General features: G+C 49.0%; 2 pseudogenes; one reads left to right on the top strand and one right to left on the bottom strand.

Moving 5' to 3' along the window:
- Window positions 1-10,443: 10,443 nt before the first annotated feature.
- LOC144274989 (zinc finger protein RFP-like) lies at window positions 10,444-48,579 on the top strand (annotated as a pseudogene).
- Window positions 48,580-53,837: 5,258 nt separating this feature from the next.
- On the bottom strand, window positions 53,838-54,773 carry LOC144274990 (olfactory receptor 10C1-like; annotated as a pseudogene).
- Between the last annotated feature and the right edge of the window lie 17,316 nt (window positions 54,774-72,089).

The following is a 72,089-nucleotide window of genomic DNA, read 5'->3' on the forward strand; positions in this document are numbered from 1 at the left end:
GTGATTCCTTCTCCCCAACTCTCAGCTGCCCTCCAGCCCCACAATTCCCACCCTGCCCACTACTGACCAATCTCACAATTTCTCCCTTCTCTTCTCCCAAGTCTTCAGCCCCAGCAATCCTTGTCCTCTGCTGCCCCCTCCAACACCACCCAGTCCCCACCCATTAGCCCGGCCATACCCCTGCCAATCCCATGTCTCCCTCCTCCTTCCAGCTGCCGTATGGCGTGTCTCACTCACCAGGATCCTCTTCACCACAGCCGCCTTGCAGCAGCGTGGCTCCAGCGTGTCCTCCCCTCTCTCCCGTGCAGCCAGACATGCGGGGTAGATGGCCTGAAGGAAGAGGAGCTGCTGCCCCTCGTCCTGGACCCACTGGGAGTGGGGTATAGCGAGAGAGAACCTGTTAGCTAGGGACCTTCCTGCACCACCCAAACCAGCTCCAGGGCTCAGGCCTCAATGGGGGATTGTGGGGACCCGCCTATTGTCCAAATCCCCCACCACTCCTACACAAGCAGGATCAGGAAGTGGGACAGTGCCTGTGGGGGGAGACGGCCTGGGCTGTTGTGGGACAAACACCCCCATCTTGGGGGTCCCACATCATGGATGTAAAAGGGCCCTATTAGGGGTGGTGGATCAGGAGGGACAAGACCCTCGGCAGGGGGTGGGGATGCTGGGAAGGGACAGGGCAATCTTGGTTCCAGCCCAGGTGGGGAACATTTGTACCTTATCTCTGCACTGGAGCTGCTCTCGGATGAGCTTGAGAGCAGCTTCATCTTTGGCCATGTCCACCCCTTCCTCCTGCTCCGAATCCAGGGGGGTCCCTGCACCAGGGAGGGAAGGACAGGGGCGTGGTGGGCAGAGCAGGATTCAAGACCCCCCTTCCCACTTCAGGCACCCAGGGCAGATCGGGCCCCAAACCTCCCTCTCAGGGATGCCTTCAGCTCCCAACAGCTTCAGAAGCCCAGAGCAGAGCCCCCCCTCCACTGGCCAGGACTTCAGGGGAGGTGCCAATTCCCCCGGCCCCGGAGCAGCAAGGACCAAAGTGGCAGCAGCTCTTCACGCCCCCAGCCCCAGTTCCCAGTGCGGAAGGGGCAGCTGTGTGACGGCTGCTGCTCTCAGTGGGGTTCCCGTGGCTCAGGCCAGACATCTGGGGTGGGGACCCCCCCCATATCACTGGGAGAGTGTCTGGGCCCAGGGTGTTCACATCCCGTCCTCACCCCTCCCGGAGCCCAGCCTTGCTCCTCACCTGGAACAAAGCAGTGGCCTCCATCGGCCTGGCTGCTGCCAGAGGCCCAGGTGCTGCCACTGTCCCCTGCTGAGCTGCCGGTGCTGGGACAGGGACCTTCCACCTCCTGGCCGGCGGGGGCTGGAAGGGCCTCAGTGAGCGGGCAGGGCGATGCCTCCTGACGGGAAGGAGGGCTGGGCTCCTGGGGCCGCTGCTGCCCACACAACAAGCCCCAGAGCCACCCTGCCCGGCGCCCCTCCTGGGCTGGGTCCTGTCTGCCAAACCGCAGCCTGGGCCAGCTCCTCTGGGGCCTGGTCGGGGCCGCTCCCAGCTCGGCGCCTGCGCCGGGACCTGGGTTCCTTTTCCAGAAGGCCGGGCACTTCCGCCGTCTGGCCTGGACGGGACCTGCTTCCCCGCCAGCGGGGATGCAGGGCTTGCTCTGCCCCTTGGGAAGGTGGCAGCTGCTTCCCTCAGGCTCTGGGGCCACCTGCAGAGCCTTCCTCCTGAACATCCGCAGGAGCCTGGCCATCCTGGAACCGAGCGGGAGCAGGGGTGAGTCTGGGCTCAAGGCAGCCTTACACTCATGGGCCTTTTCCGTCCCTCCTCCTCCCTGCTCCAACCACAGTGCCCCCTCTGCCCCTACAGGAGTGCAGGGAGTGCCATCTACACACACAAGCAGGAGTTCATTGCACGATCTGCTCCCAACGTTCCCCCTCGTAATCCCTGCTGCTGCAATATCCAGGAACTCTCATCCTTTTCGAGCAGTGGGGTCAGTCTCAAACACCACCGGTTCCTCTGGACAAGCAGCCCGCTCCCGTCGTCCCAGGCCACTCTCCCACCCAGGCTAGAGAAGGAAGAGAACCCAGGAGTCTGGACTTCTCCTGGGAAACCATTCCCCACGTCAAAGTCACAAAGAGCCTAGGCACAGGAAGACCAGGGCCCTCCTCGTTCCCCATTGATTTCCCCAGCCTGGGGAACAGTGTCCCACAAGGGAAGGACTAGGAGCCCCCTTGCTGGAACCTTTCCAAACACACTGGAGACGGCTCTGGAGAAGCCCCTGCCTGGCCTAAGAGTGAGGGGCTCTTGGGGGCTGTTTGCAAAGGAAATCCCCCTTTGGAGATAGTCTCTCCCCGTTTCTGCCTCTCCCCAGACAGACAGGGGAAGCCACCGAGGAACCCGAATGCCACTCACTTGCTCTCAGTGATGGGATAATGGATGGCGGATGTTCAGGGTCAGCAGACGTCCCTCGCCCTCCTCCTCACTCTCCAAGCCCAAGGCAGGCTGGAGAGGGTGGTGACCTGAGGAGCTACCCTGCCCAGCCAGCAGGCAGGGTGATGACACGAGGGTGATCGACTGGCTGTGAAAACAAGAGTCTGTCTTATTGCCAAGGGACAGAGAAACTCAGCCAGCAGCAGGGGGGTGCAGAACACGGCCCTAGGGCGGAGGTGACAGCACCTCCGGGATCCTGACATCCCAGCACTTTACACACCTTCCTGGAGCCTCCCAAACCCACTGGGCTGTAGCCATGGGACCCCAACCCTACTGATGGCAAACGGACCTCAGCTACTAGCTCAGGGTCACACTGAGTGTCAGAGCCATGGATGGACCCCTTCACTAACCACTGCCGCACACTCCCTCCCACAGCTGGCAATTGCAACCAGGCCCTAATGTCTGGTCCCCCTGACTTTGAGAGGGAGTGTCACTCCTGCTTCCATTGCTGTCTATTGATCTGTGTGACTTTGGGCAAGTTGCTCCCCCTCTCTATGGCTCTCTGGGACTCACATCCCTGAATGGGCTTTAAAAAAGACAATGGTTAAAGTTTGGCCCCAACTAGTTCTTGTTTCTCGAGACTAGCCATTTTAGCGAAGTTTAGAATTCTTGACATTCATCACCTGGAAACATCCCTTTCTCCTTCGCAGACGGCCTTAACATCCCTTATCTCACCCAGGCTCCCTGCTGCCTGGAGTAAGAGAATTGACCCTGTTCCCATTGGACCTACCCAAGGTGTCACACAGCAAAGTGGTGACAAAGCCAGAAAGAGAAGACAACAGTCCTGACTCCTGTTCGAACTAACAGACAACAACCCCCCGGAGGCAGGGATAAAGCCCAGGAAATCAGGTGTGAACATTTTCATGGAAACCGTTTTCTGTCAGAAAATCCATTCAGACGAAACCACTTTGTTTCTTGAAATCATAAGAAGTAGGATGAAATTTGTTTGCAAAAATATTTGTTTGCAAAACAAGAGCATCTCCTGTTTGTCACAGTGCATTCAACTGTCTCGTCGTACACAAAGGGGAGACACTATGATCTAGCAAAAAGAAAAAGGAGGACTTGTGGCACCTTAGAGACTAAGCAATTTATTTGAGCATAAGCTTTCGTGAGCTCCAGCTCACTTCATCGGATGCATCTGTAGCTCATGACAGCTGTAGCTCACGAAAGCTTATGCTCAAATAAATTGCTTAGTCTCTAAGGTGCCACAAGTCCTCCTGTTCTTTTTGCGAATACAGACTAACACGGCTGCTACTCTGAAACCAACTATGATCTAGAAAATTAGATGAGATGCTTCAGTCTGAGCAAAGTAGTTGCTGCTCTTCACAATTTCAAAAGAATAAAATACAAAACCAATAGAATATTAGGTCATAATCGGATATGGCTCAGTGTGATAGGACACCTCCTAGTCTGCACTGCTCCGAGTGACACTCTTCAGTGGATCCCCAGCATCCACCCATGGCGAGGTAGGTGGGAGAGGATTGTTATTCGTTCTTGAGAGAAGGAGAAACGAAGGCTGAGAAAGGAGCAGGGACTTGTCTTAGCTGATGCAGCCAGTCAGTAGCAGAGTTGCTCTCAAATGAGCTACAGACCAACAATTGTTCATAGTAATTATTCAGCAAGTATTTGAGAAGAATTGGAATGTTGGAGAGGATCACGAACTGCTCCGAGACAATGAATGGAGAGCAGCATCCACATTGGTCAAACATGTAACTGGTTGTGACTTATTTGCTTGGTCATAAAAGAGAACAACAAAGACTAGAGTTTCCTCCCTGTCAATAGCCCCCTCCTCAGCCAATCAAGGTTGAGACTTTGAGGGGTGGGAGGCTAAGGGTTCTCAACAAATAGCCCAAAGAATGGCCCTGGTTACCACCGAGGCGATCACTCTCAGAGCACTATTCCAGTCTCACCTCTCTGTGTGGGCCTCCCACAACCCCCCCCCCCCTCGTCCGGCCCCCGCTCCACACACAGAGCTCCTGGTGATGGGAGGAGAGCAGAGGAAAAGGAAAAAGGAAGCAAGAAGAGAAAAGTAGGAGGGACAGAGAAAAAGGGAAAACAAAAAGGAGAAACCCCAATGTCCCCAGTGATTCTAAGGGACAAAGTCCTAGGTCGGAAATAAAATACTGCCCCCACAATCTAATGTTTTCCTTTCCCAAAAATCAGCCGGCACCTGACGGATCAGACTGAACAGGTTCCAAACCTCTCCGAGGCTCTTACCTTCTATATAGGGACGTCTGCTTTTGAGTAAAACCACTAAAAGAAAAGGAGAAAACTCCGAAGAGGGTCCTCCTTGCTCTCACGAATGTGAAAGTGAATGCTCTCTCAGTCCTCCAGGAGAGACCTCGAGAAGGAGACGTGCTGAAGCAAAGCCACAGGGATCTCCGAGCTTGCCCCTGTCCTGCACCCCTGTCCTGCCTGGCTGATGTCAAGATCTCTCTGTGAGATCATCGCCTTCCCACCACCTTTGTCCAATAGGCTGAGGTCCTGCCAAAGGCCCTTGTGATGTCACTGCCACACCCACCGCTCCCTTGCAGTGCTGATGTCCTGCCCCTGTCCAGCCACACTGGATGTTTGAGCTGCTTCCCCTGGATCATCCCACTCAATGACTCTTCCTTGTGAGGTGAAACCGACTACACAGTCGAACACAGAGGTTCTTCCCCAGGCCGCAATTAGGTTTTCACAAGTTAGTTGACTTTATGGCCAGAAGGAACCGTTAGAGCATTTAATCTGATCCCCTGCGTATCCTAAGGCCTCCTGTATGTCAGAAGAGCTGGGCTTTTCTTTTACTCAGCGTTTTCCAGAAAGGAATCTAGTCTTTATTCAAAGTGATCAAGAGATGGAGAAGCCATCATTTCTCTTGGTTCTTTGTGCCAATGACGAACCACCCTCTTACAAATCTGGGTCTTATTGTCATTATACTTTTTCTGATTTCTGCTTCCATCCATGGGGTCTTGTCATGCCTCTGCTACATAAAAAGAGCCATTTACACTCAACATTTTCTCTCCATGAAGTCAAGCAACTCACCTCTCCTTCTTCTTTTGTATATACTAAACAGATTGAGCTTTTTCAATGTCTCATTAGAAGGCATCATCCCCATCACTCACTTACAAATCTTTTCTGTACCCTCTCCAATTGTTTTAACATAATATTCAAAATGTGGACACAAAAACTGGATTCAACATTCCAACATCAGTCTCACCAATGCTCTTTCACTTCCCTTTCCATCCTCACTACTCTATCCAGCCAAGAATGGCTTTAACCTTTTTTAACACAGTTTCACACTGACAGATCATGTTGAGGAGCTCGTCCACTATGGCCCCGAAATCCTTTTCAGGGTCAATGCTTTCCATCGGATTGTCCCCCATTCTGTAGGGTGCCACCTGACTCCTTTGTTACTGGAGCTATGGGGTTGCATTTGGCTTTATTAAAACCTAATTCTTTAGTAAGTGTTTTAGAAGAACTAGCCCATTAGAGAGAGAATCGTGAATTACTCAAAGACAATGAATGGAGAAAAGCGGCAAGAGCAATCAAATACATGTTTGGTTGCAGCCTATTTCCTTGGTCTTAAAAGAGGGTAACAAAGACCTGAGCCTCCTCCCTCACAATAGCCCCAAGCTCCCCCAATCAGCATTGAGACTCTGAGAAGCAGAAAGCTGAGAGTTCTCACCAGATGTCCCGGGTCACCACCGGAGGGAGTCACTCTTAGAGCACCATTCCAGCCACATGTCTTTGGGAGGGCCTCCCGCAATGAGAGTTGGAATGCAACCCCCCCCCGCCCTCCCTCCATCCCCAACTCCACATGCACAGACAGGTCCTGGTGGTGAAAGGAAAGCAGGGGAAAGGGACAAAGATGCAAGAGAAGATGAGAAAAGAGGGAGAGACAGGAAAGGGGAAAACAAAAAGGAGAAACCCCAACGTCCCCAGTAATTCGAAGGGACAAAGTCCTAGGTCGGAAATAAAATATTTCCCCCACAATCGAGTCTTTTCCTTTCCTAAAAATCAGCCGGCACGTGATAGATCAGACTGAACAGGTTCCAAACCTCTCCGAGGCTCTTACCTTTTCTATAGGGACGTCTGTTTTTGAGCAAAACCACTACAAGAAAAGGAGAAAACTCCGAAGAGGGTCCTCCTTGCGCTGACGAACGTGCAAGTGAATGCTCTCTCAGTCCTCCAGGAGAGACCTCGAGAAGGAGACGTGCTGAAGCAAAGCCACAGGGATCTCCGAGGTTGCCCCTGTCCTGCACCCCTGTCCTGCCTGGCTGATGTCAAGATCTCTCTGTGAGATCATCGCCTCCCCACCACCTTTGTCCAATAGGCTGAGGTCCTGCCAAAGGCCCTTGTGATGTCACTGCCACACCTACCCCTCCCTTGCAGTGCTGATGTCCTGCCCCTGTCCAGCCACATTGGATGTTTCAGCTGCTTCCCCTGGATCACCCCACGCAATGAGCGTTCATTGTGGGCTCAAGCCCAACACAGTAAAACATCAGAGGCTTCTCCCCATGCTACGCTCAGTTTTTCATACATGAGCAGACTTTTTGGACAGAAGAGACAATTAGAGCATGCCATCTCACCCCCTGCATATCACATGCTTTCTGGAGAGCATAGTAGCTAGTTTTTGACTACACACATTCCAGAAAGGCATCTCATCTTCATTAGAAGACATCAAGAGGTGGGGAATTCCCACCACTTCCCTTTCTAGTTTGTTCCTTTGGTGATTCATCCTCACCGTTGAATATGTGTGCCCTCTTTCAAATACGAATTGGTCTCTTTTGAGTTTCCAGCCACTGGGTCTTGTTATTCTTTTCTCGGCTAGATTAATGAGCCCTTTCATACCCGATATTTTCTCTCCCTGAAGTCACTTCAACACTTCAATGACGTCACCTCCCGATCTTTTTTATCATCTAAACAGGCTGAGCTCTTTCAATAGCTCATTTACAGGCATTTTTCTCCAGCCCACAAAACGTTTCATTGCTTTTTGCTGCCCCATCTCCAAGATTTCCAAATCTTTTTTCAAAGGTGGACGCCAAAACTGAAGGCAGGACTCCATGATCCGTCTTCCTCATGGTGTGTCACCTCCCTATGCTCCTCACTGCTCTTTTCATACATCTAATGATGGCTTTAGCCCTGTTCACCACAGCATCACCCTGGGTGCTCATGTTGAATGGCTTGCCTAGCATGGCCCTAAATCCTCTTCACACTCAGTGCTTTCCTGGATACACTTCCCCACTCTGTAGGTGTGGCCTGCATGCTTTGTCGCTAGCTATAGGACCCTTCATTTGGTTCTTTTCCAACTTGTTTTCTTTGAATGGCTCCAGCTTCTCAAGGGATCCGATTGCTCTGTGTCACTGCCCTCTCCTCATCATTAATTTCCACTCTGCTACTATTTTATCACCCACCAATGTTAGCAGCAGTGATTTTTTATTTGTGTTGCAGTTCTATTTGGGGGGAGAGATAGCTCAGTGGTTTGAGCATTGGCCTGCTAAACCCAGGGTTATGGGTTCAATCCTTGAGGGGGCCATTTGGGTCAAAAATTGGGGATTGGTCTCCCTTTGAGCAGGGGGTTGGACTAGATGACCTCCTGAGGTCCCTTCCAACCCTGATATTCTATGATTCTTTGATATTTATTTTCAAGAATTAGTCCTTGAATTATTTTCAAGAATTAGTCCTTCGTATCCCTCGTGCTCAGAACCTGCTCCAAACAGCACAGCGAGAAAAGGCCGCCCAGCCCAGCTGTGCCCTAGGGGCTAAGCACAGAACAAACGTAGGGAGCTTGTGTCATCCACAGCTTCTGAACAACATGTGGGGGTCATCAGCTTACAAATACACTCTCGACCGGTAGCGTAGACAGGCCCCAAATGTATCTAAGTTTACCACCTTGCAAAACAGGAGAGAAAGAAACATAACCTTGAGTAGTTTTATTTTATAGTTGTGGAAATTGAGGCACACAGAAGCAAAGAGATTCGCTCATGGTCAAAAAGCCAGGAAGAGAAAACGGCAGATCTGCTGATAGTCAGTCCTGGGCCCTAGCCGTGTTTGTCCTGGCCTCTCTGCTTCAGCTCCAGTAACAACCCGAGTCGAGGTTTTCTTCTTCTCTGTGTCCTTTAACTTCACGTCACTGGAGAAGAAAGATTTTTTCTGACCAGCTGGCTCTAATGCATGGAGATGTCTTTCCAGAAGTCGTGCTCTGGCTCAGTCCCACGTAGCAGGTTTTCTGGAGGAAGCACTCGGTGACGTTCTAGGGCTTGTGTTACACAGAAGATGGATAGAATGGTCCTTTCTGACCTTCAATTATTTCTTTCGCTAGGAGGATAATGCTGGACATTTTCTCTCATTCACTTTCCTTTGGAATAATTTCAATCCAGTCCAAAGGATTTCCTCTTCCATTGTGTCTTCAGCACCTTTCCTAGCAAACAGTTACTGTTCGAGCACAGGTTTCCAGTTTCAGGCTGTCCCAGGGTGAGATGGCCATGAAGGGGGTAGTAGCTCAACTGAACCTATCCCCAGGTGAAGGGAATAAGTGCAGGGGTCACATGAGAAGGAGCAGCATGGAACTAGGATCCAAGCCTGTTGGACGATATAAGAACAGCCTGTGCTCGGCCAGGAGAGAGACCCACAATGGAAACAGGCCTGGGAGGGGCTTGGATAGTCCTTTCAAGTCAGTTTCGGTACACAGTAGGGGATGGAACAGCCAAGCTGCTAGGGTTGGGAGCTGAGCCTATCATTGTCACTATCATTGACCCCATTTTAGAGGTGTGGAAACTGAGGTCCAGAGAGGGGTCTGGCCTTAACCTGAATCTGAGCCTGGGTTTACTATGTGTGTAGAATCTGTCGACTGTGTGGTTCCTCCATCTTCCTCAGAGACACCTGGTGCCGACTGCTGCTGGAGACAGGATTCTGGTGTAGTTGGGCCCTGGATTTGATCCAGCCTGGATCAGCGTCACTATGTTGCAGTGACAAAATTGAGGCAGCAGACTGAGTAGCCCCATTATAGACACTAAACCAAAGCAAAATTGGAGGCGGATTTAAGCAACTTTTTACACATCAGTTTCATTTCTCTCCTCAGACAGACAAGGTTTAATTTCTGCCTACGTTCCCCACCCCTCCAAATCACCCAAAACAAGCCAATCTGCTTTGGGTTGGCACCAGTCCATGTCCGTCATGCCAGTGGCCGACCGCTAGTACAGCCGTAATACCACCGGACCCCCAAAAGACCCCCCTCAACAGTGCACCACCCCACCAGAAATGCCCCAAGCATCACTGGCCAACAGCGGTGGTGCTGTGCATGCCACTCCCTCCCCCCACAACCCTCAAACCCAGCCTGGCCACTCCCCAGTCCTCCCCGGCCCCAACTTGGCACAAGCTATGCTGCAGCCCCCCCCCAGCTTTGCAACCCCCTGTCACCCACTGCCTGCGTTCCCCCCTCCCCCATGCAGGTGCAACACCACCACCAGAAATGCACCAACAGAAAGATCACTGACCACAGCCCACTGTTATCAGCTCACCCAACCCCCCGAGCAGTCCAGGCAGGAGGCAGCCGGTGGGGAGAGAGTAGGCATTGCAGGGCACGGACACACACACACGCATGCATGCAACACTCTCACCGCGAGGACCTCACTTAGGGAAGACGAACCCAACCCACGGCTGACTGAGCTGGATTCCAGGTTCCCTCCTTCATCTGTAATGCCCTATCGGGCTGACCTGTCGCACTGGCCTCTCCCCCATTGGCCCTGGGCACTGTCAGTCTCAGAGTCCTGGTTTCTTCCCCTCTCCTTGCTTTGGGTGTTGGGAGAGGGATTGGGCAACAGGGAGCCAATCATGTTCTCCGGCAGGACATTTAAAAAAAAAAAAAAAAAAAAAAGCAGCCAAAAAAGCCCCCAAAGAAGCCACATGAAAAACGCCCTGTTGGGGTTAAGCCACATCTTAGATCCCTGTGACACTCTCTGCAGGGAGCCATGGCTGCAGTGAATCCTCTGAAAAGCTTCCGAGATGAAGCAACTTGCTCCATCTGTCTGAGTTTTTATAAGGATCCCGTGTTTTTAGATTGCGGGCACAGTTTCTGCCAAGCCTGCATCGCCCAGTGCTGGGAGGTATCGGATACAGCTGTCTCCTGTCCTCAGTGCAGAGAGACCTTTCCCCAGAGGACCCTCAGGCCGAACAGACAACTGGGGAACTTTGTAGAAATAGCCAAGCAGCTGAGTTTCCAAACAGCAGCAGGAGAAGTTGGTGCAAGGTGCACCAGGAGCCTTTCAAACTCTTCTGTAACCAGGACCAAATGCTCATCTGTGTGATCTGCAGAGAGTCCCGGGCTCACCGTACTCACAGGGTGGTCCCCACAGAGGAGGCTGCCCAGGCCTAGAAGGTAGGAATCTGCTGTGCAGGGTAATTACTTCGGTTTGGGCATGTTTGCAATTTGTATTACAATAGCTCCTAAAGGCACCGAGATCAGGGCCCTTGTTGTGCGAGGCTCTGTACAAACACACAGACAGTCTAAACCAGTGGTCCCCAAATTTTTCCCCTCAGGCTCTCCCTTACCCTGGCTATGGCCCCCTACCCGCAGCTGCGGTTAGGAGCTGTGATTGGGGCCACAGTCAGAGGCTGGGGCCACAGCTGTGGGGGTGTCTTGGGGTTGGAAGTGGGGCTGCCGGGAGTCGGGGGCTCAAACTGGGTTTGGGAGCAGAGCCAGGGTCAAGACTGGGGCTGGGAGTGGAGCTGGGGTAGGAGCCAGGGCCAAGGGGGCCATAGCAGATCTGAGGGGCACTCCCTTCCTGCCCCTTGTGGGGGCTGGTCTTGGCCCTGCCATGCTCCCTCAAATGTTCCTCCATGCTCCAGTTTGGGGACCACTGATGTAAACAGTCAAGATAGACAAAGGCTGGGGATTCTGAAAGGTACTTAAGGTGTCTATACCCCAGATTTAAGTGGATAAATCTGGAGTTTAGGCACCTAAATGCCAGTTTTCGGCTCCACTGCAATCCCCAGAATTCCTGTAGGAGCCCAAAAAGAAAAGGAGTACTTGTGGCACCTTAGAGACTAACCAATTTATTTGAGCATAAGCTTTCGTGAGCTACAGCTCACTTCATCGGATGCATAAAAGTGGAAAATGCAGTGAGAATGTTTTTATACACACAGAGCATGAAAAAATGGGTGTTTATCACTTCAAAAGGTTTTCTTCCCCCACCCTACTCTCCTGCTGGTAATAGCTTATCTAAAGTGATCACTCTCCTTACAATGTGTATGATAATCCACTTTTATGCATCCGATGAAGTGAGCTGCAGCTCACGAAAGCTTATGCTCAAATAAATTGGTTAGTCGCTAAGGTGCGACAAGTACTCCTTTTCTTTTTGCGAATACAGACTAACACGGCTGCTACTCTGAAACCTGTCATTATGGAGGAGCCCAGACTCACTCAGTGCCTGTGTATTCAGGGTACAACTTCTTTCAGTGCCTGTGTTTCTGTCTCTGGGCATGTGCACAGCTACCCCCCATGGCATCTGGCTGCCTGTCTCCTGGCCACACCCAGAGCAATCCATGAGCTGGGGAAAACCAGGCATTCTGCTTCTCTCCTCTACGGGGCCTGATCTGGTGGGCATGCTCGGAGACAAATCAAAGGAGTGGGAGGGAAACAGAGGCACAGACGCGGCAGTGACTTAACCAAGCTCACAAAGCAGCTCAGTAGGAGAGCCAGGAATTAAACCCTGGCCTCCCCATGCCCATCCTAGTACCCTAGCCACTAGACCACACCGCCTCTCATCACTCCTGTCATGCAGTTCTCTACCGTCACATTACCAACATCTCAGCACAGCTGCAGACTGGAGGCGTAGCGCCCCAGCTTGAGCATTTCACAGCTGATGACCGCTGCTTTCAGGCGAGCCACAGGAAAATAACACATGGTCAGCAGTGTTCTCAAGGAGTTTGTTCTCTGCTACTTTCTGACGCATAAGGTGCCCTGAAAGATTTCTGTTTAAGAAACAAAGGTTAATCTGCGTAACTTTTTCCTCAAGGAAAAACCAGGATGATGAATTCCCGTTTTCCCGGGTTTGCTGAAGGATGGTCACTTCGCTGCTCCTGAAGCAGAAATCATGGGCGACGGGTATGACGGGCCAGGGGAGGCACAGCCCTGCCTGTCCCCCTCCACCCCCAGACTCCCTCTTGCTTCCTGCCGGGGATCTGCAGCTCTTCCCCCGTGGCTGGTCTGGGGGGGCCTGTGGCAGAAGGGGCTGGACTGGGGGTTAGCCTCCCTGAACCAGTGGCTCACGTCCTGCCCATACAATCTTTGAAGTTTTGCAACCTTCTAGGGCCCATGAAGCCCAAGTGGATTGGAACCTTAAAAAGCCTGTTGGACAGAGCAATCCCCTCGGGGCAGAATCCGCTGTGCTGTACGCCACTCTAGCTGTAAGGACGAAGTGGGCTGTAGTAGTGCCACAATAAGATTAAAGGAAGAAAATGGCTGATTCCCAGGACCATGTTGAAGAAGCCCTTTCCCCCATGCTGAACAATCGAGCACAATATTTATGCACCTTGTGAGTGTGTTGGATTTTTAACCAGGAGTCTCTTTCTCCCAAGTGTTCATTAGGCACCGGAGTTTAATGTACTATTTTTTTTTAAAAGTGTGTTAAACATTCTTACCAAAACTCCCTTCCCTTTAAGTTGCTCAGCTTTAACTCTCTGATGTCCAGCTTTCTTCATATAGTTTTCTCTGTCATTGCCTGGGAGCAGGGCACCCTACCCTACACTGCTGCAAAATGGATACGACTTCAACCCTTTGTCCTGCAGCACTTGGAGTATTTGCTGGAGGCAAAGGGCTGTTCTAGACAGAGTCCCTAGGTCTCTATATTAGGTCTGGTGCCCCCAAAGGCCTCTCTCTTCCCTGGCAGCATGACATATACAGCATAGAAAGAAAGTAAGCAGGGCTGAGAATGGGGCCTGAGATGCCCAGCTGCCATGAAATGAACGGGAGCTGTGCTTTTAAATCCTCTCTGTGGCTCTGCAACACCTCACCCCCGGGGAATTACAGAAGAAGATCCTTGGAGCACATTTTCAAGAGCACCAACTGACTTTAGAGCCGAAGTCCCATTTGCAAAGGAGATTTAGGCCCGAATCCCCAAATGCACTTGGGTGTTGTGATGCTCAGCACTGCAATGCCTAACTTTTAGACACCTAGAAAATCACTAAGGACATAAGAACGGCTGCACTGAGTCAGACCAGTGGTCCATGTAGCCCAGTATCGTGTCTTCCAACAGTGGCCAATGCCAGGTGCCCCAGAGGGAATGAACAGAACCCGGCAGTTACCAAAGGATTAATTCCCTGTTGCCCAGTCCCAACATCTGACAATCAGACAAGCCCTTACGGTTGCCGGCCTGTAATTGCCAGGATTTCCTCTGGAGCCTTTTTAAAAAAGCTGGCTTTCCATCAGCTATCCTCCAGTCATCTGGTACAGTTTGGAACAACAAATCCTGAATTAGGCATTTGGGGGGAGAGAGGCATCCACAAAAGCCAGCATGCTAGCTGGGGAGACTAGCCCTCCGGAGATACTGATAAGAGGAGTGTGTCCTAAGCCCCAACTCCCCCAGAGTTTGGTGTAGGAATGGGCCTATCTCTGATCCACACCTGGGAACCCCTCTCCTGGAGTCGAGTGGCTTAGCTACCTAAGCTGTTTCATTCAAGATGGAGTTCTGCACCTGTGTTGCTCCGCACAACGTGGCCGGGGAAGAATCATAGAATCCTAGAATATCAGGGTTGGAAGGGACCTCAGGAGGTCATCTAGTCCAACCCCCTGCTCAAAGCAGGACCAATCCCCAATTAAATCATCCCAGCCAGGGCTTTGTCAAGCCTGACCTTAAAGACTTCTAAGGAAAGAGATTCTACCACCTCCCTAGGTAACGCATTCCAGTGTTTGACCACCCTCCTAGTGAAAAAGTTTTTCCTAATATCCAACCTAAACCTCTCCCACTGCAACTTGAGACCATTACTCCTTGTCCTATCCTCTTCTACCACTGAGAATAGTCTAGAACCTTCCTCTCTGGAACCACCTCTCAGGTAGTTGAAAGCAGCTATCAAATCCCCCCTCATTCTTCTCTTCTGCAGACTAAACAATCCCAGTTTCCTCAGCCTCTCCTCATAAGTCATGTGTTCCAGACCCCTAATAATTTTTGTTGCCCTTCGCTGGACTCTCTCCAATTTATCCACATCCTTCTTGTAGTGTGGGGCCCAAAACTGGACACACTACTCCAGATGAGGCCTCACCAATGTCAAATAGAGGGGAACGATCACGTCCCTCGATCTGCTCGCTATGCCCCTACTTATACATCCCAAAATGCCATTGGCCTTCTTGGCAACAAGGGCACACTGCTGACTCATATCCAGCTTCTCATCCACTGTCACCCCTAGGTTGAAGACTTTCTTCATAACCATTAGCCTGGGGGTAGGGCACTCACCTTGTATGTGGGAGACTCCAGTTCAAGTTCTCCCTCTGCCTGGTGAGGAGAAGAGATTTGAGTCTCCCACCTCTCAAGAGTCAATTGTGACATTGCCATGAGCACCGTCCTAGAGCAACTTGAGAGGGAGATGGAGAATCAATGGTAGCTGAGAACCCAACTTCATGAGACTTCTTTGAAAATCCCAGCTTCAGATAATGAAATCAGCACTGCAATGTATATAAATTGCACAGAGGACAGACTCCTTAGCAGGTTGACCTTCCCCTCCACCCCCAACATTGTTTTTCTTGCCTCAGGAACAAATTCAAACCCAGTTGAACACACTGAAGCAAGAGAGAGGAGAACTTCTGGAGTGGAAACAGGATGCAGAAACGTAAAGCCAGGAATATCTGGTAGGTCCCCATTGTTATGGTCCAGAAGTTACATCAGTCAGGGGTGATATTTCTCTCTGTGGGGAGAGTGTCAGCCCTTGTCTACACGCAGCACTGCTTTGATTTAGCTATGGCTACATCTACACGGCACACCGCTGGGGGCATCCTGTAGGGTATGTGTAGCTACACAGCACAGTGAGAAACAGGCTGTGTCCACACTGTCATGTGTAGCTACATGTGTGAATAAAAGACTCCAGCAGGGGGAGGCAGCGGAGTAGCCGGAGCCTTCCTCCACTCCCTGGAGCCTTTTCCTGTGGTGGGGAAAGGCTCTGGCACTGGGAAGCAGCGGGACACTCAGTGTAGATGGGGGAGGCCCTGCTTGGGGGTGTATAGAGCCCTGTGGTTAGGGTTTATACCCAGAGGGTTCAGGCATATCGCGACTCCACTTGCTTAAGCCATGCCTCGCCATCTACACTGCTATTTATGCCCATGTTAGCGGGTGCATATAGTGTACGTCCTCTACACACTACCACAACATTTGTGTAGTACAGATGTACCTCAAATCACTTTTTAATGTAATGTCTTTGTTCTGGTGCAAGGCCCTCACAGGCAAACATTTTGAACCTAGTTTAATTTGACCCTAGTGTGGTGTGTAGGGTTCACCTTGTCCAGTTAAACTGAGATAAAATGTGCTAACTGGGAGCAAGGTCAAGCTCAGATCAGGGTTAGCTGTGATGTATTGGGGACCGAGAGACTTTGTCCGTTGGACCATATGAACTGGAACCATAAACGCACTGAACGTTAAATCTCACAAAATGAGGGTCAATCCATCCTTATGATTGTATCCGCCCATTATATACCACACCTGAACATAGCTATTATATGAACAACGCACCCTCATGTCTCAATGTCTGTACTTTGACCCCTTAACCTCTTACCCCCAATCGGGGATATTGCAGAGTATGTATTCCTTACGCCACTCAATCTGAAACCGAACTTCGCTCCTCTTGATAATCCGTAGATTATTCCCTGGTATCCAGAAACGTCTACTCCAGGGGTTCTCAAACTGGGGGTCGGGACCCCTCAGGGGGTCGCATGGTTATTACATGGGGGGTCGTGAGCTGTCAACCTCCACCCCAAACCCCGCTTTTCCTCCAGCATTTATAATGGTGTTAAAAATATTCAAAAGTGTTTTTAATTTATTAGGGGGGGTCACACTCAGAGGCTTGCTATGTGAAAGGGGTCGCCAGTAAAAAAGTTTGAGAACCACTGTTCTGCTCTGTACCGTTCATGGTTTTTTTTAAACATCATCTTGATAACCTCAAGCACTTTGTCTCTTGTTGAGACACCCTTGCAGGGTGTGATCATGTTTATCTTTGTTTATCATCCCTGTGGGCTGATTCCTCCACTGGCTTCCAGTTTCAACTCAAAGCACTGATCTTATTCCCCACACATCCAGGTACAAACACTGATTTCAGGGGAGATTTTCAAAGGCACGTATGGTGATTAGGTGCCTAATTCACATGGACTGTCAGTAGGACTTAGGCATCCAGTGGCTGTTTTGTATCTCAGAAATCTTCCTCCTGAATCTCCACCAGGCACAACTGGTTTCCTCTGGGACACTGTAATTAACAGAATGCCAGATGAAACATGCAAAAGCTGGAGAAGAAGCATTTTGCATGGTGTGTTTTGTAACTGGTGTTTTATGTGGATAACCAGCAGAACCCTTTCCTTCTTCAGTCTTCTCCACAACTCTCTGCCAACGTATTTCTGATTCTGAGTCAGACCTTCCCCCTTCCAACCTTTCTGCTATTGGAAGATTCTAGATGATCAACAGAATATACTAAGCCACTCAGACCTGAAAACTCATCATTTTAGAGAGATTGGGTGCCATTTTCAGAAGTGCCTAAGTGATTTCGGAGCCTAGGGTTAACAATTTTGCAAGTGGTTAAGGGCCAGATTCTCAAAGGTATTTAGGGGCTTAAAATGCAGGGAGAGCTGTCCTATTTTCAAAAGTCACTTTCAAAGAAACTTAGGCTCCTTAGCATCCAAAGTGACCTTTTGAAAATGGGAACTGGAGGCGTACGTCCCGAAGGCACTTCGGAACATGTTGTTCATTCAGGCCAGCTGAGAGACTGTCAGGCATATTCTCCTGAAATCTCAACCATGTGTTTGTAGTAGGTTGATATGAAAAGAGGGCTCTAAGAACTGTTCCTATCAGGGACATGGGGAGAGTCTGGGATGTCCAACTTTCTCATTTGTGAAAACCGGATGCTGAGCACCGGAACCTGCCCTGTGCCCTGCCGCCACTTTCCCTCGAGGTCCCGCCCCCCACTCCTCTGTCCCTCTCCCACTGTCGCTTGCTGCTCTCTCCACCTCCCTCCCCCTGCCAGCTGAGCAGAGCTCTAGGGGTGTGGTGGAGGTGACTGGGGCAGGGTGGGAGAGGGAGAGCCACACTCCAGGGGTGGAGGGGTGATTGGAGCAGGATGGGGGAGATGCCGGTACTTTTCTCCCGCCCATGGAGCCATCCTCCAGGCTCCAGCAGCAGCTGCTGCTCTTCTCGCCCTCTGGTGGTGGAAGCCAGTTACTGTGGGTAACCGGACTTCTCATGTCCAGTCAGCAGTGCTGACCGGACACTGCTAGGTTTCCCTTTTGACTGGACTTCCCAGTTGAAAACTGGACATCTGGCAACCCTTGTCCTTGATCTGTCCTTTCCTGTTCGTGTCCCTTCATTATAGGGAAAGATAGAAGATGAGAGGCAGAAGATCATGTCTGAATTTGAGCAACTGCGGCAGTTCCTGGATGAGCAAGAGTGACTCCTGCTGGCCCAACTGGAAGAGCTGGACAAGGAAACTGTGAAGATACAGGATGAAACTGTACCAAACTGTCTGAAAAGATTTCCCGTCTCGGTGACTTGATCAGTGAGATAGAAGAGAAGTGTCAGCAGCCAACAAGTGAATTCCTGCAGGTGAGACAGTTAGAGACACCCAGATCCCTGCCCAGGGAAGGGAGCGATTCTGATTGATTAGCTTTGGAGTTTATTAAGTTCTTGGAGAGGTCCTACTCCACAATGGAGACTGTCAGTGTGTCCTTTAGCGAAGTGAGGGAAAACAAAATGTGACATTTCTAATATTTCCAATGTGGAAACAGTTTTGCTGTTTTAAAGGCAGATGGTTCAGGCCTTTTTGAGACATCCTGTGTAAGCCCCTTCATTTTCAGTTTAAACCAATTTTTACCAAAAAATTTCTGGGTTTTACAAAAAAGTATTATTGAGGTTTTTCTGATTTTCATCCTACTTTTTTATCATTCAAATATATACAAAAAACTTGTTTTATTAAGAAAATACAATACATTGCATGAGATCTCTGTATTACGATAATACATTAGTCTGTGTGTATATGCAAAGCTGCCTGCTGAAGTAAGAACGTATTGTTCTAGAAGATGCACACAATAAACCAACAGGCACGCACGCAAGCTCTGAAGTGTGTGTGCGTCTGAACCTACTGATAAAACACACGCCCACCAAGTAGACATTTCAAACTGTTAGTAGACAATGGGTTAAAGATTTGACGCACTAAAATGGGAAGAAAATGAAAATCTACATCAGAATACATTTCAGAACACAAAGAAGTATTCAAGAGGGTTAAAGAAACAACAACAGGAGAAAAGGATGAAGTTGAGCGTATGCGCTGCAAATGGTGTGGCCCAATTATCGAAGGTGAATATTTATAGACTAATCGTTCTAAGCAAAGCTTTTGATACGGTCTCCCACAGCATTCTTGCCAGCAAGTTAAAGAAGTATGGGCTGGATGAATGGACTATAAGGTGGATAGAAAGCTGACTAGATTGTCGGGCTCAACAGGTAGTGATCGATGGCTCCATATCTAGTTGGCAGCCAGTGTCAAGCAGAGTGCCCCAAGGGTCAGTCCTGGGGCCGGTTTTGTTCAATATCTTCATTAATGATCTGGAGGATGGTGTGGATTGCACCCTCAGCAATTGCACCTGCAGATGACACTAAACTGGGAGGAGGGGTAGATATGCTGGAGGGTAGGGATAGGATACAGAGGGACCTAGACAAATTAGAGGATTGGGCCAAAAGAAATCTGATGAGGTTCAACAAGGACAAGTGCACTTAGGACAGAAGAATCCCATGCACTGCTACAAACTAGGGACCGAATGGCTAGGCAGCAGTTCTGCAGAAAAGGACCTAGGGGTTACAGTGGACGAGAAGCTGGATATGAGTCAACAATCTGCCCTTGTTGTGAAGAAGTCCAACGGCATTTTGGGCTGTATAAGTAGGGGCATTGCCAGCAGATTGAGGGACGTAATCATTCCCATCTATTCGGCATTGGTGAGACCTCATCTGGAGTACCGTGTCCAGTTTTGGGCCCCCCACTACAAGAAGGATGTGGAAAAATTGGAAAGAGTCCAGCGGAGGGCTGCAAAAATGATTAGGGGGCTGGAGCACATGACTTATGAGAAGAGGCTGAGGGAACGGGGATTGTTTAGTCTGCAGAAGAGCAGAATGGGGGAGGATTTTTTGATAGCTGCGTTCAACTACCTGAAAGGGGGTTCCAAAGAGGATGGATCTAGACTGTTCTCAGTGGTAACCAGATGCCAGAACAAGGAGTAATGGTCTGAAGTTGCAGTGGGGGAAGTTTAGGTTGGATATTAGGAAAAACTTTTTCAGTAGGAGGGTGGTGAAGCACTGGAATGGGTTACCTAGGGAGGTGGTGGAATCTTCTTCCTTAGAGGCTTTTAGGGTCAGGCTTGACAAAGCCCTGGCTGCGATGATTTAGATGGGGAGTGGCCCTGCTTTGAGCAGGGGCTTGGACTAGATGACCTCCTGAGGTCCCTTCCAACCCTGATATTCTATGATTCTACACCAGTAACCTGTTTGTTCAAATGAAAGGTTTTATTTGGGGATTACAGATATATTGTTTTCTTAAACTCAGGGGGGCCCTTGTGCTTTGAGTTCTGTTTTAGTTCTGCAGCAAACCACAGGGATGAACAGAATTCAAAGCATTCATCTACTGAATACTTTTTCTCCCTGTCTTTCCATCCACCAAAACAAACCCCGATATTTAACCAGAAAACTTAATAGTTTTCTGCACTGATTTGCACCTGTTTTTATTGTGGTAATAAACACTGATAAAATCTCAGGAAAAATTAACTAAAATAAAAACTGAAAATGAAGGGCCCTAACGATATGAAAGCAATAAAAGGCACAACTCCACTTTCTAGGAAGTGGGAGATTAGGAAAGCAAAGTTCTTTGCAGGGCCTATTAAGAAATGAGAATGAATCCAGCTTCCAGAACTGCTGAGTATAATTGCATACATGGAGAAAGGCAAACGCTCTGGACACAGCAGTTGCATGTGGCAGTCAAGGATTCATGCGTCTGATCAGTCTGTTTGAGCAAATGCCATAGAATTTAGAAGGAGAAAACCCACAGTCATGGTGTGTGCTTAGGGGTCCCATTCCATTGAAATCTGTGAATGGACTTTTGAAGTTGCTAACTGCAGAGAACTGCATCTCGAGCTCAACTAGGGATGGCAAAGCAAGTCCCCTGCAGAGCAGGAGCGATCCGCATCTTGTGGCACTTGGGACTGAACTCTTTCTCTTTTCTAGGTTTCAGAGTAACAGCCGTGTTAGTCTGTATTCGCAAAAAGAAAAGTATCTGATGAAGTGAGCTGTAGCTCACGAAATCTCATGCTCAAATAAATTGGTTAGTCTCTAAGGTGCCACAAGTACTCCTTTTCTCTTTTCTAGGACATCAAAAGCACCTGGAGCAGGTACGTGACTCCTTCCCACTCCCCCTCACACGTCGTGATGCTAGAAGGGGATTTCCCCCCAGGGTCAGATTTTGCAGGGCAGTTAGTCACCTGAGATGTAGCTAGGCACTTGGTGGGGTTTTCCAAAGCAGCTAAGCGAGTTAGGCACTTCCCATTGTGATCATTGGCAGTTGGGAGCCTGACTTGGTTAGGTGCTTTGGAAAATCCCAAGAGGCACCTTTAAAAATCAAACCTTAAGTGACTTGCCCAAGGTCATGCAGGGAGGCTGTGGCAGAGCAGGGAGTGGAAAATAGGCTTCCAGAGTCCTACAGCAACCCCTTAACCACTGGAGCATCCTTTCCCATGAGATTAGGCCCTTCTCTCTGAGGGGCAGCCTATGGATCCCTTACTCTTTAACTCCCATTGGAGGAGCTAGGCATTTAAAAACTCCAGTGAGGAGATGAATTGTCTCACCAGTGGGAGTTAGAGGCTCTCATTGAGCCCACAAGAGAGCAGCCTCTGGTAGCTCATTCTCAAGAAAGAAAAGATTTAGGGTGTTTCCCCCTTCCCCCCCCCCAGGTGTGAGAAAGTGAAATTCGAGAAACCAATGGCTGTGTCACAGGATGTGAGCGAGAGAATTGGCGTCTCTTTCCAAAGAAATGTTTGTCTACAGGAGGCTCTGAAGAAATTCAAAGGTAACTTAACAGTTATTTGGGTTCATGATATGGTGATGGCACATCGAGGTGTGCCTCTGACTGTGGAAGGAGATGGACTCTGGCCTATTAGTTCTCAGCTCGTCACAGCTAGACGTCTGTGGGTGGGATGGGGAGGGCTCAGGGCTGATGCCAGTTCGCCAGGCCTCCACTTGGATTGTCTCAGACCCAACCATGGGTGTCAAAATTGGCCACTCAGAATTTCAGAGACACACAATCGCCAGATGTTTTAGAAAATGTTGAATTTAACCTCCATGGCTGGGATTTTCCAAGGGACCTAAGGGATTTAGGCCCCATCTCTCTCTGACTGTCAATGGGAGTTGGCCACCACATGGCCTCAGCCCTTTTGAAAATCCCAGACTCTGTACCTCAAGTTCCTCCATCTTGAAAAAGGAAGAAATAATGGCCAACCTACCTTGTGCTAATTAGTGAATGCCACCAAGTGCTTTGAGATCGTTGGAGTAAGGCAGGAGATGGACGATATATTTTGGACGATGATTTCACTTTAGTTTGGTCTCACTGGAAAGGTCTCCCCATTCCAATCTGCCTCTCGTTCTGTGGTCTTTTCCTTTGGGCTGTCTCTCAGAATTACAGCACGGTTCCATGCCGTGCTGCGACAGCCGTGTCAGCCCCAGGATATTAGACAGGGTTGGGGAGGTCATAGCTTTTATTGGACCAACTCCTGTTGGTGACAGAGACAAGCTTTCGAGCTACACAGACCTGAAGAAGAGCTCTGAGTAAGCTCCAAAGCTTGTCTCTCTCAATCACGGTTACATTAATTAATGGTAGAAATGTCACCAGAGTCAAGACAACATGAAATCACCTCTCTTCCAATCCTTCCTTTCTCTTGAGACCCGGCCCTATGAACTGAGCTCAAATGCAGAGAGAAAGGGTATGGGCTAGATTCACAAAAGGACTTTGGGGTGGGGGTGGGGGGGTCTACTTGCCATTTTAGGCACCTCAGTCCCAGAATCAGACCACACTGGGATTCACAAAGACCCCCACTCAGCTGCAACCAAACCTTGTAGGTGCCTAAAATTACTCATCACCTCTATTTTTATGGTAAAAGTCCCCTAGGCACCTATGTTTCTGCCTCTGTGCATTCGCAATGCAGTTCCAGTCCAACTACCAAGACACCTAAGCCCCAGAGAGATACACGAACTGGGGAAAGAAAGGGGTTCCTCCTCCTAACTCACCTACAGGGCCACAATCTGAAATGCCTGCTCTGAGCACGCTTACTGACTCAGGCCCTATATGTGAACTTACCCAAAATAACCAGGCTCTAGGGAAAGAGGAGCTCCCTTATAATGTATAACTCTGTGATTAGGGTACTGACCTGGGATGTGGGAGATCCCCAGTTCCAATCCTCTGTCTCCCCGAGGGGAAGAAGGGATTCCAACAGGGGTCTGATATCGGCCTCTCTGTTGCCCCTTTTGAATCTGATCCACTATATATAAATAATTGAGCAGTGGGACAGGCTTCTGGGCGTCCCTCCCAAGAGCGTGCTCTAACCACCTGGGACGTTCTCATGATTTCTCTCTGCCTCTGGCCCAATGAATTATTGATTATCCCCAGTGGAACCTCTCCCACAGGAGAGCATGTGGGCACCCCGCATCAGACAATCATGCAGCCCAGAGATTAGGGCGCTCCTTGAGAGGTGGTAGATCCCATTTCAAATCCCTGCTCCCTCTGCGGCACAGGCTTGACTTGAACCAGGGGTCTCCCAAAGGCCAGCTGAGTGCTCTAACCACAGGGCTAACAGTTATGAGCGAGGTGGGTTTCCTTCCCCCGCCAGGCTTCTTGCAAAAAAAATGGCACAGGTGCTGGTCATCAAGAGAGGGCTCGCAGCTGAGAATCCCACCCCGAGGGAGGCGCCTACGGTGCTGCCCAGATTCGGTCGCAGAACTCCCTGAGGGGGCCGGGGCTTAGCACACCCCCGCACCTTGGCATTTCCCACTGGCTGGCGTAAGCAGGGAGTCGCCTAGCATGCTGGCTTTTATGAAACTCATTCCAAGGCGCATCTCTCTCCCCATTCATGGTGCAGATTGCCTGGGAGCCTGACTCTGGCTTTGTGAATCACAGTGACTTTCTAGATGCTTAAGCGTTGGGTGTTGTGATGCTAAGTGTCAGCTTGCCTAAGTTTCTTTGTGAATCCAGCCCTGTTTTCATGAGGCTATTTTCCTACAAGAAAGGGGGATATCACCTCTCCTCTGATCTTTTCTTCCTCTAGAGACCCTGCCCTATCAACTGAACTTTCTGATCTCCAAGGCAGAGAAAGAGGGTAAGTTTTCATAAGGATATTTTCCTACAACAATTATTAATTAAAATCTCCGGATTAATTTTTTAGAAGACACTTCTGAATTCAAACAAGAGAGGTTTCCACCAATACAGAGTCATGGATTCCAAGGTTAGAAGGAACCATTGTATCATAACGGCCAGACTGGGTCAGACCAAAGGTCCATCTAGCCCAGTATCCTGTCTTCCGACAGTGGCCAATGCCAGGTGCCCCAGAAGGAATGAACAGAACAGGGAATCATCCAGCCCATTGCCCATTCCCACTTTGTGATGTATGAATGTGCACATACTACTTACAATTGGAAAGTAGGGTACATTTTTTAGGTCCAATAATCAGCCTTTAGGGCACACTCAGGACACATTTTTCTGCTTCTCTCGGCAATTATAAGGACTAGAATTTTCCCCTATTTTTATTTTTTATATGAAAGACAAGCTTCGCTACTGGAAAACATCATTAACACAGAGTGCAGGTTGACCATCAGTGCCTTGTACTCTCCCAGAACGTGAAAGGAACCCATATTTCAACCTCTGAAAACTGGGAAATAAAGAGTTAAGGAAGTGTCTCCCACCAGTTCCTGTGCTATACTTCCCTCTCACCCTAGCGTCAGGAGCATGGACTCATGTGCTGGGCTCTATCCATCTCCAGCTGGTGGAAGGTCCCTTGCGGGGAGACCATGCTAAGGCCAGTACTGAACCAGGCAGAGAATCAGGACTGCAGCAGCAGTCAAAAAAGCAAACAGAATGTTGGGAATCATTAGGAAAGGGATGGATAATAAGACAGAAAATATAATATTGCCTGTGTATAAATCCCTGGTATGCCCACATCTCGAATACTGCGTGCAGATGTGGTTGCCCCATCTCAAAAAAGATATATTGGAAAAGGTTCAGAAAAGGGCAACAAAAACTATTAGGGGTATGGAACAGCTGCCATATGAGGAGAGATTAATGAGATTGGGACTTTTCAGCTTGGAAAAGGGACGACTAAGCAGGGATATGATAGAGGTCTATAAAATCATGACGAGTGTGGAGAAAGTAAATAAAGAAGTGTTGTTTACTTCTTCTCATAACATAAAAACTAGGGGTCACCAAATGAAATTTCAGAGTAGCAGCCATGTTAGTCTGTATCCGCAAAAAGAAAAGGAGTACTTGTGGTACCTTAGAGACTAACAAATTTATTTGAGCATAAGCTACAGCTCAGTTTGAGCTGTAGATCACGAAAGCTTATGCTCAAATAAATTTGTTAGTTTCTAAGGTGCCACAAGTACTCCTTTTCTTTTTTCAAATGAAATTAATAGGCGATAGGTTTAAAACAAACAAAAGGAAGTATTTCTTCACACAACGCACAGTCAACCTGTGGAACTCCTTGCCAGAGGATGTTGTGAAGGCCAAGACTAACAAGGTTCAAAAAAGAACAAGATAAATTCATGAAGGATAGGTCCAGGAATGGCTGTTGGCCAGGATAGGCCGGGATGGTGTCCCTAGCCTCTGTTTGCCAGAAGCTGGGAATGGGCAACAGGGGCTGGATCACTGGATGATTGCCTGTTCTGTTCATTCCCTCTGAAGCATCTGGCATTGGCCACTGTCAGAAGACAGGTCCATCAATGGCTATTAGTATCCTATCTTCCATGAATTTATCCATCAGTTCAAGGAGTATTGTCTCTCCCTGGAGGTTGGTGCTCCCTGTGGTACTGGGAACTATCCCTTTAAGTGGTTTGGCTTCCCAGACAGGAAGGAGGAGCATAGCAGAAGCTCTGTGATACAGAACCCTAGATAAAGAGGGTTTCATTCAAACATCATGCTCCCAGCACGATTACTGAACATCACACTTGCAACCGTGTTGTGTCCCCAACCTTGTCCCATGAGCACCACTGGAAGCTGGGAAGGGGCTCTCTTCGGATCTCATAGTTACCTATCTGGCCCCCACAACAGCGTCTGAATACCTGGAATCTTTTATGCCCATTTGACAAAAAGGGAAGCTAGACTGCAGAGAGAGGAAGGGATATGCCTGAGGTCACACGGCATGTCAGTAGCAGAGTGAGGAATAGAGCCCAGAAGTCCTGGCTTCTAACCTCTAGACCATGCTCCCTCCCCAAAATGTGTGTAGTGCATTGGATGACTGTTACACATCCCTCGGGTGTGGACATTTAGTGCCACCGAGAAGTCAAATTCCCAGTGCACCAGAGAGCCCAGTGTCTCTCCAGCAGGGCTGCTCGCTACTTTCTCCTGGTCCAAGTGGGTGGTGGGGTTCTCACCCCATGTGCTGTACTCTTGGGCTGGGGACTTTCCACCAGGAGATGAGGGATGAATAGGGCAGCATAGAAATGCATGAAAAGCTGAAGCTGGTGTCCCTGTTAATATCCTCTGTCTGCTGCCTCCCCTGCTCTGTTCTGTTGCTGGATGTGGAGCACCCCCAGCAAGGGCGAGGAATCGGGGGAGGAGACCGAGATCCCCTCTGCCACGGATCCACAGGATTCGTGCTGCAGCCCCCGCTTTGGAACAGTCTCTGGGAGGAGCCCCTTCGATGGGCCAGACCCCCAACATCAGCCCCCTCTTCCTCCAGGGTAAGCCACGTGGCTTCACCGACTCCTTAGGCTGGACCTCTGGGCCTTCAGCTCTCCTGCCTCACAACATGAGCTGTGTTCAGTGCGTCCACCTGAGACCGACCCCTGCGGGAGCCCTCTGTGATCTCAGGGAGCAGCACAGCTCTGGAAGCACCTGCAGTGACACTCAGCCACTGCCGTCACTGTCAAGCCCCTGGGGTTATTAGTCCCCTGCTCTGCACCCAGCACAGGAAGACCTTGGTTAGCTCAGAGAAATGCAGGTTACAGTATAGTCCATTCTGTGGAGCCGGTGCCCAGCCCTGCAGTGCAAACCCTGTGGTTCAAGCTCTGTCTCCCTGTCCATCTGATCTGCTTTCTCAGACTCCCAGGTGTGCCCCCCACCATAGGCACCGATTCTGTAGGTGCTCCGGGGCTGGAGCACCCATGGAAAAAAAATAGAGGGTGCTCAGCACCCACCGGCAGCCCCGTGGATCAGATCCTCCCCCTCCTCCCCTCCCACCCACTGGTGGCCCTGCCAATCAGCTCCTTCCCCTCCTTCCCAGTGCCTCCTACCCACCATGATCAACTGTTTGGGCAAGGGGAGGAGCAGGGGCAGGAAGAGGTGGGGTAGGGTGGAGACCTGGGGGAAAGGGTGGAGTGAGGGTGGGGCCTGGGGCAGAGCAAGGGTCAAGCACCCCCAGGAAGTCCGCTTCTCTGCCCCCCTACTGCTTCCTGCAGCCAGCACGTAACTTCCGCTTCACCCCTCCCCTACCTCTAGTCCTTTGTTCCTGAGCCGGGGCGATGCAGCTCAGCCACAGAGGCGGGGAAGGCCGTAGCTCTCCGGGTTGCTGATCGTTATGTTTCCATGTCCGTGCAATTGGATTTGCCATTGTCTGCTGAGGACCTCAGGCCCCAGACAGTGACATGGGCAGCTTAGCCTGCCCTGAGAGCAAACACTCCCATATCACCCACTGGGTAACAATGCTGCATATTGGGCAACTGAGGCGCATATAGGTTTCATTAAAAAATTGCAAAAAATCCCAGTTTCTCACACCCTCCTAACAATACCTCCTTGATGCCTGGCGGGAACCATGGGGAATTTCCTGCTCAGCTTCAGCCAACAGGCAGCTCCCCAGGACTGACACTCAGGGCCCACCCCAGCCAGCCCATGGCTACTGGGGAGCCTGAGAAATGGTCCTAGCCTCCCCCAGGGCTGAGCTCTGCCTGTAAGGGTCTGTCTGCACTGCAGAGTGAACCCTGGGGCTCAGCACCCAGGTTAGCCTGGGCTGGGTGCAAGGAGCCATGCTGCTGAGCCTGACCTCACTTACTGGGTCCTCACGGGTGCTGCTGTGGCTCTAGGACTCTGGGAGCACATCCCCTGGCTGACCAGCTATTCTGAGTTTCTTTCCCAGTGATTCGTGGGGTACCCGGTCTGTCTTTCATGGGGGAATTGGGGAAGGCACTGGAGGGCTATTTTCCCTCAGGTCAAGCTGGCAGTGGCATTCGGGGGGAGGCTTTTCACCTTCCTCCGCAGCATGTGGCTGCGGGTGATGTGCCAGGATTATCTGGGGGTATCTCACCAAATCATTTCCCTGCATTGCGGGGGCCTCGGGCACTGGTGACCCTCGGGGCCTCCTCTTCTCTGCCTGTGGCACATCATAGCACGGTCGGCTGTAGGCTGTCAGGCTTTGAGCTAATGTTGGTTGTTGCGTTAGGTGGGTGCTGGGTGGAGTTGGTGGCCTGTGATATACGGGGGTCCGATTAGATGACCTGATGGTCCCTTCTGGCCTCAGACTCTCTCACTCTCAGTACTGGAGTGGTTTAGCCTGCACAGAGGTGCCGACTTCCCCAGTTCCCAAGGGGGTGCTTGACCCTTGCTCTGCCCCGGGCCCCACCCCCACACCACCCCTTCCGCCAAGCCCCCACCCCGGCCCCATCTCTTCCTGCCCGGCTCCATTCTGCCCCCTTCCCCTGCCTCTTTCTGCCCCCACTCCTCCCTCTTCCCCCCCCCCCAGAACCTCCTGCCCACCGCTGAACAATGGATCCGTGGCAGGAGGAAGGTGCTGGGAGGGAGGGGGAGGAGCTGATCGGCGGGTGGGAGGTGCTTTGGGTACTTAACACTCTCCTCCTGCCTCTCTCTCCCCTCGTGCAGTGCAGGCCACTCCGGATCCAGACCTGGGGATTCCCTGTTCCATCGTGTCCACAGATGAGAGTGTGATACAGAAATACCAAGACACGGGATATTTAGTGACACAGAACAGGCTTTACCCTGCTGCCTGTGTGCTGGGCTATAAGGGCTTCACCTCAGGGAGGTGTTACTGGCAAGTGGAGGTGGGGAACAAACGTAATTGGGTTTTGGGCATTGCCAAAGAGTCTGTGATACATGAGGGAGCGAAAAGCCATACACCAGAGGAGGGGATCTGGGCTTTGCAGAGTACAGAGAATGAGTACTCAGCCCTCACCTCCCCTGAGACTGCTCTGGCCCTACCTCATAGCCCCAGTAACATTGGGGTTTATCTGGATTATAAAGGGGAGGAAGTTACATTTTATGACGTTACATCTTCTGGCAGAGAGACGATCTTTACTTTCACATCCTCTTTCCCTGGGAAGATCATCCCCTTCTTTGGGAGCCGGCGTGTAGAATTTGAGTTCACTGGTAAGCATACCGTTATGTGTTCACTGGCCGACATATTGTTAATCCCTATGACAGAGGAGTAGGGATCACTCAATATGAGATATCTAAAGTAGAGCAAAGACATAGGTAATATATAAATTACAGCTATCACACTTTGCCATTCTAATCACAGTCTTGCCAGCCTGAAGCATTCAAAAAGTGTGTCAGGCCCCCCAGAATCATGAGATTGGCTGAAACATCTTTTTCAATATTGTGTCATTTTCTTTGCCTTCTGGTTTCCCAGCTTTTGGGGTGTTCTTGTTTCCGATTTTCAATCTTTGCTACACAAATGTGAAGGGTGGAAATGTATCTGTAGTATAATCTGAGGTTGCCTTGCAATCTACCTACTCCAGCTGCTGGGACTTTAAGAAAAACACCAAGTGCTGCGAGACTCACAATAAAATGATGAGAGAGGACAAGACTGACTTGCTTAGCATTATACTGGTGACAGGAGTTTCCCGACCCTCTTACATGCCTGTCTCTGTAACTCTGTGATCCTCCAGGCACACAAAAACTGGCCAACCAGGAGCCATTCTCAGGGTCACAGCAGAGCCTGCCTCTGGTAGAGCAGGTCTACACTTAAAATACTGCAGCAGAACAAATGCACCGGTGCTGCTCCGCCGCTGTAATGCTTAAGTGAAGACGCTCCTATGCCAACAGGAGAGCTTCTCCCATCAGTGTAGTTAATCCACCTCTGAGAGGCGGTAGCTATGTCCAGGGGAGAAGCTCTCCCGTCAACGTACCGCTGTCTACCCCAGGAGTTCAGTCGGTATGACTGCGTTCACTGAGGGGTGTGGATTTTTCACAGCCCTGAACGATATGGTTCTACCAATGGACGTTTATAGTGTAGACCTGGCCTAAGTTCTGACTCATTTCAGGTCATCCATCAAAGTCCTCTGCTCTTTACTTCTGAATATAAAAACCATAGTGGTGTTTCCCTCTCCCTCCAATTCCCCAGCTCAATGCTCCTATTTTGCTCTGTTTAGTTATTTGGATGCTGTAGATTCAGATGAGTAAATTCACAGAATAAAGTTTATTTCAATCTTCTGGTCTTGGACTTTGTCACAAGGGTACTAGATCTGCACGGCTCTGCCCTGAAAGGCTAGACAGACCCACCAGCAAATGCCTTGAAGGGGCTTGAAGAAAAGCAGCTGGGTAACTTTAAGCGAAAGCTCTAAAAGCAAAGCTTGAGGAAAGAGTAAATAAAATCAAAGCATCAAGCGATGCTTTCCTTGGGCAAGAAAAGAAGCAACAACATCCTCACTGTGAAAGAAATCTGTTGGCAACTTCCAGCTGCCGAGGAACAGAAGGAAACTGGCAATAAAGTAGCCAGCTCATATGATCAACTGCAGTAATATTATGGGCTGGCACGTGGCCGCACCATGGTGCTGCAGCAGCGTTTCTTTCCCAAACCAAATTATCCCTTTTTCTTTAAGTTCACATTCGCAGTCTGAGGGGCTAGAAACTTGATCCACCACCTGAGGACAGTGGGAAGGGTCAGGGGTACAAATCTGGAGTCATTTGGTCAAGGGGTGCGTGAGATGCAGCCCCTCCCAACATGAGCTGTTTCCAAAACTGAGCTAGGCTGGAATACCAGCAGAATCCTGACCAGGGCTGGGTGAGGGAGACTCCCAGCACACCCTGGAGCAGGCCCAGGGCTGGAAGGCAGAAGAACTCAATCTCTTCTGCGGCGGTTTCTCAGCAGTTTGTCTTGGCTGAGGCCTCGCACCCTGGGGGAGGTACCTGTGCTTTGCAGATGTGGTAAGAGGCTGCAGAAGGTGAACTCAGACAAAGCTGGGACGATGTTTCATGGATTCCAAGGCCCGAAGGGGCCACTGTGATCTTCTAGACTGATTTTCTCGTCTCCTGTGTCACACAGGCCACGGAACTTACCCCAAATAATTCCTAGAGCATCATTTTGATTTTTTTTTTCTGAATTTGATTTAAAACTTGTTAGTGACAGAGACTCTGCCACGCCCCTTGGCAAATTGCTCCAGTACTTAATTACTCTCACCATTAGAAACGTACACCTTCGTGCCAGGTCTCCATCAAATACAGCAGACCCACACCTCAATCACTGAACCCCGCGGCCTTTGGAAATGAACCTACCAGCTCAAGTAGCCCCACAGGCCAGTGGTGCATGGCCCAGCTGCACAACACTGAAACAAGGGTGCAGTTGATTCAGGCTTGGAGCATGGCCTAGGCACCCAGCCTGGGGACTGGGGGCAGGGGAGGTAGCTGAGAATAGGTCGGCTCTGTGCATGTCACAGACACACAGCAGTGCAAACAGGCTGGGAGAGCCGACAGCCGGCCAACTTGGGGCATGGCAGACACACAGCGCTGAGAACGTGCAGAGTTGGGGCATGACACGGACATAGCATGGACTGGGGCGGGGGGAGCTGCAAACAGTCATGCCTAGTGCTTGGCAGAGACACGTGGTGCTGGAAGTGGGGTGGGAGCAGCCACGCTCTGTGCATGGTGCAGACATGCAGTGCTGATAACACAGAATCAGCGGAGACTGGGGTGGCTGATGAGAATGGGCAGGCTCGGTGAATGACACAGACTCTGTACCTCAGTTTCCCCATCTGTAAGCTAGCTGGGCTCTTCCAGGGCAGGGCAAGGCAACCTCCTTTGGCTTGCTTGGAGGACAAGAAATAAGTTTGTGTTGTTCAGGGCTCTGGCGGGGGTTCCACGTTAACAATCGCCCCCTGTTGGGAAGTGAGGGGAGGGCGCGGTGGGGTGCATCAGAAAGGAGGACACTGCAGGATTGTGCTTGGCGAGACGAATTTTGGATGATCTTCATGTGGCCTTCACTCAGAGTAGCGAGGAAGGGAAATTGCATCTTGTTGCAACATTGTATCCCTCTGCAGAGCTGTTAGCCGACGGCCAAGGATGTTTGGTGAGGTGCCAGCTATGCCCGTTTATACCATCCGTGACTTTAACCGCTAGGACGCACTGTCCCTTCGCGGCGGGCAGCCCGGGCTAGGCTGACGGATGCCCCAAGGTCCTAACCACCCGTGACTTTAACTGCTAGAGCTCAGAGCTCCTTCGCAGCGGGCAGTCAATACTGACTGACAGGTGCCCCAATGGCAGCACTAAGAGCCTCTCCACACCCGTGACTTTAACTGCTAGAGCTCAGAGCTCCTTCGCAGCGGGCAGCCAGGATTGACTGACAGGTGCCCCAAGAGTTTGCCCCGTGGAGGCGGCACAACTCAACGCTAGGCTCTTAGTACTCTCACCTAATGGCCAGGCTTTAGAGCCAAAACGGCTGAGGTTCTTCAATTGTGTTGGCTGCTTTACAGTAAACCAGAGAAAACAAGTCAGGCTTATGCATAAATGGTTACCAAAATTTATTAAGCTAGATTCTAATCATGTGGTTACAAAATTGCTAGTGCCTACTTATTTAAATGTAGAGATGTTACACACACAAACAAGTTACAAAACTGAAGCCACAATCCTAAAGAAAGAAAACAAAGTATAGAGCTCTATTTCAAAATATGTGTACACTAAAGATAGGAGATCAGGTGTGGGTGCTTCTTACCCTCCTTGCATCTCTCGATTCCAGCGATGCCAAGCCAGGATCGGTCACTCAATTCCGCGGAAAGACGAATAAGGGACAAGGCGTAGGGACCCTCTTAGCTGCAGAAGCCTTGGGAGGCTGTCACTTATCTGACCAGCAGATAGATAGTGAAAAGCACTCAAAAATCATGGTGCTGTAGGTCCCCTACTTATACCTCTGTACTCCTTTATTCTCTTTCTCCTTTCTTATGCCAAATTGAGGCTGGTCTGTCTGGGTGACGCCAGCTTTCGCAAGAGTAGTTTACACTTGCAAGGGAGAGAAACAATAAGTGTCGACTACTGGACATTTCTTTTATCAGGGTAAATATTTTCCCAACTAGGATGTTGGTGTGTGTGCATCACGCTATTTAGTAGGGGCTAAGAGCCATGTCTGTCACAGGGCCTCTGCCTGCTGTGAGCTTAATCGTTGTATCTGCTCCCAGAGGCACATTGTAGCAGCACACCTGTGCTTTCACAGCTTCAAAGGCTGTGCTGGAATATATGTTAAGTGCCCTGTTCCGGCTTCCTCCTGTGTTTCCAGCAATGCTGGTCTGAGCGGGGGGGGGCTGCTGTCTGGCTACAAGAGCCATCCTTGGAACCAGACGGGTCCCCAGCGGTGCTCCAGTCACTGCCCTTTTCCCGCCATGGTTACATTACATGTTCTGGGCCCAGGTGGCTGCTTCTCCGAGGCCCCCTCAGTCTGTCCCAGGATGCCCCCTCCTGCAGCTGGAATCGACAAGGGAGCTGGGAGACTCTCTGTAACCCCTGTACAATGCAGGGGTCCCAGTACCAGTTCCCTTCACATACACTTTCCTGGGCCATTGGTCCTATGCCCTGACCTGGGGTGAATCTCTCTCTAAAGGGGAAAGAGGAGCTCTGTTTGCACGGTCCATTGAGTCCCTGACCTCTCCGCTGAGCCTCGCACAGAGGGGCACGATCAGTGGAGAGTTTGCTGGTTACCTCGGCGTGTGATGGAGACGTCTACACCCCGAGAACCAGGCTGAGATCCCAGCGCATTTCATGCAGCCCCCTGAGCAGCTCCCCAATGGACTTTCAGCCACTGGCCACATGGGCAGGATTTGGATTATTAAACTGAAACAGACCAGCCAGAAAGAAGCATCTTTACTTGGTCCCAACCCCAAGGCTTTGACACTCACTTTGTTTCTCCCCAGAACAAGGGGTTGGGGGATGGCTGAATCTTTCTCAGGTGCCTCTCTGAAGGAAACCCAGAGAGAACTAGGTCAGATGTAAGTCGAGCAGGGGAAAAGAGGGGAGGTGGGCAGTGGGGCCAGGAAGATGAGCCCAGGAAACTCCTGTTTACAGATTGGCCTTAAGATGTTTGTTTGGGCCTGCAGAGCTATGTCTTGCTGCCCCATGGCTGTTCACTATTGCCTAGTCTTTCTAAGGCTGCTCTGCAGATGGATGGACTAATGATTTTGCATCTGCCCACACAGTGCTCACTAGGGCCTCACTGGTGTAACTGTTCTCTCTTTTCCCCTGGCTTTCTAATGAGTTTGTCTTTTAAAAATGCTAGCATCCTAATGGGGATTTTCTGAGCTGTAGCTGACACTAGAGATTGACAACATTAGCTCCAGCATTTAGTCAAGCTTGTCCCTGTAAATTTCACACCACTCCTAGGGCATGCTGGGTTACAATTCTTACCATAGCCTGCAGGGACTGTAACTTTAACTATGGCCTGATTCCAGCTCAGCAAATGTGAGTCTCTTCCAGGGTGTACGGAAAGCCCAGTGTTTACTGCATACGGAGTTTGCATCCCCAGCAGAGGTTTGCATGGGATCCAGGAACAGCTCACCCTCACCTTAACCTGTCTACGGATCAGAAAAGTGTCAGACATGAACACACACGACAGGGCCTGCCCAACAATTCTGACAGATTTAATTCTGCTGTGTGCACTGGGCTCTGAAGGATTCCTGGCAGGGAAACATCACTGGGAGGTGGAGGTGGGGAATAGGGAAAGCTGGACCATTGGTGTGGCCAGAACATCAGTGAAGAGAAAGAGATGGTTCTGTGTAAAACCTGAAGAGGGCATCTGGGCTCTGAGATTCTGCTGGAACCAATTCCAGGCTCTCACCTACCCACAGACCTCTGTGACTCTGAGCATAAGACTCACAAAGATCAGCGTTTATCAGGGCAAGTGGCACTTTACGATGCTGATAACAAGACCCCAATCTTCATGTTCAATTATTCTTTCACTGAGAAAATCTTCCCTTTCTTTTCTCTTCAGCCTCCGAGATCATACCTTAAAACTGTGCCCCGGAAAGCCAATAAATGGATTTCATTGGGTGTCATTTTTTCCCTACTGTTTACACAAGTCTCCAAGTTACGAAACTGGAAAGAGAAAGGATTTGAGCAACATTAAAAGAAAGGCTCAGATTCACAAAGGGACTTAAGCAACTAAGGCCTGGTCTACACTACAGAGTTAGGTCGAAGTCTGGCAGCTTAAACGCCGACCTAATAATGTCAGCGTCCAGACTACAGTGTACCTCCCACCGACCTAACTCGCTTGCTACATCGGCTGAATAGCTCCCCCTCCAAGAGAGGTCCAGCACTTACGTCGACATAGTTAGGTCAACGCAGTGGCAGTGTATACGCTGCGTTGCCTACGTCAGCTTAAGTGGCCTCCAGGAGGTGTCCCACAATGCCCCCTTGTGACCCACTAAGTAGTTGCTGCTCTTCACAATTTCAAAAGAATAAAATACAAAACCAATAGAATATTATGTCATAATCTGCTATGGCTCAGTGTGATAGGACACCCCTAGTCTGCACTGCTCCGAGTGACACTCTTCAATGGATCCCCAGCATCCACCCATGGCGAGGTAGGTGGGAGAGGATTGTTATTCGTTCTTGACAGAAGGAGAAACGAAGGCTGAGAAAGGAGCAGGGACTTGTCTTAGCTGATGCAGCCAGTCAGTAGCAGAGTTGCTCTCAAATGAGCTACAGACCAGCAATTGTTCATAGTAATTATTCAACAAGTATTTGAGAAGAATTGGAATGTTGGAGAGGATCATGAACTGCTCTGAGACAATGAATGGAGAGCAGCATCCACATTGGTCAAACATTTAAGTGGTTGTGACTTATTTGCTTGGTCATAAAAGAGAACAACAAAGACTAGAGTTTCCTCCCTGTCAATAGCCCCCTCCTCAGCCAATCAAGGTTGAGACTTTGAGGGGTGGGAGGCTAAGGGTTCTCATCAAATAGCCCAAAGAATGGCCCTGGTTAACACCGAGGGGATCACTCTAGGAGCACTATTCCAGTCTCACCTCTCTGTGTGGGCCTCCCACAACCCGCTTTCCCCCCCCCCCGGCCCCCGCTCCACACACAGAGCTCCTGGTGGTGGGAGGAGAGCAGAGGAAAAGCACAAAGGAAGCAAGAAGAGAAAGGTAGGAGGGACAGAGGAAAAGAGAAAACAAAAAGGAGAAAGCCCAATGGTCCCAGTAATTGGAAGGGACAAAGTCCTAGGTCGGAAATAAAATGCTGCCCCCACAATCTAGTGTTTTCCTTTCCTAAAAGTCAGCCAGCTCCTGATGGATCAGACTGAACAGGTTCCAAACATCTCTGAGGCTCTTACCTTCTATACAGGGACGTCTGTTTTCGAGCAAAACCACTAAAAGAAAAGGAGAAAACTCCGAAGAGGATCCTCCTTGCGCTCACGAATGTGAAAGTGAATGCTCTCTCGGTCCTCCAGGAGAGACCTCGAGAAGGAGACGTGCTGAAGCAAAGCCACAGGGATCTCCGAGGTTGCCCCTGTCCTGCACCCCTGTCCTGCCTGGCTGATGTCAAGATCTCTCTGTGAGATCATCGCCTCCCCACCACCTTTGTGCAATAGGCTGAGGTCCTGCCAAAGGCCCTTGTGATGTCAATGCCACACCCACCCCTCCCCTGCAGTGCTGATGTCCTGCCCCTGTCCAGCCACACTGGATGTTTCAGCCGCTTCCCCTGGATCACCCCACGCAATGAGCGTTCATTGTTCGGGGCTCAAGCCGAACACAGTAAAACATCAGAGGCTTCTCCCCATGCTACGCTCAGTTTTTCATAAATGAGCAGACTTTATGGACAGAAGAGACAATTAGAGCATGTCATCTGACCCCCTGCATATCACATGCTTTCTGGAGAGCATAGGAGCTAGTTTTTGACTGCAGACGTTCCAGAAAGGCATCTCGTCTTCATTAGAAGACATCAAGAGGTGGGGAATTCCCACCACATCCCTTTCTAGTTTGTTCCTTTGGTGATTCATCCTCACCGTTGAATATGTGTGCCCTCTTTCGAATACGAATTGGTCTCTTAAGTTTCCAGCCACTGGGTCTTGTTATGCTTTTCTTGGCTAGATTAATGAGCCCTTTCATACCCGATATTTTCTCTCCATGAAGTCACTTCAACACTTCAATGACGTCACCTCCCAATCTTTTTTATCATCTAAACAGGCTGAGCTCTTTCAATAGCTCACTGGCAGGCATTTTTCTCCAGCCCTCAAAATGTTTCATTGCTTTTTGCTGCCCCAACTCCAATATTTCCAAATCTTTTTTCAAAGGTGGATGCCAGGACTGGATGCAGTATTCCGTGATCAGTCTTCCTCATAGTGTGTCACCTCCCTATGCTCCTCACTGCTCTTTTCATACATCTAATGATGGCTTTAGCCCTGTCCACCACAGTATCCCCCTGGGTGCTCATGTTGAATGGCTTGCCCAGCATGGCCCCTAAATCCTCTTCACAGTCAGTGCTTTCCTGGATACACTTCCCCCTTCTGTAGGTGTGGCCTGCATGCTTTGTCGGTAGGTATAGGACCCTTCAATTGGTTCTTTTCCAATTTGTTTTCTTTGAATGGGTCCAGCTTATCAAGGGATCCGATTGCTCTGTGTCACTGCCCTCTCCTCATCATTAATTACCACTCTGCTACTATTTTATCACCCACCAATGTTAGCAGCAGTGATTTTATACTGGGGTGCAGTTCATTGATATTTATTTTCAAGAATTAGTCCCTGAGAGTCTCTTTATATCCCTAGTGCCCAGAACCTGCTCCACATAGCACAGTGAGAAAAGGCCACCCAGCCCAACTGCTCCCCTGGGGCTAAGCACAGAACAAACTTAGGAGCTTGTAAAAAGAAAAGGAGTACTTTTGGCACCTTAGAGACTAACCAATTTATTTGAGCATAAGCTTTCATGAGCTACAGCTCACTTTATGCATCCGATGAAGTGATCTGTAGCTCACGAAAGCTTATGCTCAAATAAATTGGTTAGTCTCTAAGGTGCCACAAGTACTCCTTTTCTTTTTGCGAATACAGACTAACATGGCTGCTACTCTGAAGCCGGTCATTAGGAGCTTGTGTTATCCATCGGGTCTGATCTACATGTGGGGGTCATCAGCTTACAGATACACTCTAGACTGGTACCATAGCAGGCCCCAAATGTATCTAAGTGCCCCAGCTTGCAAAACAGGAGGGAAAAAAACATAACCTTGAGTAGCTTTATTTATAGTTGTGGAAACTGAGGCACACAGAAGCAAAGAGTTTTGCTCATGGTCAAAGAGCCAGGAAGAGAAAACGGCAGATCTTCTGATAGTCAGTCCTGGGCCCTAGCCGTGTTTGTCCTGGCCTCTCTGCTTCAGCTCCAGTAACAACCCGAGTCGAGGTTTTCTTCTTCTCCCTGCCCTTTAACTTCACATCGCTGCAGAAGAAAGATTGTTTCTGACCAGCTGGTTCTAATGCATGTCGATGTCTTTCCAGAAGATGTGCTCTGGCTCAGTTCCATGTCATGGGTTTTCTGGAGGAAGCACTCGGTGCCGTTCTAAGGCCTGTGTTACACAGAAGATGGACAGAATGGTCCTTTCTGACTTTCAATTATTTCTTTCGCTTGGAGGATAATGCTGGTCATTTTCTCTCATTCACTTTCCTTTGATATAATTTCAATCCAGTCCAAAGGATTTCCTCTTCCATTGTGTCTTCAGCACCTTTCCTAGCAAACAGTTACTGTTGGAGCACAGGTTTCCGGTTTCAGGCTGTCCCAGGGGGAGATGGCCATGAAAGGGGTAGTAGCTCAACTGAACCTATCCCCAGGTGAAGGGAATAAGTGCAGGGGTCACATGAGAAGGAGCAGCATGGAACTAGGATCCATGCCTGGTGGGTGATATAAGGACAGCCTGTGCTCAGCCAGGAGAGAGACCCGCAATGGGAACAGGCCTGGGAGGGGCTCGGATAGTCCTTTAAAAGCAGTTTCGGTACACAGTAGGGAATGGAACAGCCAAGCTGCTAGGGTTGGGAGCTGAGCCTCCTGGCAGTGTCCAGGAACGAAAGCACAGTATCTGCCAGGAAGGGAGTCCCCACAGAGGGACACCGTAATCTCCCAGGGAGGGAAAAGGCTCTCACTGCCTTTTCTTAACCTCATGGGGTGTTCTCCTGCTCCGCCAACCCCAGCCCTATTTCAGCATCTCCAGGTGCCTGAGGGAGCAGGAACCAGAGGCCAGCCTGCACCTGGGGCACAGATGGAGGTTGATGACCTACCTGCTCGTGGTGACCATGGTGCAGGACAGCCCTCAGGACATGCGAATGCAGCTCCAGATCTGCAGAATGCACCTTTCCTTTGCTGGCACGAGACCTTGCAGGTTGAGGAGGGGGGTGAGACAAGCACTCACATGGGCATGGAAGTTTGGGGAACAGGACAGAGGCCGGGGCTGGGCAAGGAGGGCAGGGACTTGGGAAGAAAGAGAGAAGATCAACCACTTTCTGAATGTGGGTCAGGATTATCCCCACTTTAGAGAGTGAGAAATTGACGTGCCATGTGGAAGCGGGATTGCCTTTTGCCCGAGCGTCTGAAGAATCGCTACAGCTAAAATAGAAAAGCTATTAAGTGTCAGAAGAAGATGAATCATGGAATTCAGAGTTCAGGGCTGACCAGCAAAGGTTTCGTATATGTCATAAACCAGTCTGTGCTCTGCCACCTCCCTGGTCTTGGAGAAAGGGGTCCATCCCTTGGACAGGGTGTCACGGAGTCCCCGGGCGATGCTCTGGAACTGCTCCCTACGAAGCCAGTCAGGACTCTGGGGAAGTCTCCTTTCTGGGAGCAGACTGTCTGCAGGACAAGCAGCTCACATAGCTTCCACCTTCCTGGGTCTGACCTCGGAGCATTCAGCATCCCCTGCCCCTCCGTGCGCTTCTCACAGCGAGTCCGCCCAGGCGTTGTCCTGGGGAAGCCAGAGGGTCCTGCATCCCAACTCCGCAGTCAGACATGACTCTCAGCCAGCCAGTAAAACAGAAGGTTTATTAGATGACAGGAACATGGTCCAAAACAGAGCTTGTAGGTGCAGAGAACAGGACCCCTCAGCTGGGTCCATTCTGGGGGTCAGTGAGCCAGACAACCACGTCTGCACTTCACTCCAAGTCCCCAGCCAGCATCAAAACTGAAAACTCCCTCCAGACCCTCCTCCTCTGGGCTTTGTTCCTTTCCCGGGCCAGGAGGTCACCTGATTTTTTTGTTCTCCAACCCTTTAGTTCTCACCTTGCAGGTGGGAAGGGCCCAGGCCAACAGTTGCCAGGAAACAGGGTGTCAGACATTCTCTGTGTCCAGACCCCTGCACACACCTGCCCTCTAGGGCTCTGCACTGATCATACACCCTTATCCCACCACCTAGACACTTAAGAACTGCATAGGGGAAACTGAGGCACCCCCACACTATTCAGAGGAACCATTAAGAACAGTCCCACTTCGTCATATCTCTCCCCCTCCGAGATCGAACTGAGCGGGGTCACTTTAGCCGGTGACCTGGGGAAGTTCGAAGCCACCAACATTCCCATAGATGCCCCAGCATCTCTCCCATTCCTTGGTGGGAGTTACACCAGGCCCTTCCAGTTTCACGCCCTCCCTTAGGTCGGGGGTGGACGATAGCACTCGCAGGCCGCATATGGGAAAGTTTATGCGGCCTGTGCCCTTTGGCCACCCCAAAACCCCCGGGGGTCAAACTGGGATCGGGTCTTCTCCCAGCGCTCCAGTCTGGAGAGCTGCCATTCAGGCTCTCTTGGTTAAGAGCCCCCATATTGACCTGGGCCACATACTGTTCACTTACAGAACTAGCATGGAGACATTCCTTTCTCAACAACCTTGTTTCCCCCAACAATCTGGCCAAACACAGCCACTGGGTTATAGAACTGTTTAACTTTCTTAACAGCTTTCACTTCATCTGAGACCTTCTCAAAGCTATCCACACTGGATCTTTCAACAGGAAAGTCAGGGGCTTCATTCACAACAGAAAACTTCTGGCTGTTAGGAACTGAAACTTTCTTGATTAAATCACTTTCACACTCTTCAGCTGCAGTAAACTGCTTGCAAAGACTCCATAAGGACTCCTTTCCCTAGAGGCTTTTCTATGCAACAATTCACGCTTCACAGAAATTCCGATGAAGTGAGCTGTAGCTCACGAAAGCTCATGCTCAAATAAATTGGTTAGTCTCTAAGGTGCCACAAGTCCTCCTTTTCTTTTTGCTCTTACCCTCTTTACCTAGGGCTTGCTCTAGAGGAACACTTTCCTGAGCAACAACAGACTCTTTCTGGGTCTCACTTACATCCAGAATTACCTCTGGCCCGTCAGGCGGATTCCGACACAATCCCCTTTCAGGCAAACTTACAGACTTCCTAGATGAAAGGTCAGAAGCATTCTCCTTCCCTTTGCCACCCACTAGCAACAGGTAGAATACAAGCATCAGAATTGTCTGGGTTCTGGCATTTTACTTAGACATGGACTGGATGCGACCTAGTTACAGGGCCATTCTCCCGAGCAGACACAAACTTAGGACCATTCCCTTCCTGGGCTTTAGCTGAATCCAGAACCAACTCTGAGACAACTGCACTATTCTCAACCATCACAGGCTGAAAGGCCCCTTCTGTCTGCTCCACAGACAAAGAAGAGCCGGACACACTTTCTCCTTTACCAGACACACAGCTTGGGATCTCATTCCCCTTGTCCCAGCACACAAGGCTGGTCACAGACAACTGCTTGGAGATCAGGGTAGCTCCCTCCATAGGCAAGTCAATACCCCTGACAGACACAGGCACCGTTTCCTTCACTGTCACACTTCTCCACGCAGCTAACAGGTAAGGTCCAGGGACACTCATCTTCCACTCTCCTCGGCTTCCACACTTCTGACTAGACAAAGCCATCAGCTCACAGGGCTGCCTTGGCTCATCCAGACTTTTCTTACCAAGCACCTTGCCACTCCCAACAGATCCCCTGCCCTGCCTGTGTCTCCCCCCACTCAGCTGGGGTCTCAGCTCCCACTGTGCTCAGCTCTGCCCTTGCCGTCCCAGTGGAGTAGGCAGCAAGCTCGCTGCTTTCCTCACTGCATCAGAGCCAGCGTGAGCCCCCTCTCCGGTGTGCAAGGGGGCGGGGAGCATCTCTCGGTCCCACCCAGCCCCAGGGGCTGGTTACAGGCATGCAGGTAGCCTGAGCCTAGCAGCTCCTTCCTGCTGCCAGCCAGGTCATCTGCATTTTCACTGACCATTTCCCTCTCCACCAATTGGTTCCCTGGATTCAAATTCAAACCCTTGGCAGTTACAGGAGCAGGGCCTGGATCCTGTCCCAAAGAGACACAGTCACCCCACAACAGGGTCTCGCAGCTGGTATCCTGGGGAACCCCAACGACCAGCCAGCCCCACCCCTCCTAGGTCTGCACAGGGATCTGGGCCATAGGGAGGGAGAGGGGCTTCATCCCTGGGACCCTCACACAGCCCCTCAGCATCTGAGGCTGCACCACCACGGGCCTGACAACAGTTCTCTGCCCCAGGATCTCGCCACCCCAGGAATGTCTCTCCACTGACCATCACCTTCCGTTCCCACTGGAGGTCCGAGGGGCCTGGCCCCAGGAAACTCCACACAGACATATAGGTTGGGGTGAGGAGTGGGAGCCTGTCCACCACCCCACTCATCTGGCTGACGGAGCCTATGGCCTTGGGGCCCAGCAAGGGAGCTAGACACCGGGGCTTTTCCGCAGGGTCCCCCTGGTTCAAATCGCCAGCCTGCTCAAAGGCAGTGAGGTGGCATCCACATCCCTCCCCTCATTAACCAGGGTCAGCAATTGAGTCTCAAGGTTCCCTGCGGAACTGGCACCCCGGGGTCTATCCCCACCCACCCCTGGGAGGTCCCTTCTGCCTCTCTGCTCCACCATCGCCAGTTCATGCTGCTGCTGCTTCTGCAGCTCTTTCTTGGACTCTCGCTGTCTCTCACAGTCCTCTTGCTCTCTCAGACTCAGCTCCAATCCCGTCCGTCTCCGATCCCCAGATGGGGAACCCGATCGTGAAGACCCTCGTCTGGTCAGGGACTGGAGTCTTGAGGATGCCTGGCTACTACTCCAGCTGCTCCCAGATCCTGCTATAGCCCCAGTTGGGGTCAGGAATCTGTCCCTTAGAGCGATCCTCCTCCTCCAGCTGCACGATTAACTGTGCTTTGGTGGGTTTCAGAGTAACAGCCGTGTTAGTCTGTATTCGCAAAAAGAAAAGGAGGACTTGTGGCACCTTAGAGACTAACCAATTTATTTGAGCATAAGCTTTCGTGAGCTAAGCTCACTTCATCGGATGCATACTGTGTACATCCGATGAAGTGAGCTATAGCTCACGAAAGCTTATGCTCAAATAAATTGGTTAGTCTCTAAGGTGCCACAAGTCCTCCTTTTCTTTGTGCTTTGGTGAACTTTCCAATGCTCAACCTTCTCTTTCTGCACAGGGTTACAATGTCCTTCTTAAGGAGATAGTGACAGGCCATCACTCCGCTCTTCCCAAGTTGTTGCGGACTCACAGGCCTGTGTGCTCTCAGCTCCCCATGGTTTCCAGGGAGAACCCCTAGTGTGCCAGCCCTTCTCCAGGTCACCACCTCTTTGCCAGGGTCGAGCTGCAGACTCCTCCACCCCTTGGACTGCTCGCTGCAATCCCTAGGGGAACCCTGTTACTGCAAAAGTCCTTCTCTCTCCAAGGGCCAAGCCGCAGGCTCCTCCGCCCCGGAGACTGCTCACCGCAGTCCCCAGGGGGACCCCATTACTGCACAGTCCTTCTCTCTGGTCACACTCCCAGGGGTTAACCGCCCCCTGAAACCGCTCCTCTCTGAGCCTTCAGCACGCCTGGTCCTCATCAATCCCCCTTCGTTTTACTGCTCCTCAGTCACTTACTGCAGGAAGCGCCATCCACGGGGTGCAGTACATCCCACCGCTGCCGCCAGTCTTCACGGAGTCCCTGGGCGATGCTCTGGAACTGCTCCCCATGAAGCCAGTCAGGACTCTGGGGAAGTCTCCTTTCTGGGAGCAGACTGTCTGCAGGACACACAGCTCACATGGCTTCCACCTTCCTGGGTCTGACCTCGGAGCATTCAGCATCCTCTGCCCCTCCGTGCGCTTCCCACAGCGAGTCCGCCCAGGCGGGGTCCTGGGGAAGCCAGAGGGTCCTGTACCCCAACTTCACAGTCAGACGTGACACTCAGCCAGCCAGTAAAACAGAGGTTTATTAGACGACAGGAACATGGTCTAAAACAGAGCTTGCAGGTGCAGAGACCAGGACCCCTCAGCTGGGTCCATTCTGGGAGGCAGTGAGCCAGACAACCACGTCTGCACTTCACTCCACTCCCCAGCAGCCCCAAACTGAAACTCGCTCCAGCCCCTCCTCCTCTCGGCTTTGTTCCTTTCCTGGGCCAGGAGGTCACCTGATTCCTTTGTTCTCCAACCCTTTAGCTCTCACCTTGGGTGGGGGGGGGGGAAGGGCCCGTCCATCAGTTGCCAGGAAACAGGGTGTTGGCCATTCTCCGTGTCCAGACCCCTGCACACACCTGCCCTCTAGGGCTCTGCAACGATCATACACCCTTATCCCACCATCTAGATACTTAAGAACTGCATAGGGGAAACTGAGGCACCCCCACACTAGTCAGAGGAAACATTGAGAACAGTCCCACTTCGTCACACTGCATATTTAGCTTAGGTTTAGAATTTCTGGACCCGGGCCTCACGCCAGTGCTCAGGCATCTGTGCTGCACTACGCAAACCTAAGTCAAACCAGCCTGTGCCAGGTTTCCTAGCACCCTCCCCAGCGGTAGCCGTTCTAGCCCTTTGTGATGCCCTGTGGGAAAACTTGACTGTCCATCCCATGGCACTTTACCGGAAGCTGTTGCATCCTGCCAAGGCATCTGGCCGAGTTGTCTTTTGAGTCTACACGTGCCCGACGGCTGGAGCCAGCAACAGGGAGGAGTTAGCGTTTGAAGCACTTGTCTTGCTTGTGCTTTCACTCCTGTTTCAGGCAATGGGCAGAGAGTCCATGAAGTGCTGGTGGACGTTTCGGGGGCATTTTCTGACCTGCTGAAGAAGGCACCTGTCGGGGGCAGGGGGTGAAACAGACCTGTCAGACTCAAACTGGCTGATGGTGTTCACAGCTCTCGGGAGAGCTGCTGATGCCCCCTGTGTAGACCGGCGCTTCTGGAGCAGGGCCACAAGCACAGACCAGTGGGACCCCATAGTCATGCGGATCTGGGATGACTAGAACTTGCTCATGAAGAAAGCTAGATTTCTGGAGCCTTGTGAGCAGCTTGCCCAGACCCTTCAGCACCATGACATATACGCGAAGGAAGCCATTCCTGTTCAAAAGTGGGTTTCTACACCCCAGAGTCCTACAGGTCCGTTGCTAACCAGTTTGGGGTTGGAAAGTTGACTGGACGGTAAAGTGATGGCCGAGGTTTCTGAGGCGATCAGGTGTGTGGGTTATCCAAAGGCGGGGGCATAAACAATAGCCCCGAAGTAACTGCAGGCTTGGAGAGAATGGGGTTTCCCCACTGCACTGGGGCCACTGATGGGACTCATGAGCCCATTGCTTGCCCTCCTCAAGGAGCAGGAGTACCTACACTGCAAAGGGTACTACTCCATGGGCATGCAGGCCCCTGGGGACCACAGAGGGCAATTTATGGACGCCAACGTGGGCTGCACGGGAAAAGTTCATGATGCCAGGGTTTTCCGCCAGCCAGGCGTCTACCTTCATGGACAGGCCGAAACACTATTCCAAATGACAATGTCATAAATGGAGTCATTGTTCCCACGGTTATTCTAGGGGATCCCATGTACCCCCTTTTGCCTGGGCTTATGAAACAGGATCCTGATCACAGAGGCCCTGGCAAAAGAAGGTTTAATTATATTCTCAGTAGGTGTAGAATGGCGGTTGAATGTGTGTTTGTCAGACTGAAATCCTCGAGCCTGAGTCTCAGTTTGGGCTTACTTTGCAGTGTAGACATTCCCTAAGACCCAGTGCATCAGACCCTAAACAGATTAATGGCTAACAAAGTAAAATAAATTATGTGAATGATTTTTGTTGACACAACCTCTTTGCTACAGCAGCAGCAACAAACAACAAAACCAATGTCAAGTAAAAAAAACAGCAGTTAGGCGTGGAGGAAATGCTAGTCATGACATATTTGACAAGTGCCAGCATCTTTCATCCTGAAGCACATGGGGTAAAATTTCCAAAAGTGCCTAGCTGACTTAGAAGCATAAATCACATTGACTTTCAATGAGACACAGATTCCCCAGTCCTTAGGGCCTTCTGAAAGGGGAACGCAGGCTCTGAGGTCACTTGGGCGCTTTTGAAAATTCTACCCATTGAGTAGTACTTGAATTCTTAGGACTCCGATTCAAATTAATACACAGGAACTAATTGAAGGCATGACAGTAGTTGAACCATTGAGGGTACGTCTACACGGCAGCTGAAGGTGAGCCTCCCAGCCTAGGCAGGCAGACTCGTCCTAGCAGGGCTTGTGCTAGCGTGCTAAAAATAGCTGGGTGAACATTGTAGGGTGGGGCCAAGCCTGGGTGACTAGCCTGAGCCTCCGCTGAGGTGGGGGATGTTCTAATGAGCTGGACGAAACCTCGTTATGGTTGAGTTAAAAAACGTATTCTAACTGATGTGTGAACACACCCTTCTAGTCACATACCTGTCAGGATGAGTTAAGCAGAAGCCCCCTCCCCCACCTAAGATAAAGAGGTGTGTGAACCTGCCCAGGAATTTGGACTGAGTGGGCAGAAGGGCTTTGCTGAGAGAGAGAGAGAGCAAGAGGGGAAAAAGCCAAGCAGTAGCCCAGGGCGAGCCTGGAAAAAGTGAGTGTTTGGATCTAATGAGGTGGCTAACGAGACTTGGGGCAGTAAGCAAAGAAGCTGCTCCTTTTGTTCTTGGTTCCTCATGCATTCAGAGAAGTTGGACTTTGTACATTCCTTGTCAATAAATGAGATCAAAGAAAATACCAGACTCCATCAATTTCTACTTCCAATGGGGACATCCCCATGGCTCCAAACTTTGCCTTGCCACTCTGGTCAAAAAGGGGTAATGATACACAGTCTTTACCCGACATGGGGATACACATTGTGTGTGGGGCGGTTTCAACGCTAATGTCCTCAGCCTCTACTCAGGGTTGTCTTGTTTTTGCAGCAGAAGAGCTGAGAGTCTCTGTCTGGGCCCTAGAGAAAAACAACCTGCTGCTTAGAGTAATAGGAATTATCATCATTACATATGATAACTCTGGCTATTCTTGTTAGCCATACAAATGTCCAGTCCCGCTTTCATGACTACAGTCTAATCACACATCGTGGGAAAAGGTATTTATTGGTTCAGAATTTGCCATCTTTTAATTTTATTGTATGTCCCTGTGACGTTTCTCGTGGGTGCCTGGCTTTGTGCGGCACCCACTGCCACCTGCCCTTAGTGTGGGAAAGCCAAGTCTGTGCCTGCCGGGGGTCAGCTCCCCAAATCCACTGGTCATGAGTGACACAAGCACTCCCTTCTAGGCCTATGCAGGCCCCGCTGTTACTGTACAGGTTAGCGACAGGCTCACTCCAACACCCGAGCCAGGTCCACCTCAGATCATGGCTCTCCTTGACACACAGCACTAAGATATGGTTCCAGTCAAAAGAAGTCTAACGTTATTTACCGAACCACAGAAAGTCAAGTAGCAGCAAGTAAAAGTATTGGGAACAAATGGTTACATATAAAACAAAATCATACCCTGCGTTCTGGAACCCAGACTTGATTAACAGGAGACTCTCATGTCTTGCAGAATATTGCTGACCCCAAAATGCTTGCAGAGCATTACAGCTAGCCTTGGCCATGACCCAGGTTTCCTGAAGCAAATACACTGTCAGTTGCCTCCCAAGTGAAGGATTTAGTGTTTTTCTTTGCCTAGTAGAGATACATAACTCCTTAAATATTATCCGTACATACATTTTGCAGTGATTATGATGACCAGTGGACAGCTGGCTCTTTGTAATCTCACATGTCACCCTTTGGTATTATGCAGATATCCAACCCAATGGATCGCTGTAAAAACCTATGCCCTCTGCCACTTGGCACCAAAGGGGTTCCTGGGTCACAGTCCCCTTGCTCCTGCGTTATGAGACAGGGAGAACAGAAGGGCCTAATCTACCGCCTCTAAACCATTAATTATTTTATACACTTAAGTCTCCTCTGACCCATTGCTCCTCTGACCCAGATGTTAGTGATTTGAGATTCACCACTTCTTGTGCTACATCCCCCCTCTTCTGAAGCTGGCCTGCGCCGACATCTACCAGAACAAGGTGGAGATATTTGTGGTGGTCGTGTTGGTGGTCATGGCCCCTGGCCTGCTGATCCTTGTGTCTTATGCCCACATCATCCTCAAGATGTCTTCTGCTGAGGGAAGGGGCAAAGCTTTCTCCACTGCTCCTCACACCTCATGGTGGTGACTGTATTCTATGGATCCATGAGTGTTATCAATTTCTGACCCAAGTCAAGTTATGGAGGGGGCAGAGACAGGCCGTTCGGCCTGGTGTACATTGTCCTCACGCCCATGCTGAACCCCGTTATCTACAGCCTGAGGAACAAAGGGGTGCAGGCGGCCTTGGGGAGAATGTTGGGGAGAAAAAAAGTGTGCTACCATCCAGTATCCTTGCTGATGGTACCTTGCACTGTAGAGCGCTGAGTTCTTTTCACAACTCCCACAATTTGGGCAAGTCATTTTGGGTGAATACAGTTTCTAGGTGCTACTGTAATAAAACTGACACAACCTCTTGACCCTGACTGTGCCTGCCGGGGGTCAACACCCCATCTCCACCGACCAAGGGCAACACATGCACTCCCCCTAGGCCTATGCAGGCCCCACTGTCACTCAGCAGGTTAGTGATAGACACTCTCCAACCCCCGAGCATCTCCCTGGAGCATCCAGCCCCTTGTCCACTGGACACTTGCGGTAGGCACAGATTGGCTGCTCCCAAAGGATCAGTACAGCCCAGGTTATCAGCTCCACCTCAGAGCACCACTCCGCTTAACACACAGCACTTAGATACGTTTATAGTTTAAACAAGTAGATGTTAATTGAACAAAGCACAGAGATCCAAAGAGCAGAAAGTAGAAGTAATGGAAACAAAGGGTTATATACATAACATACATTCTAGAGCCTAGACTTAATTCCCAAGATACTCTTGTGTCTTGTACAGTGTTTCTCACCCTGAATCCTTGCAGCGCTTTACAGTCAGGCTGGCTGGGACCCTGCTTTCATTAAACAAATGCGCGATCACTTTTTCTCCCAGGGGAAAGACTCAGTGAGTTTCTTTGCACTCCCTGATACACCAGCCCAACCCTTTGATCCTATTCACAAACAGGACACCCCCTCCACTCTTTGTTTCACCCTGCAGATTTACTTTGTAGATTTTGCACTCTCTCAATTTGCATCTGGCTCAGTATGCAAATAGGCCTACACCCAGAAGCGTACAATACACATTGCCTGCCTGTCCAGACAGGGAGATAAGGGTCTGCTCAGGGAACCCAGAACCATAAGCCACTGTGTCACCCCTCCGCTTTAGCAAGAGTGAGCTTTGCTGGAGGTTAGACTGTGTGTTGCTCCCTCCCACACCCATCTGACTGCTTCATAGTAAACGCCTCAAGATTCTGCCAATCTTAACCTTGCCTTGCAGGTAGCCATCACTGACCTCCAGTTCCTGAGTTCCCCAAAGACATATCCCTGCAGTGTCTAGTCCCTGTCACTGCACACTCAGAAATTATTGAGTTCACTGATTCCAAAGAGGCAGCGCACACACCAGACTGTTAGTTTAGCTGAAGACTCACACTTCACTTCAAGATCACAGCACTGAATTGGTTTATTGTAAAACTAACGATAAGTTTATTAACAAAGAACAGAAATGTAAATGATACTAAGCAAGAGAAAAAGATACAGGTCTGGTTACAAACAGAACAAACCAAACCATGCTTTCTAGTGACTAAAACTTAAATCTTAGTAAGTTACAATCTTTGCCTTAGCAGTTTTCTCACTCACATCAAGTTACCAGCATCTTTAGCCCTCCAGGCCAGGGATCCAACTTCCACAGAATCAGAGGGTGCTGTTATCTTTGTCCCCAAATTGAGGGATAACTAGAATGGCTTTTTGCTCCTGCTTGTATTTTCCAAAGTCCATTGTCTGTCTCACGAGTTAGAAAGATTTCCTTGAGGTGCAGATTCGGACCCCCAGTATGCTCACTACATTGTTTCCTCCATCACTCATTAGCTTGATTGCTTTGTTTACCTTATATGGAAATGTCCTTTTATTGTCCTCTCCCTGTAATTAAGCCAATCAGACAGGTAAATCCATATTCCTTTGTCTAGGGCAGACCTGGATTCTGTACAGCCTTCAAATGCCATTTTAAGAACATATTTCCCGCACATATACATAACTTGCTATACACAACCCGTACACACAGAACACAAGGATTTTCGGGAGCAGCGTCACCATTTTGCATACGATACCTAACGTGACACCGCTTAGATACACATGACGACAACAGTGTGTTGGGTGTAGTGAGTGTGTCAGGCCTGTTGCGAGTTACAGTCTAGAGGGCCCTTTGCTGACTCAGGGGCTTTTAAGGTCACAGTTACCCCCTGCCTGGTAGGAACACCTCCGACCCACATGACCTGCCTTAAGGCCAAGACCTTAAAGACATTGTTTTGAGTATGGACACACGACTCCTTCAATATTATCCACACCCACATTTCACACCGATTAGGATGCCTAGTGGGCTGCCGGCTCTTGGTAGAGACCTCACATGCCACCATTGGGTGAAGAGTTATGCAGATATCCAACTCAGGGGCTTCCCATAAAACCCTAGGCAACCCCTCTGCCGCTTGGCACCACGGGATTCCTGGCTCACACCTCCCCCACTCTCACTGAGGCAGTAGGGTTAGCCACTGGCTAATCCACATGCATTGGCTCAGAACCCTCGTGCCTGGACAGTGCTTCTGTCACACATTTTCCTTGCCCTTCACGTGTGCAGTTTCCATACCGTACTCATGAATGTCTGGACTCCAGCGCTGCAGTCTGGAGCTGGTACCTTCTGTTCCGTGAAGCCCTGCCAGTGGAGAATGGTCTGTTAGGACTCTGAACTTCCTGGGCAGTAGCTATAGCCTTACTTGCCCCACAACTGCATATTTCCTTTTGATGACTGAGTAATTTTGTTCAGTGATGGGTCAGTTGTTTACTTAAAAAAAGCAATAGGACGCTTCTTATTGCCCTTGCCTGCTTGCATCAGTGCGGCTCCCAGGCCTGTACTTGATGAATCTGTGCAGAGTTCAAACATTTTATCGAAATTTGGACCGGCTAGAGCCAGTGTCGCTGACAGAAGTCTTTTCACTTGAGCAAAGCCCTTCTGACAGGCTGTAGTCAAAACCACCTTGGCAGGCTGTGTCTTTTTGCAGACATCTTTCATCACAGTCGCAATGTTGCTGAAACCTTCCATGAGTCTTTGGTAATAATTCGGCAAGCCTCTAAAAGACTGAATTTGCTTTTTGGTTCAGGGTACAGGCCAGTTAACAATGGAGTCCACTTGTAAGGGTTTCTGGCAAATCTGGCCCCGTCCTGCCAATGGCCTGGATAAGGGACTTTCGCCCCTATCTTGCATTTTGACACTTTGACTGTGAGACCGGCACCTTTGGGTATATCTATACAGCAATTAGACACCCGCAGCAGGCCCATGCCAGCCGACTCGGGCTTGTGAGGCTGTTTCATTGCAGTGTAGACTTCCAGGCTCAGGCTAGAACACAGGCTCTAGCACCCGGCAAGATTGGAGGGTCCCAGAGCTTGGACTCCAGCCCGAGCCCAGAAGTCTACACTGCAATGAAACAGCCCCACAAGCCGAGCCCTGCGAGCCTGAGTCAGCTGGCATGGGCCAGCCGTGGGTTTTTCTTTGCAGTGGACAAACCCTTTGAGTCTCTTCAGCACAATTTCTCTGTGAGCCTTATGCCCTGCCCATGCATTTCTGAAGATTGCAATATCATCAACGGAGGCCAAGTAAACGTGGTTTAGAACAGAACAGGGACTTGATTCATTTTAGGCTAGTTACAAAATGTTCCGAGCCTTGTGGCTTTTGGAACTGATGCACTTCCTCACGAGCCCTGACATGAAACTGAGCTGGAAACTTTATCAAATATTTGAGCCCTCGCTCCTTGGCAGGTTCCCTTGCTCTTCTGAAAGCTGATCTCTGTTCAGCCACGTCTTTCTCAAAACCTTGCAAAATCATTCTCTCATTTTGTGGCATCCCCCAAAGCTGCTCCCCCCCTCCCCCCCCCCCCCCCCCCAAGAGCTGGCTGTATTATTATTTTTCTTTTACAGTAAATCTGAGAAATTTGACAATCAGTGGGTGAGATCTGGCAAGCCAGGGTCTGCTGAGCTCTTTCTAAACCAAATTTAAAATCATCCAGCGTTACTCAGCAGGTCTGACTGGACTCGATACAAGTGCATGTCCACCTGGGGACCCGTGACCTGCGGTGATAACAGTGACCCAAAACAGCCTTCTTAAAACAGTGTTGTTTAATCTTAACAGTAGGAACACAGCACAGCAAGAGACAAGGCAGGCTATGGTTCCTCGAAGAACCCCCCAGCCTCTGGAGGTCAGGAGGCAATTGCACCCTCTAAACCATCTCAACAAACCAGGCTCTCCTCTATTCAGGAGGGATGCAGTCCTGGGAAAGCTGGGCTAGCAGGCCCACCATGGGTGGGCAGAGGTAGCATGTCACCGTTAATTGTCCTTGGTGTTTACAGAGGAGCTCTTCTCTGAGCTATTGTCCATCTTCCTAGGTCGTTTCCTGAACACCCGGCTGTTGAATTAACCCAATAGGTGCATACAAAAACATCTGTACAATATTCAGACAAGCATCATACAGTATTCACAGACTTCTACAGTGTAGCCCATGGAGCTCGCTTTAGCATTTATTTTATTCAGCAGTAATGCAAGGAACCTACAGGCCTGTATCCTTAAGACTGGGGTTGTTAATTATTTTTTGTCAAAGTTCAAATTTCTTTGTCAAGGTATAGTCAAGGTCCAGACTTCAGAGAAACATTTTTCACACCACAGTAACAATAATAACAACAACAAGTAATTTAAAAGATTTTGAAGTCCATTCAAAAACATCTGGCAGTCCGGATTTGCCCGCAGTCCACCTATTGACTACCCCTGACATAACATATTATAAAAGTTGTATCCCAGACTGTGTGCAGGGGGAGAGAGAGATGTAGCCCTTGGGAGGTGCCAGGATGATGGCCACTGGTGCTAATGAGAAAGGTGATGGTGATGAGGAAGATAATGGCTAACATTTCTGGTTGTTCTGCAAGGGATGGTGGGAGTATATGGATGTTCACATGTACAGTATGTATTATTTCAGTCTACCTTGCTGGGTTAGAGTGTTTGTGACTTTGCTGAATGTATTAATAAACGATTACAAAGACAGAAGGGTTCCTAAAGTGTGAGTGTTGCAACCGTGGACATCGGCGTTCCCAACTGAACAGTAACTTTAATAACACTGGGCCTGATACTGGGACAAGAACCTTCAATACCTCAGAGTGATAACTGGGAATTCTTAAGTAATCAATATAATTAATATACGATTCATAGATCAGGCTACAACAGGCAACTCCAAATCCATCACAAGACTATTAAAATAATATTTTTCCCCCCACTTTTCAAATAAATATTTTTCTGGCCATCACCCTTCTCAGGGCTTCCTTTACCTCCTTGTTCCTCAGGCTATAGATCAAAGGGTTCAGCATTGGAGACACCACTGAGTAGAACAGGGAAAGCAGTTTGTCGCTGCCGAGTGAGTAGCTGGATTTGGGCTTCAGATATTCACGATGCCAGACCCGAAAAACAAGGTCACCACGATGAGGTGGGAGGAGCAGGTGGAGAAAGTTTTGCTCCTGCCCGCGACTGACGGAATAGTGAGGATAGCGTGGAGGATACGGATGTAGGATACAAGGATGAGCAGGAAGGGGACCATGATGAAGGTGGCAGAGATGGTGTAAACAGCTATTTCATTCCTGTAGGTATCCGTGCAGGCCAACTTCAGCAGCGGGGGCAGGTTGCAGAAGAAGTGGTTGATGCTAATAGGTCCACAGTAGGGCAGAGGGAATATGAAAGTTGTCTGCCCGACTCCCACCAGCACCCTGATGAGCCAGGACACACTTGAGAGCTGGAGACACACACCTCTGATCATCATGGTCGTGTAGCGCAGTGGGTGACATATGGCCGTGTAACAGTCCTATGCCATGGCAGCCAGCAGGCAACACTCAGTGATCCCCAGGAAGGAGAAGAAATACATCTGTGTGGCACAGCCCAGGAAGGAAATACTCTTGTCCTCGGAGAATAAGTTCACCAGCATCTTGGGGGTAGTGGACGAAGTATAACCCATTTCCAGAAAGGACAAATTCCAAAGGAAGAAATACATGGGGGACTGAAGGGCAGGGTCCACCACCATGATCGTGATGAGGAGGATGTTGCCCACCATGGTGATGAGGTACAACAGCAGCACCAGAAAAAAAAAGTGAAACTTGGAGCTCCAGGATGTTGGAAAAAGCCACAAAGAAGAACTGTATCACAACTGTGTGGTTCCTGCTAGCCATGTCCTACAGTTGTTTTCTATCTGTGGAGATAATAAAATCACAGAGGCATAGGACTGGAAGGGACCTCCAGAGGTCATCTAGTCCAGTCCCCTGCACTCATGGCAGGACTAAATATTATCTAGACCATCCCTGACAGGTGTTTGTCTAACCTGCTCTTAAAAATCTCCAATGATGGAGATTCCATAACTCCCTAGGCAATTTATTCCATGCTTAACCACCCTGACAGTTAGGAAGTTTTTCCTAATGTCCAGCCTAAACCACCCTTGCTGCAATTTAAGCTCATTGCTTCTTGTCCTATCCTCAGAGGTTAAGAAGAACAGTTTTCCTCCCTCCTCCTTGTAACAAACTTTTATGTCCCCTCTCAGTCTTCTCTTCTCCAGACTGAACAAACCCAATTTTTTTTAATCTTCCCTCATAGGTCATGTTTTCTAGACCGTTGATCATTTTTCTTGTTCTTCTCTGGACTTTCTCCAATTTGTCCACATCTCTCCTGAAATGTGGCGCCCAGAACTGAACAGAATACTCCAGTTGAGGTCTAATCAGCTGGGAGTAGAGTGGAAGAATTACTTCTCATGTCTTGCTTACAACACTTCTGCTAAGACATCCTAGAATGAGGTTTGGTTTTTTTGGAACAGTGTTACACTGTTGACTCATATCTAGTTTGTGATCCACTATGAGCCCCCAGATCCCTTTCCGTAGTGCTCCTTCCTAGGCAGTCATTTCCCATTTTGTATGTGTGCAACTGATTGTTCCTTCCTAAGTGGAGTACTTTGCATTTGTCATTAATGAATTTCATTCTATTTACTTCAGATCATTTCTCCAGTTTGTCCAGATCATTTTGAATTTTAATCCTATCCTCCAAAGCACTTGCAACCACTCTCATCTTGGTGTGGTCCGCAAACTTTATAAGAGTACTCTCTATACCGTTATCTAAATCACTGATGAAGATATTGAACAGAACCCAACCCAAAACCAATCCCTGTGGGACCCCACTCATTATGCACCTCCAGCATGACTGTGAACCACGGATAACTACTCTCTGGGAATGGTTTTCCAACCAGTTATGCACTCACCTTATAGTAGCTCCATCTAGATTGTATTTCCCTAGTTTGTTTATGAGAAGGTCACGTGAGACAGTATCAAAAGCCTTACAAAATCCAAGATATACCACAGCTATCGCTTCCCCCCTATCCACAAGGCTTGTTACCCTGTCAAAGAAAGCTATCAGGTTGGTTCATTAACTGGTTAAGTTGGGTTGTAGCGGGGTGGTCACCTGCTCCAGCCTTAAAGGGCTTAAAACAGCCCAGGACTGTGGCTGGGAGCAAGCAGTTCCCAGGCTGATTGGGGGAAGCAGGCTCAGCTGTGGCCACACCCCAATCAGGGCTCAGCTGGCCCTTATAAGAGGGCAGTAGGCCAGGAGCAGAGAGTCTCCTCTAGCTGTAGAGAGAGACGGATGTGGCTGCTGGGGAGCATACCACAGTACCTGAGGTGGAGCAGGGCTGGGGAAAGGCCAGAGGAGCTGGGGAGGTGAGGTGGGGATAGAGGGTGGGGGTTCCCTGGGGAGGGGAGACCCAAATCTGCAGGGGGCAGCACCCCGGGTAAAGGGGCACCGTGGTCCGGGAGGGACATGGGGGCCAGCGGCAAGCGGGACCCTGGCCTGCAGAGGGCGCTCCGGAGGCTGGAAGAGCTAATTCCCAAGGACGACCAGCAGGAAATGACACAGGGTGAGTCCCGCACCGTGACATCGGTGAATCGTATAAGAAATTTATATACATATATACATAATCTCTGATACAACAAATTTTCAGTGGTGTTTTCATTTGTGGATGCCCAGTGTAGGACATCTGGTACTTTATGTGCAGTGGCACTACGATCCCACAGCTCCCAGTGACTTCAGTTGGAAAGCCAGGCTCAATGTGTCACAACTTGGACATCCAAAACAGGAGGCATCTAAAGCAAGTGTCCCGTTTTGAGAACGTCAGCCTGAATCTCCCTGCTCTGTAAAACGAGGAGAGGATTGCTCTGTCTCACCAGGTAGACCAGGCTTTATTTCCTGTTCCCCAGGTCTGGTTACAGAGGTTGATATCCCTGGCTCTGATACCAGCCAGACCACATTGGATGTGTCTACACAGCATTTTGGAGCAAGCAGGAGTGAGTCTCCCAGCCCGGGTCAGCAGAATTAGCCCACCCACCTCACTAGACTTCATATCCTGAGCTCCAGCCGCACCTGCTACCATTTTCCTGTGAGAGCTCATCTGAGAGCACAGTGATCGCTATGGAGCATTTAGTGATTTAATGAAGTCAAGACAAAAATGATCAAAGACAAAACCACCCCATCCCCTGTGGGAGAACACTTTTCACAAAGTGATCACTCTGTGTCTAAGCTATCAGTCCTCATCCTCAAAGGAAACCTGCACAACACTTTCAAAAGACAATCCTGGGAGCTTAAATTCATAACTTTACTAGACACTAAAAATCATGGACTGAACAGAGACACTAGATTTATGGCTTATTACAACAATCTGTGACCCCCACTAACCACCACCACCCCAGCTGCTTTTTTCCACCCCCTTCCTTTCCTCCCTGTGACTGGAGGGGTAGTAACGAGCCACTTCACTTTGAATGGTCCCTTGAAATGTGTGTTAACTGCTTATGCCGAACAATCTGCTCCACTTTGTATTTATCTGTGACACTCTCTGGCTTTGTCTACATTAGCACTTTTGTTGGTAAAACTTTTGTCGGTCAGGGTGTGAAAACAATATCCAGGCCTGACGGACAAAAGTTTTACGGAGCGCCCGTGTGAACAGCGCTATGTCGGCGGGAGACACTCTCCTGCCGCCGAAGCGGCCGCCGCTTGTTCGGGTGGTTTGATTTTGCCGGCAGAAGAGCGGCTGGGCGGGAGACCTTGCTGCGGCACAGCTTTAGCGGCACGGCTGCGCCGTTGTGAGGTCCGTAGCGCAGACCCAGCCTCCGTTCATTTCCCAGCCATCAAGAGCAGCTCCGTGGACGCTCAGAAGCTTGTCTCTCTTGCCACAGAAGTTGGTCCAATAAAAAATATTACCTCACCCGCCTTGACTCTCTCATATCCTGGGACTGACATGGCTTCGACAAACACTGCATCCATCCATCTATCTATGATTTGAGGACTTCAATAGCGCAGACACAGGTGAGAGGTTTTTCGCAGGAGTGGGTGGGTGAGATTCTGTGGCCTGCCTTGTGCAGGAGGTCGGACTAGATGATCATAATGGTCCCTTCTGACCTTAGTATCTATGAATCACTTTCCTAGAGACCCAGTAAGACTGTACTTAGCAGCCAAGATCCTGATTACATTTTTTTCAGGCACAGAACTCGAAGTTCAGGGGAGTTGGGTGGGTAACTCCCTTAGGTTCCACTGGAAATTCCAGCTATAAATTATAAATTATTCCTTAGTATAGCAAAATGGTAAGGGGAGAGGAACAACACACCAGCGGCTGACTCCCTGCTCCCTTGTACCATGTGTAGTCATTTATACCGATGCAAGGTGAGTGCAAAATGACTCCATATCAGAATTACCCCCTTGTACTGGCAGGAGTGTTTCCATACCCAGTCACCACTCACATTGCTCACATAGAAATGACTACACAAAGGTACAAAGCAGTGGAGAAAAAGGACCAAGCTAAAGATATGCACCGATGTGCTTGGTTAAAAAGCAATGATGTGTAGAAAAAACATTGACTTTAAAAAATATTTTAATATAATCATGTGCTTTAAAACTTGCGAGCAGCGTGTTGAGCAACTCTGAAGAAGCCACACCTTGAGGAGTCTGAGTATTTAAGTTCTTTTATGCCTCCATTGAGACAGGTTCCCTGGTGCATTGAATCCTTGCAACGTAAGAGACTCATAGATGAGACAAAGACTCTTTTTTTCTCTCTTTGGGGTGGAGAATATACAGCTTGATAGTCAGGGTCAAAGTTTCCAGGGACAGTTGTTTTGAACAAGGGATGGTGGAAAATTTTCCATCAAAACTTTTTTCACTAAACTGGGTTTCCAATGGAAGACAGAAGTGTCTGCTTTGGAAGACAGGAATCCCCAAAACTTTTTGAAAAGGGGACTAAAGTCCTTAAATCACTGATTTTGAACTTATTACCCATGAGGAACCTCATTATTTCATTCTCTCTGAGGTACTTCTATGGCCTACATTGGTGTAAGCGCCTCACACAATTTCTTTAGCCTCACAGCTCCCCTGTGATGTAGGCAGCGCTATGATCCCCACATTGCAAACAGGGAGCAGACACACCCAGAGACAGGGGCAGTTTTTCAAAGATATTTCAGAGCCTAAAGATGCAGAGAGGTCCCATGTGGGATTTCAAAATTGCCTAAACAGGGAAAGGCCAAAATCCAAAAGGCCCAGATCCACAAAGGAACTTGGGTACCTAACTATCACTTTAGGCCCCTGAAGATCCCAGAGTCAGGCCCCCTCTGGGATTCACAAAACTGCTGTTGAGCTGCCGTCAAATGCTGTCGGTGCCTAAACTCCCTGGGCTCCTGCTTTTTTGCAGGAAAAGTTCCCAAGGGGCCTCTGAGCATGTGCTCCGCAGCCCAACGCCAACCAGACACCTGAGCCCCAGAGCGATGTACGAGCTGGGAGGAGATAACCAGTCCTCTGCCTCATTTGTCTGTGGGGCCCAATTTGGTAAACATGGTCAGAGCTCACCTACCAGACTGGGCCCTTTTAGGAGATCCTATGCAAAGCAAGGATGGCTGGAGTTGGGGGAAGAGGAGGACCTCCCTCATAACTTTTAACCCAGTGGTTAGGCTATGTAGTTGGGGTGTGGGATAACACTGGTTCAAGTCCCCCTTCTGGCTCAGGGGGAGAAAGGATTTGAACAGAGATCTGCCACCTCTCAGGTTTCATAGATTCCAAGGTCAGAAGGGACCATGGTGATCATCTAGTCTGACCTCCTGTATAACACAGGCCGGAGAACTTCCCCCAAAATTCCAAGAGCAGAACTTTTAGAAAAAATATTGACTCTTGATTTATAAATTGTCAGTGAGGGATAATCCACCATGACCCTTGGTAAATTGTTCTATGGGTAATCACCTTCACTGTTACAAATTTATGCCTTCTTTCCAGTCTGAATTTGTCTAGCTTCAACTTCCAGCCATCGGACAATGTAGTACCTTTCTCTGCCAGATTGAAGAGCCCATTATTACATATTGATTCCCCATATAGGTACTCAGACTGTAATGAAGTCAGCCCTTCACCTTCTCTTTGTTAAGATAAATCGATTGAGCTCCTTGAGTCTATCACTATAAGGCAGGTTTTCTAATCCTTTAATCATTCTTGTGGCTCTTCTCTGAACCTCTTCAATTTATCAACTACTTGTCCACAAAGCATAACATGTTCCACTGCTCCATGAAGCTACTGTCTGTTGTAAAGAAATATAAAAGACAAAACTAAAATAATAATTAAAAACATTTCCCAAAGCTCACCAACCGCAGCAGCAATCCTGCCCCTAATTCCCCTGCCTTGACCTGTGATCTTGAAGTTCTGTCTAAGACTTTGACTTCTTTTGTTTCCCATACACAAAGAGTAAGCATATACTTTCCAGCTGAGCCTTTTAAAGCTGTCTAGGGGATTTGAACACACAGTTCCCACTAGTTTTATTGTGAATTGGATGGCTGAATTCCTTAGACAGCTTTGAAAATCTCAGCCTCAATGACTTTTTTATTTTATATTAAAGGCAAACAGCAACAGAAGGAATAAAAAAGTATCCATGACAGAGAGCACAGTGTGTGTATCGCCTCAGTAATTTTGTTTTAGAAGTGAGCACAAAACGGTAGCTGCCCCCAGGAGACTGCTAGCAATTTAGACCCCAATTCCCCACAATATTTGAGCACATGCTTAACTTGCAGGGCAATCTAGGGTGGCGGAGGATGGGGATGCGGATTGGGATTGTAATGTCCCAAACTGTGCATGAAAAGATGGCGGAGAAGAGAGGTTTATACTGGTTTTATTTCATGCCTAGGATTTCAATATTTCTTAGGATTTAGGCTGGAGTGCATGGTTCTATGATTATGATTTTATCTGAAGTAGTATCTAATCCACTTTCCAAAATATCAAATCCAGTTTGAAGCCCTGGTCTGGATTCTCCAGCTAGTCCTTACACTGCTGGCCAAAAGGAGGAGGCAGGTTTTAGAACGAGTCTAGAATTAAGTGGTGCCAATGTATTAACATTTAATTCTGTGTTCTCCTCATTACAGGGCAGAGTTTGTTTGGTTCCACTAGATACAAGCCATGGCAGACGCAGAATAGGGAAATCAAATGTCCATCAGAGAATTCATCCTCCTGGGATCCACGAATACCCAAAAACTGAAGGTTCTTCTCTTCTTGCAGCTTCAAGGGATCTACATTGTGACCACGGCTGGGAACATCCTCGTTGTTGCGCTATTTGTGGGTGATCAGAACCTTCACACCCCCATGTACTTCTTTCTGCTTGGAGATCTGCTTCACTTTGCCCATCTTGACCAGAATGCCGGCCAGTCTCCTGACTGGGGACAGACCCATTTCTGTTAGCAGCTGCATCATGCAATTTATACTTTTGATTCTCTGGCAGGTGCTGAATTCTATCTCCTAGCTACAATGTCTCATGATCGGTATTTAGTGATATGTAATCCCTTGCATTATGCAGCCCTTATGAATGGCAGATTCTGCCTCCAGCTAGCAGCTGGTCTTGGATGAGCAAATTTCTGATTACTTCCATATTAATGGGTATGATGTTACAATTGGTTTTCTGTAGACAAATTAAATTACGCTTGGTGATTATCCCCATGACAAACCTTTCCTGCAGTGACACCCACACACTGGACCTTATAACTTTCACCCTAGCCTTTAGATTCACCCTACCCCCATTTCTTCTGGCAGTGAGGTCCTACGTCTTCTGGGCATGCCCAATGCTCTGAATTCAGAGTCTCTTTCCATGAAACTCTGTGCGAGTTGCTTCAAGTTCACCGTTTTCCAGACACGGCTAGTGGCAAGCCCATTTGCTGGGCCACTCAAAAAAGAAACACAAATGGGAATGAACTCACAAGAAGGACTTTATCCTGAACCCTCCATAAGGCGCAGTGCAGACACTGCCCCGGGAGCAGACCAGGAGACGGATTTTGTCCCCGAGAGTCCCTGGCTCTTCCCTTGCCCCAGAGAAGAGGTAACATGAACCAGTTCTAGGCCCCACTGCAATTCACAATCCTCCGCCCCGCTCAGTTGCCGCCGAACCCTGTACGTGTCACTTGGAGTTGGCACCTAAATTTTGGAAGTGACCGTTCCGTGTGTACCGATGTTTGTGTCTCTGAGGGTCACCCTGCTGCTCCATTCTAGGTGTCTGGATGCCTAAGCCTGAGCGCAATGCGTGAAGATGTACCACTTTAACTGTGGACTCAGTTATACCGGGATAAATGTGGAGAAGCCAATGACTGAAATTCTTGAAGCTGCCAGTTCTGAAAACTGATGGGAATTGAGGCATCCACATTTTCTAGGGACCTCTGAAAAATCTCAGCCTTCTAGGTACAAAGGATCAGATAATAGAAATTTTTTTTGGAATATCATATATGAAACTTTGGAAATACAGAACAATCACCCACTATCAACCTTGCATTCCTTACCATGTCACCACAGGTTTTGACAAACAAATCATCTATCCAGCTGGTCAGAACATGTTTGTTTCTTCCCCCAGGGAAAATTTTGACTTTTTGGACAAAATACATACCCCTCCCAAACCCATTATTTTGTTTTCAAACTACCAAATTTTGAAAAATTTCAGCTGCAAACTGAACAATTTTTGGCCCCAGACTGCTAAAAACAAACATTTTCAGACGAAACTGCCACTCTCCAAAAGTTTGGGGGTTTTTGGCAGCAGGTTCAGTTTTCTGATGAAAAATCAATAATTTGCAAGGGAAGCATATACTTTCCATTAAAAAAAAATCATTTAATCACACTCCCAATTCTCTGAAAAAGTTGACAATTTTTTGACCAGCCCTAATAATCTGGTTTTTCTGACTCAGCCATGTCTAGAATGTTCTTCATAGTCACATCTTTGTATTACACTAAGGTGTAACAGAGATGGTTGGACAATATTGGTCAAATGAGGTTTGGATTAAAAACAGGGTGGGGTGGAAATCATGAACATTTTAGTGATTTCCCACCCTCATTTTCTGACCAGATCCATAGAATATTAGGGCTGGAAGAGACCTCAAGAGGTCTTCTAGTCCAATCCCCTGCTCAAAGCAGGACCAACACCCACTAAGTCATCCCAACCACCAACACCCACTAAGTCATCCCAGCTTGGGCTTTGTCAAGCCAGGCCTTAAAAACCCCTGAGGATGGAGATTCCACCACCTCCCTAGGTAACCCAGTCCAGTGCTTCACCACCCTCCTAGTGAGAGTTTTTTCCCCCCAATATCCAACCTAAACTTTAGGAGGTTCAACCCTCTAATTTGTCTAGGTCCTGCTGTATCCTATCCCTACCCTCCAGTGTATCTACCACTCCTCCCAGTTTAGTGTCATCTGAAAATTTGCTGAGGGTGCAATCCACACCATCCTCCAGGACATCTAGGCCATGACCATCTAGCCCATCATTGCCAAGAGGAAAACCTCCGTCCCTGCTAGAGCCACCAGGAAGTAGAGCTGCAACATGCAGCCAGTGAAGGAAATTGTGTTGCTCTCAGACAAGAGGTTTTCCAGCATCTTGGGCATTGTAGCAGTGGGGCAGCAGATATCTAACAAGGAGAGGTTGCTGAGGGAGAAGTACATGGGGTTGTGCAGCTTAGCCTCAGTCCCTATGGCTATGAAGATGAGGCCATTGGCAGCGAGGGTTATCAAGTAGACCAACAAAAAGGGATAAGCGAATGGCTGGGCAATTGGAAAGTCCCGTAAGGATGAATTCAGTCACCATCATTCCATTGTCCATTTCTCTGCTTGAAGAGGAGCTCTCCTGCATGGGGTTAAATAAAAGCGATTTCATTATGTGAAATTCTATGCATGGGAATAATGGATGGTCTTAGTGTTAAGGCAAAGGAGTGGGAGACAGAAGATCTAGGTTCTCCTCCACAGGCATCTGCCTACCTGTTTTCCCCTAATGATAAACAAACATTCTCAGATTGATACATTTTGGTTTTTGTTTTTAACCAAACTGAAACATTTAATTGGGGTAGGTTAGACATTAAACTCTCTCCCCCTGAGCTGCTTCAGCAATCCATGGGCGTTGCAGTGTGGGTGCTTCATGGTCCTGTTTTCCTCTCTGAGCTGGACTCCCTGGCTGGATTACATCTCATCTGATGGACTGCAATGGAGGCATAAACAGGGGAATATCGACTAGGCATAGAGAGGTTATTTTACCTCTATATTTGGAACTGGTGCATCCGCTGCTGGAATCCTGTGTCCAGTTCTGGTGACCACAATTCATGAAGCATGTTGATAAATTGGAGAGGGCTCAGAGAAGAGAAACAAGAATGACCAAAGGATTAGAAAACACACCTTACAGTGATAGACTCAAAGAGCTCAATCTATTTAGCTTAACAACGAAGGTTAATGGGTGACTTGATTAGTCTATGAGTACCTACATTGGGAACAAATATTTGATAATGGACTCTTCAACCTAGCAGAGAAAGGTATAACAAGATCCAATGGCTGAAAACTGAAGCTGAACAAATTCAGACTGGAAATAAGGCATAAATTTTTAACAGTGAGGGTAATTAACCATTGGAACAAGTAATCAAGCGTCATGGTGGATTCTCCATCACTGACACTTTTAAATCAAGATTGTTATTTTTATTAAAAAGATCTGCTCTAATTCAAAGAGCAATTATTTTGGGGAAGTTTTATGGCCTATGTTATACAGGAGGTCAGACTAGAGGATTAGTGGTCTCTTCTGGCCTTCAAATCTATGAATTTTTGAATGGTTCAAGCAGAAGCGAGTCCTCAGTGCATCAAGGGAAATGTAGTCCAGCCCAAGAGCCCAGCCCACAGCTCCCATGAAGTATCATGGCTGCTCAGTTGGGTGCATCCAACTGGCCTGAAATTGAATGTTTTGACTGGATTTGACAAACTGATATTTTCATTTCAAATCATCCTGATCCAGGACAAAATATTTCATTCCAATTTTCCATCAGGAAAAAAATTGAAAATGTTTGGCTGAAACTCCTGTGAAAAATGTTGATTCTGACAAAACTGGATTTTCTGTCAAAAAACATTTTGATGGAAAATTCCCAAGCAGCTGTCTCTATTTGCTCCTCTCCAGTCATATAGTGCAATATAGACTATATATTTTGTTAGCAGCTCAGCCACTTATCAGCTATCTTCACCCTTTCTAACATGTCATTGATTGACTTCTCTCCCTGCCAGCTTTCTCTCCATTTCTAATTTAAATAATACCCCTACAGATTTTTTTTTAAACTACTAAACTCGCAATCTGATCCACCTCTGTTTATGGTAGGGGATTAGCTGGAACAGTTTGATCAGAGCTGTCGCTGTGATAGAAGGATAGGTGCAGCCGCACTTTAAGAGATCAAGGACACCGCATTTCAGCACCAAGTCCTGTCGGTGGTGTCAGTGGAAGTGTGCGGACCAGGCTCATGCATGGGGGGGGGGGGGCAGAAAACCCCCCAGAGGAGCAGGGTCCCTGAGATCCTGACTGAGCCTGGAGCTGCTGACACCCCCTTCCCGCCTTTGTCTGAGGTGTGTCCCTCTCTGTCTTCCAGCCATTGCTCTGAGCAATGGGGCTGTGAATAAGAGGCATCTCTCCTCCCCCCCACTACCACCCAGGCTAGAGAGGAGTAGGGGAGGGGAAGGGAAAGGGAAAGGGGTGGTGGCTTCAAACGAGATAGGGGAATGTGGAGCTGACAATCCCCACCTCTTTAGCCCCCCCTCCCCCTTCCATCCATTCCCATGATCCCTTTCCAGTGTTTCTCCCCTCCCCCTGGCCTGACACTCCCCACCCCCCGGAACACTCTCCCTACCCTCAATCCTCTCCCCTACCACCCATCCCCATTTATCAGCAATTCATAGAGTTTAAGGACAGAAGAGACCATCAGGTCCTCCAGTCTGACTCCTGCGTAGCCCTTACATTTCACCCGGTTAGACCCTAACAGGGCACCCAGGGCAGTGCCACTCACTCGGATTTGGCCTACCCGGACTCCCGCCATCATGATGGCTGGGCCAAACCTGAGTGGTGCTGGGACCCCAGAGCAGAGCTGATACTAGGCATTAGCAGACTAAGCAATCGCTTAGGGCCCTGAGCAGCTCAAGGGGGCCCCCTATTAGTTATTAGTATGTGTGCTGTGGGGGGGTCCCCCCAAATATTCCTGCTTAGGGCCCCCAATGGGCTGGCACCACCTCTGTCCCGAGCTTGCAGTGCCTGGAGCAGGGGGACGAGCCCAGCCAGCCCTGTGGGACAGGAGCTGCCATGCCACCTTTGAAACATTCTGGTGACAATTTCTGGTCTCGGCCCACAGGTTGAGAAACCCTGGTCCAGATTGTCTGAGAATTCAGAAATCTCACTTTAAAAAAAAAAAAAGACGAAATGGTGACGAGCGCAGCTGCTTTGCTCTTTGATACTCAGACGCTGTGCAGCCCTTTCTTCTCGCTCAGTCTTTGGTCACGTGCGCTTATAACATTTGCGGATGTGCAAAGATTTAAACAGGTAAGAGGAGTCCGTACTGGGATCATTACAGTCAGAATCAACTTGAACTGTAGTTTACCTGCTGAATTTGGATAATGATATTTTGGTGAATTGTAGCCAGAGCTCTCCTGGTATAAGGAATCTTTGCATTGCTGTAACTGCCAGGTATAAGGGCTTGTGCCACTGTAATTATATTGGTTAAAAAAAAAAAAATCACACCCCTAATACACAAAGTTATTCTGGTATGAAATCTAGCACAAACTAGAAGAAGGTTGGTGGGCAGAGCTCTCCCTGAAAGTCTTCCGACCTCAGACATGGCTTTTACCAGCCAAAAAGTGATTTTGCTTGTAGAGCTTATACAGATGGGTTCCCTGAAAGAAATAAACTATATTAGTAAGAGCACATTTTTTGGTTGGTATACCCAGGTCTACGCTAGGGATTTTGCTGGGGAAGAAGTGTCATTAAAAAACCTAACCAACATTACTGTACTGGGAAACATTTTTGTTTAGACCTGGCCAGAGATACAACTGTATTATACAGTGGGGCTACTGGGTAGCAGCAGAGGGTAATGAAAGGAGAAAGGACCATTTTACTCTGGGAATACCCCTAGATGACCGGAGATAAGGAAGAGGGAACAGGCTGTTATACTGTGTAATGACTGCTAGAGGAGAGTGGAAGATAAGGACAATGGAAAGGGGCAGCTGCACTCTACATTTGCTGCCACTGGGTGGCAGCAGAGAATAAGGACCCCGCCGTGTTGTGTTACTGGCACCCACTGAGAGCCAAGAGAAAAGGACACCTACAGAAAAGCGTTCTCAGCCGAGGTGCTGTGGCTGCTAGATAGCCAGGCAGCACCAACGATAAAGACAATATACTGTGCACTAGGTGGCGGCACAGGGTAAGGGATACACATGGGGGAGTCTATTGTGGAAAATATAGATCGCGAGCGAGACATAAGAAGCCATCAGTGAGAGCCAGGAGGATTCTGTAAAGGGTAAAGAGGAGGAAAGGATGAACTATACTTCGGCTTTGAAGAATTAGATTTTTCTTGGTAAATGTTGATTTCACCCAACACAAACTGATGAAAAAAATGTCCATTGATGACCATTGAAATTTACAGATCGGCAAAGAACGAAATACGCTGCTTGAGAACTTAGAGTTTGATTTAAGGATATTTACTTGGTATATTTTGACACGGGATGTTAAAAATTTGTATTTTAACAGTTTAAAGCTTTAACTTTTTGAATCTCAACAAGTACTGTACTTAAATAACTATTGACTGACCCACCCACGGTCTGATCCCCCATAATTTTCTGCAACTGAAAATGTATTTAAGTATTTTTTATTTTTATGGATTAAATCAATATTATCCATTGAAACAAATAAAAACTGACTTCTGCCAAGCCTAGCGATAGGTGCCCTTTTCTCTTGCATTACTCTCAGCTCTCACCTCGTCCCAGTAGCAGAGATGCCCCACTCCTTTGGGACACTGCTTTGCCATCTTAGGTCCATTAGACGCTGTAGCAGCATAAATAGTATAAAAGTTGCAATGTGGCTACCTAGTGACTGTTACACAATGCAGCTACTTAGCGAAGGGATGTCAATCCGGAGCCCTCTCAGGGAGTCATTATTCAACATATCAACATTTTCACTGCTTTCTCAACACCCATCAGCCTGTGCCATGCCATTGAAACCTGGGGCCTGAGCTATAAAGCACCTGGGACAAGGAGCACACAGCATCCTTACCCCTCTGTGCATTCCTCCACCCAGGGTCCTCATCTCACAAGTGGTTCCCAAGTTCACAATCTGGGAGTTCCCACAAATATCCCAGTGTGCAGCACTACACTCAGCCTGTATCCAACGCAATCTACGAGAGTGGGGAGCAAATGTTCTGTGCATCCCCTCTCCCAGAGAGCTCAGGTAGACAATCACCCAGATAGAGTCACTCATGGCCCACAGGGAGAGCATGGAGACATTTCTTCAGTGAATGGTAAATTTGCCAAAAAAAAAAAAAAATGCATTTTTCAGGGCAGTGAAACTATTCAGGAATTCAGGTTGAATTTGGTGAAGAGCTTTCGGGAGAAAAAATTGGGAATGTCTTGAAATGTTTTAAATTCGCACTGAAAAAATTTCATTCAACTTGAATAGAATTTTTTCAGCCGTTCATTTCAGTGAGAGACTCATTTTGGTTAAAAACAAAAAAACTTACTAATATGATCAGTTTTGCTGTGACACTTCCTGTAATACCCAGTGCTGTGAAGCACCTTGCCACCGCCTGCCCTCAGTGTGAGGAAGACTTGTTTGTACCTACCAGGGGGTCAGCTCCCCAACTCCACCAGCCCTGGGCGACACAAGCACTCCTCTCCAGGCCTCTGCAGGCCCTGCTGTTACTTTACAGTTCGCGTTGGGCACATACCAATGCTCAAGGCCTCAGAGCATCCCCCTGGAGTGACCAGCCCCTGGTCCACTGGACACTTGCCATATTCACAGATCTGCTGCTTCCAAAGAACCAGAAAACCTTAGCTTAACCATTCCATCTCGGATCACCGCTCTGCTTAACACACAGCACTTACATATGTTTCTAGTGAAAACAAATAGAAGTTTATTTAGCAAAGCTTAGAGATTCCAGTCGTAGCAAGTACTGGAAACAAATGGTTACCTATAACAAAATAAAATCATAACATGTATTCTAGAGCCCAAACTTAGTTAACAAGATACATGTGTCTTGTAGAGTATTGCTCCCCCAAAATCCTTGCTGTGCTTTATAGCCAGGCTAGTGGTGACCCTCCTTTCATAAGACAAACACTATTAACTTGTCTCCTAGGTGAAGGACTCTCAACACCCCCTGCTGTTTTGTTTCTCTCCGATTTTGCAATCTCTTAACTTGCACCAGGCGCATTCTGTAAAGAAGCCTCCTTGGTGAGGCCTACAATATACAAATGGCCAGACACGGAGAAAAGCATCCTGTTATCTCAGGAGGTATAAAACTATAGGGTTAGAAGGGACCACAAGGGTCATCTAGTCTAACCCCCTGCCAAGATGCAGGATTTGTTTTGTCTAAACCATTCAAGTCAGCTGGCTCTCCAGCCTCCTTTTGAAAGCCTCCAGTAAAGGAGCTTCCACAACCTCCCTAAGCGTTTGTTCCGTTGTCCCACTGTTCTTACAGTTAGGAAGTATTTCTGGAGGTGTGTCACCTCCTGGTGACCTCGCTCAACCCCAAGATGGTATTTTCAGTATAGATACATAATCCTTGTGAAATGTTTGGCTCGATAATTCTTAAGGAGTTATGACAATCCGTGTGATATTGGCTCTCAGTACAGAGCTCACATGCCACCCTCTGGTGAGCTCTTGTGCAGATATCCAACCCAGGGGATCCCTATGAAACTATGCACACTCTGTGCCCTTGGCCAGTTGGCAGAGGTCCCGGTCTCATATGGGCCACCAAGCAGTAAACGTAATGATTCCCTCCGCTCTCATCAGAGAGGTTAAAGACCAGGAGTAAAATTTTCAGAAGTGCCCAAGAGCCAGATTTTCATAGAATCATAGAATATCAGGGTTGGAAGGGACCTTAGCAGATCATCTAGTCCAACCGCCTGCTCAAAGCAGGACCAATCCCCGATCAAATCATCCCAGCCAAGGCTTTGTCAAGCCTGACCTTAAAAACTTCTAAAGGAAGGAGATTCCACCACCTCCCTAGGTAACGCATTCCAGTGTTTCACCACCCTCCTAGTGAAAAAGTTTTTCCTAATATCCAACCTAAACCTTCCCCACTGCAGCTTGAGACCATTACTCCTTGTTCTGTCATCTGCTACCACTGAGAACAGTCTAGGTCCATCCTCCTTAGAACCCCCTTTCAGGTAGTTGAAAGCAGCTATCAAATCCCCCCTCATTCTTCTCTTCCGTAGACTAAACAATCCCAGTTCCCTCAGCCTTTCCTCATAACTCATGTGTTCCAGCCCCCTAATCATTTTTGTTGCCCTCCGCTGGACTCTTTCCAATTTTTCCACAACCTTCTTGTAGTGTGGGGCCCAAATCTGGACACACTACTCCAGATGAGGCCTCACCAATGTCGAATAGAGGGGAACGATCACGTCCCTCGATCTGCTGGCAATGCCCCTACTTATACAGCCCAAAATGCCATTGGCCTTCTTGGCAACAAGCGCACACTGTTGACTCATATCCAGCTTCTCGTCCACTCTAACCCCTAGGTCCTTTTCTGCAGAACTGCTGCCTATCCATTTGGTCCTTAGTCTGTAGCGGTGCATGGGATTCTTCCGTCCTAAGTGCAGGACTCTGCACTTGTCCCTGTTGAACCTCATCAGATTTCTTTTGGCCCAATGCTCCAATTTGTCTAGGTCCCTCTGTATCCTGGCCCTACCCTCCAGTGTATCTACCTCTCCTCCCAGTTTAGTGTCATCTGCAAACTTGCAGAGGGTGCAATCCATGCCATCCTCGAGATCATTTATGAAGATATTGAACAAAACCTGACCCAGAACCGACCCTTGGGGCACTCCACTTAATACCAGCTGCCAACTAGACATGGATCCATTCATCACTACCCGTTGAGCCCGACAATCTAGCCAACTTTCTACCCACCTTATAGTCCATTCATCCAACCCATACTTCTTTAACTTGCTGGCAAGAATACTGTGGGAGACAGTGTCAAAAGCTTTGCTAAAGTCAAGGAACACATCCACTGCTTTCCCTTCATCCACAGAACCAGTTATCTCATCATAGAAGGCAATTAGATTAGTCAGGCATGACTTGCCCTTGGTGAATCCATGCTGACTGTTCCTGATCACTTTCCTCTCCTCTAAGTGCTTCAGAATTGATTCCTTGAGGACCTGCTCCATGATTTTTCCAGGGACTGAGGTGAGGCTGACTGGCCTGTAGTACCCCAGATCCTCCTCCTTCCCTTTTTTAAAGATGGGCATAACATTAGCCTTCTTCCAGTCGTCCGGGACTTCCCCTGATCGCCATGGCTCTGCAATCACATCCGCCAACTCCTTTAGCACTCTCGGATGCAACGCATCCGGCCCCATGGACTTGTGCACGTCCAGCTTTTCTAAATAGTCCCGAACCACCTCTTTCTCCACAGAGGGCTGGTCACCTCTTCTCCATGCTGTGCTGCCCAGTGCAGTAGTCTGGGAGCTGACCTTATTCGTGAAGACAGAGGCAAAAAAAGCATTGAGTACATTAGCTTCTTCCACATCCTCTGTCACTAGGTTGCCTCCCTCATTCAGTAAGGGGCCCACACTTTCCTTGACTTTCTTCTTCTTGCTAACATACCTGAAGAAACCCTTCTTGTTACTCTTAACATCTCCTGCTAGCTGCAACTCCAGGTGTGATTTCGCCTTCCTGATTTCACTCCTACATGCCCAAGCAATATTTTTATAAACTTCCCTGGTCATTTGTCCAATCTTCTACTTCTTGTAAGATTCTTTTTTGTGCTTAGGATCAGCAAGGATTTCTCTGATACATTTTAAAATGTATTTAGACGCCAATAGGACTTTCAGCAGCATCTTGGGGCCTAAACCCATTTTTGGCATGTTCTGCACCTGGATGCTTTCGAAAATCCCACTAGGCACCTCAATACCTTTTAGGACATCTGGCCTCAAGCGACCTTGGCAACACAGGAACACAAATCTCATCGAGAGGCCAG

This window comes from Eretmochelys imbricata, chromosome 14 (assembly GCF_965152235.1).
Source record: "Eretmochelys imbricata isolate rEreImb1 chromosome 14, rEreImb1.hap1, whole genome shotgun sequence".
Taxonomy (NCBI): Eukaryota; Metazoa; Chordata; order Testudines; family Cheloniidae; genus Eretmochelys; species Eretmochelys imbricata.